Source organism: Rattus norvegicus, chromosome 2 (assembly GCF_036323735.1).
Source record: "Rattus norvegicus strain BN/NHsdMcwi chromosome 2, GRCr8, whole genome shotgun sequence".
Taxonomy (NCBI): Eukaryota; Metazoa; Chordata; class Mammalia; order Rodentia; family Muridae; genus Rattus; species Rattus norvegicus.
In genome coordinates, this window is record NC_086020.1 from 36,564,630 (window position 1) to 36,636,718 (window position 72,089).

The 72,089-nt window shown below is 41.5% G+C and overlaps 1 protein-coding gene across 6 annotated transcripts; it reads right to left on the reverse strand.

The window, feature by feature from the left end:
- Positions 1-18,782: 18,782 nt before the first annotated feature.
- On the reverse strand, positions 18,783-54,349 carry Srek1 (splicing regulatory glutamic acid and lysine rich protein 1). Of its 6 annotated transcripts, none has more exons than NM_001412515.1 (12): positions 54,013-54,249; positions 47,000-47,133; positions 41,598-41,722; positions 38,825-38,989; positions 38,248-38,426; positions 36,976-37,106; positions 36,009-36,123; positions 31,504-31,623; positions 30,870-31,178; positions 27,116-27,211; positions 23,840-23,984; positions 18,783-22,908 (listed from the first exon to the last, which is right to left on the reverse strand). In NM_001412515.1, the coding sequence occupies exons 1-12, from the start codon at positions 54,171-54,173 to the stop codon at positions 22,756-22,758; spliced, it is 1,833 nt and encodes a 610-aa protein (NP_001399444.1). In that variant the 5' UTR covers positions 54,174-54,249; the 3' UTR covers positions 18,783-22,755. The 6 variants fall into 6 exon arrangements, with proteins under 6 accessions (NP_001399444.1, NP_064477.2, XP_038958921.1 ...); XM_039102993.2 differs by having other exon boundaries at positions 20,801-22,908; positions 41,607-41,722; positions 54,013-54,349; XM_063282421.1 differs by lacking the exons at positions 47,000-47,133; positions 54,013-54,249 and adding exons at positions 42,009-42,132; positions 44,286-45,657 and having other exon boundaries at positions 20,801-22,908.
- Between the last annotated feature and the right edge of the window lie 17,740 nt (positions 54,350-72,089).

Here is a 72,089-nt window from a genome sequence, read left to right on the forward strand (position 1 = left end):
ATTCTAGAGGAAAAAAACAGCGTTCCAGTGCATGGATGTTGTTCGGGGCAGACAGTGAAACGCCACAAGGGGGACATGTAACAGTGTAACAATACTCACTCCGCTTTGGGACCTAGCTTCCCTCAATCACCCAGTACTATTTTCAGTAGTTATGCATGAGACAATAACCAAATGGAACGTTTAAATTACCAATTTAGTCTGTCAGATTAGAGCATAGATTTTAATAGGTGATAGACAATTTGATAAAAAGGCAGGAGTATTTTGATCTTAAGGATATATACTCTTGCTTAGGGATGAGCTGTCAGGAAGTTCAAAATGCCTTTGTCCCCACAACTAGATGCTAGTATTTGTACCCAGCTTTAGTACATTTGTACTAGAGCTGGGTACAAATACAAAAGAGCCACTTTTATGTCTCTAAGAAGCTAGGAATAATGGTTGGTCTTTTCCTGGTAAAGAAAAGAATTAGGAGGGGTTGGGGATTTAGCTCAGTGGTAGAGCGCTTACCTAGGAAGCGCAAGGCCCTGGGTTCGGTCCCCAGCTCCGAAAAAAAGAACCAAAAAAAAAAAAAGAAAAAAAGAAAAGAAAAGAATTAGGAACAACACAATTTTGTAGTTTCTGCTTATTGAAGTATATTCCAACACAAGTATGTAATAGAATACAATTCAGTTACTGGGCAAGGCCCCAGGTTCAACCTCCAGAACCAACAAAAGAAAAAAAAAAGGGTAGAGTGTGATCTTTTAGAATGTACTATAGAGTGTTACTCAATGGTATGGAAAATGCACATTTTTAATGTTTGTATTATTAAAACGTGTATAAGTGTTCTGCCTGCATGCATTTCTGTGCACCACATGTGTGCCTATACCCTCAGAGGCCAGAAAAGAGTATTGTAATTCCTGGAAATGGAGTCAGAGATGGTTGTGAGCACCCTGTACATGCTGGAAACCAAACCTGGGGCCTCTGGAAGAGCAGCCAGGGCTCCTAACCACTGAGCCATCTCTCTAGTCCCATGTGTTAATTTTTTTTTTCGGAGCTGGGGACCGAACCCAGGGCCTTGCACTTGCTAGGCAAGCGCTCTACCACTGAGCTAAATCCCCAACCCCAATGCGTTAATTTTTTTAAAACAAATTCCCAAGTATTATGCACAGTCATTAAAACATACATAATATTAGATGTCAGGAAGAACATACACTAATATCATGGTTATCTCTGGGTGGGGGCGAGGGATAAATCTCTTTTTTTGTTGTTGTTGTTGTTTGAAAATTGTTCTATTGTTGGAAGATTCTCTTTTCTAACAGATCAACAATAAATGTGTAATACTTTGAAATCAGATTTAAAATAATTTACTTACATCTTAATAATATTTGGGAAATTCTGATAATATAGAAAAACAATCTATGAAACTGTGCATAGATTCAGATGTGTATGTGTACAGCTGCATGAGCTTTCCCTAGGGAGAGATAAACAAACATCCAGTCACCCCAAACCAAACAGCAATAACAGACCAAAGTGACAGCTCCCCACACGTCTAGCTTCGGGAACAAGTACGTTTATTGAACTGTCATAGAGAACATGGATAAGGGGTTAAGGACAGGAGTCCAAAGGTCATTCCAAAAAATCTCACATGGACAAGGACTTCCAGAGCTGCATAGACAGAGTTCCCCTCTTAAGGGAGCTTCTGAAACTGTGTCTAAAAGGGGAGCTATGTGCATGAGGTGACCCTATGGCTTTGCTCTCCCTGCCTTTGAAACTTTGGCTCTGAATGTAGACAACAGTGTGACAGCAGGGTGGGGGACATAAACATGGCTCCAGCTTTCTGGTGGAAAAGTCCAGAGGTCATCCTTTGGGGAACTAGAAAGACCGAAGGAAATCAATCCAGAAAGCTGCTAAACTCTCGGCCTGCCTCCAGCTGTGGCTCTCACCCCAGCCCTCACTAGGATAGCAATGAGTATTGGACTAAACTAAGAGGCAAACCACTGCCCCAGTGTCAGGCTGGACAACAGGGGACCTAACTGAACAACGCTGCAGTCTCAGAAAGCAATCATTACCGAGACTCCAACAGGCTCTCACACTTGCAGTATGAACGCAGCGCTCAACTACCTTCTCATGAAGAAAATACCAACGTGTGCACAGAGTTAAAGTTTCTCTTAAATGCCTCAACAGCCAAGTGGCCTAGTGAGATGACTCAGGGGTTAAGAACACTGGCTGCTCTTCCAAAGGTCCTGAGTTCAATTCCCAGCAACCATATGGTGGTTTACAACCATCTATAAAGGAATCTAATGCCCTCTTCTGGTATGCAGGTGTACATGCAGCCAGAGCACTACTACCTTTAAAAGGGGAGTTGGGGGAGGAGAGGATTGGTGAATAGAGAGACTTAAAACCCATTTAAAAAGACATTCAAGTTAGGTTTCAAACCTGGAACAAATAGCTGAGGTTCCTATTGAACATATTGAAGTGAACTTGGCCTCCAGCTTCTCCCTGCATCCCTCAGTCCCTACCCTAGGCCATCCTGGCTAGCATACCCTACCCCCTACCTTGAACTCCCTAGCCCAGGGGTCCCAAGTGCTCTTCCCTATATAATCCAGTCATTTTTGTTACCTTCTCTCTTTGTACCTTTGGACCTCCTGGCTGCTGCCCCTAGTTCCCCTCTCTCCTCCCACCCTTCCCCTTCCCCATTTCCCCACATGTCGCAGGGTCATATCTACTCTGGACTTTCCCAGATGTCCCTACCTCTGACTATGTGCTCCCAAATATCTCCAATAAACGTTTCCACCCCACATCTAGGGGCAGTCATCTTTGCTCTCCTTTCCTTTTTTTTTTCTTTGTTTCATTCATCTTTTGCTAAAATCAATGACCAGTCGAGTTTGTTCCCTTTTTATTCTTTTCTTTTTTCTCATTCACTTAGCAGTTGAATAAAGATGACTGTAGCAGAAGCAGGGGGTGGGAGGGACTGGCCTGGAGATGCTGCAATGAGGACATCACATCAGTGCAACACAAGCAGATAACAGACTCAATGCTGGCTGGTTATAAAAGCATATGACCCACCCCAGAATCCACTTCTTCCAGCAGGGTTCTACCTTCCAAAGGTTCCACAACATCACAAAACAGCATCCCAAACAGGAGACCAAGTCCTTTCTGTTTTCTCTTTTGTCTGCTCTGTGTGTGTGTGTGTGTGTGTGTGTGTGTGTGTGTGTGTGTGTGTGTTATACATGTGTGCATGTTTGTGTGTCATGCACACCTGTGTACATGTATGTGGATGGAAAGCTGAGGTTGATACTGGATGTTTTCCTCAATCACTCTGCCTTAAGGTTTCTATTGCTGCAGTGAAACACCATGAGGAAAAAATCAAGTTGGGGAGGAAAGGATTTCTTTGACTTACATTTCTATATTGCTGTTTCTCACCAAAAGAAGTCAGGACAGGAACTCAAACAGGAGCTGACACAGAGGTCTTGGAGGGTGCTGCATACTGACTTGCTTTCAGTGGCTTGCTCAGCCTGCTTTCTTATAAAGATCACCAGCCCAGGGATAGCTTCATCCACAATAGGCTGGGCCCTAGGGGTTGGGGATTTAGCTCAGTGGTAGAGCACTTTCCTAGGAAGCGCAAGGCCCTGGGTTCGGTCCCCAGCTCCGAAAAAAAAGAACCAAAAAAAAAAAAAATAGGCTGGGCCCTTCCCCATCAGTCACTAACTAAGAAAATGCCCTATAGCTGGATGTTATAAAGGCTTTTTTTCCCAATTGTTCCCCCCTTTCAAATAAGTTTAGTTTATGTGACAAGTTAACATAAGACTCTCTGCCTTATTTTTCCAAGACAGGGTTTCTTTAAGGAATCAGAAGGTCATCATTTCAACCAGACTAGGTGACTAGCAAGACCTAGGATCCTTCCTTCTCTTCAGCACTAGAATTACAGATGTGTTCGATTATGTGGAGCTTTTAAGTTTGTGCTGGGATCTGAACTCAGGTCCTCATGGTTGTGAAGCAAGCACTTTACCAATTGAGCCACTGTCCCAGTGCAGGTCCAAGTGTTTAAATGTCTATGTCTATGGGGGACAGTCATCTTTAAACTATTCCATATGAGAAAGACATTCATGCTATTAGTATGAGCTAGAGCAAGGAGAACATTCCTCAAAAAGTACCATGACCAAAAGGCCTACCTGTAGTCTCTCCTCTGGGATCCAACTTTATCCTTCCTTTCTTACAAACTCACAAAGCCTTCCCACCTGTTTTTATGGTTACCCCCTTCAGCCATTCATTGATAGCCATCGTGACTTTTAAATTAAAAGGATAATAATCAATAACAACAAGAAGAACCATCTAATAAGTATTTCTTTCTTCTACATATTGTGCTGAGTTCTTTACATTATCTTAATTCTAACTGAGAAGTAAACAATATTGTCCCCACTTAACAAAAGATGAAAACAATTAAGTGAGCTATAATTATTGTTACACTGCTCAAATTACATTAATTGGATTCAACTGAGTTCCACAAGGTTGTACCTACCCGGGAGCATCTTCTAGGTCCAAAGAATCTAAGCTGGAATGACCTTAGCAGTATGCATGTACTAGAATCCTCAATTCTACAGCTGATAGACTCTGGCTGGTCGAGATTATTTTGAAATTGAGTTCAGCCCATCAACCTGAAAGAAGCATAGGCCAAATGAAATGTTTGTGAATGCACAGGTCCCGGCCACGGCTCTCAAGCTGCCTCTTGGCTCCCGAATCTCATTCATGGAAAGACTGAGAGGGTCGAAGGCATTTTGTGCACCTGCAAAGCCAGTCTCGCTCCTTGCTGGGACCGAGATGAAGCAATTTCTGTTTCAGACCATCGCTGCCTTCGACCGACCTTGCTGCTAAACACTTGCTGTGATTTTTGTGCAGCAAAACATTCCAAGTCCAAAGCAAGATGGCTGTATCTTAGCAACACATGGTGGAGGGAAATCGATTTCTACGATAAATGCTGAGGATCCTGTCCTGTTCTAGGGCACTCACTGTTGCAGCCCCATCGGAGCACAACATATTCATTCCTGAAAGCCAGTGCTCCCTGCACCCAAGTGCCTGGTACCCTGGGATGTTTGAGGCCGTCCTGCAATGTGCAGGGAAGGCCAGCACAACTATCCACATGGCTACAACATCCTGGGGACAGGAAGAGCGCTGTTCTGGGCCCTGAGGGAGAAATGAAGTTGGAGGGAATGGCGACAGAAGGCATTCTGGGTGTTAATGACATGGAAGGAAACGGGGACGAGTGGGCCAGAGTTTGGAGCACAAGGGACAGGACTAAAGTGGCAAAGGGGACAGGGTTTCGTCCTGAAGTACACATGACTGTTCTGTGGAGATAAGCACAACATCATTCGAATTCGGTGGGTCAAAGAAAAGGTGCAGAATTCACTTCTCATTCAACTAGATGTCAGGGGATGCTGCGGGCCACCTGCACTTTGCAAGCTTTTGTTAGACATCCCCTTCTTTTCTTTCTTTCCTCCCTGGCCTCCCCTCTGCTGCCTAAGAGGAACTAGCCTCAGGTAGACTTTCTTGTAGGTAACCTGACCAAAGGACTTTTAGGTCAAATGACCGAAGTTCAGGGAATGTTTTCAGTCATGTCCCTAGACATGCCATCTCTTGGGGACTTTGTTCTGCAGGCATAGAAAAGCTACGAGATTTTTATGCATGGTGAGTGGCCTTGGGTTTAGAAAGGCCACTGAGCAAATAAGAGAGAAGCAGATGGGAGAAAGAAGACTTATTCACACTGCCTGGACCGCAGAAATAGCCCAGAGCAAAGAGAAGTCTGAGAGAATTAGAAGCATTCACCGTCAGCAGGAGGTGGGAAGTGGAGCAGAATGGGACACAGAGTGGTTCTTGTTGGTTTTCAGCCACTGCTGTTTGGTGACACCACTCACTGAGGGGTAGGAAGAAATGTTTTCTGAGTCACATCTAAAGTTCTAGCTCTTCACCACAAAAGATGCTGATTCCTCCCTTCTTATTTACCCCATGTCTGCCACTGTGTTGTTCTCTCTCTCTCTCACTGATGTGGAAAAACCCACTCAGTGGCAGCTGAGCTCTTGTTGGTCCCAGACTCCAGCTGTCCCTGAGCTTCCAGGAATTGTCCATCTGCCCCTTGCCAGCACATCCTGGTTCCCTGGTGAAGGGTGATGGGCGTGCCCTCCCACTCTCTCATGAAAGCTTTCTGGACTCACCAAATAAATCCATCCCAAAGCTGCCAGTGCCCTTAACTTCCTTCCTTGGTCCTCAGCTCAGAGCAGTCGATGTCCACCTCCAAAGCATCCAGGCTCTTCCTGTGTGCATGTCTCAGAGGGCAGCCCAGCAGGCTGCTAGTCTGCCCAGGGTATCGGCTGGGAGAGCTTCTGGGTCAGTTGTTCCCTTCCTATGTCTACTTCTGCCTCCACCTCTGCACCATCTCCAGACCCTCCAACCACACTCAGCCTCTCGCCAACCAAGGTTTGCTGACCCGTCCTGTTAACAGTCTTTTTTCTACATGGTGTATTTCATACCTGCACAGGACTGAATTTCAACCAACCTCAGTTTAGGTCTGTAGACAAATCGAGGAGGAAATATATGCCATCTTATGAGGCTGTGTATTTGGGTTTTGTTTGGTTTGTTGGTTTTGGCTTTTCTGAGACAGGGTTTCTCTGTGTAGCCCTGACTGTCCTGGAACTTGCTGTGTAGACCAGACTGGTCTTAAACTCAGAGATCTGCCTTCCGAGTGCAGAGACCTATGTCACCACTCCCCAGGGAGACTGCATTTATAAGAGTGATGGGGTCCCCCTCAGATAACCCAAGGTCTAAACCTGAGCCAGAGCAAAAATCTCTCCTACTAAAGTAATTTGTTTGGCGTTTCCTGACTTTGGTTCAGTCTTCGATTGCTAGGGGTGCTGGGATGTTGCCAGTGTTTATCCGTATCTCGAGTCTCTCTCTGCTGTTGCACCAGCTTAGAGCAGGAACCCCTACCCCCACCCCACCCCTCCCTCCCTCCCATCCAGAGTCCGGTTTAGAACACACTATGCTGGACGCTGGGCTCTGTGAGGCCAGAGAGCATACTCAGCCACTTTCAAATTTGTTATTTTTGAGGCCCAGAGCTCCAGAAATGAATTCAGAAAGAAAATGAAAACAGTAACAAGACAGCTAGCCGTAGCACAGTCGCGGCTAACAAAGGCCGTCAGCTGAAACCAATTTGGACAGCTCGCCTCCGTCTCGGCTCATGAACTTCACTTTGCCTTAGAAAAACCTTTCAGCACAGTGTGCACATATGGTGCGTGTGCGTGTGTGTGTGCACATTCAACAGTAAACTGGGTTTCAGGGCTACTCCACATGAAAGCAGCAGAGGAAGCCTGCTTCCTTTTATTGGAATAATGTTATCTGTGGGTTCAACCTCAGTAACTGATAACACGATCAATAGTAAGAACGATGTCTTTCCATAGTCTGCCAAGGCGGCTCAGTGGGTTCAAAGGAGCTTGCTACCAAGCCTGATGACCTGAGTTCAATCCTTGGGTACCATATTGTGGAAGGCGAGGACTGACTCTTCTAAGTTGTTCTCTGACACGGGTGCTGTGACAAGTCTCCCTCCCATCCCCCCACAAAAATAAATAAATGTAACTTTAAAATGTTAAAGAAATATATCTCCTGGGTCTTTGTCCAGTCTTGTGGCACAGGCTTCTAAGACTTTTGGAATCTCTTGAGTACTGTTCTGGTTTGCTTCTCTCTCTCTCTCTCTCTCTCTCTGTCTCTCTCTGTCTCTCTCTGTCTCTCTCTGTCTCTCTCTCTCTGTCTCTCTCTCTCTCTGTCTCTCTCTCTCTGTCTCTCTCTCTCTTTCTCCCTCTCTCTCTCTCTCTTCCTTCCTTTCTTCCTTCCTTCCTTTCTTCCTTCCTTCCTTTCTTTTTCCTATAAGTACTATGGCCAAAAACAACTTGAGAAGGAAAGGGGTTTTTTTTTGTGTTTTTTTTTTAATCTTACACTTCCAAGTTATATAGCCTATTAAGAGATAAATCAGGGAAGAACCTCAAGCAGGAACTGAAGCAGACGCCATAGAGGTAGTCTGTTTAATGGCTTGCTCAGAGACCCACGCTCAGTTACATTTTGCATACATTTTAGTTTACTTACCTAGGGATGATACCGCTCAGGGTGGGCTAGGCCTTCCTACATCAATTAGAAATTCAGAAAATGCTCACAAATGTGCCCCCAGTCCAGTGGAACGGATGCATTTCCTCCATTGAGATTCCCTCTTCCCAGGTGTGTCAAGTTGACAACCAAGATTAGTCATCACAAGTACTTTTGGATGCAGAGAGAGAGGCTAGAGCTCCCCATTAGTACAAGGATGCTCAGGGAAACAACAGTGCAATAAAAAGGTAGGAACTCCCATCCCTTATCCCCCTCAGAGGAAAAAAGCCACTGAAGTTGAGTTGATTGTCATCAGTCAACTCTCTGTCACTATGACAACATGTGCCAGATACCTTTATAAGGAGGAAGATTTCTTTTCACTCACAGTTTCTCAGGCTTCCATCTCTGGTGGCAACCATCGGAGCCTGTGTCAAGGCAGTTCAGGCAGCAGAGAGTGCATGGTAAAGCTCTTCACCTTATAGGGGCCAAAAAACAAACAAAAAAAAAAAAACAAAAAAAAAAAACAAACAAACAAAAAAAAAAAAACCAGAAGACAGAGAAAGGGGGTGGGTTCCTGTCTTAGTTAGGGTTTTACTGCTGTGAACAGACACCAGGACCAAGGCAACATTTAACTGGGGCTAGCTTACAGATTCAGAGGTTCAATCCAGTATCATCAGGTCAGAAGCATGACAGCTTCCTGGCAGGCATAGTGCAGGAGGAACTGAAAGTTCAAAATCTTGTTCCAAAGGCAAACAGAAGACTGGCTTCTTGGCAGCTAGGACAAGGGTCTTAAAGCCCACACCCAGAGTGACACACCTACTCCAACAAGGTCACACCTCCTAAGAGCCCCACTCCCTGGGCCAAGTCGCCCTAAAATTCTTCCACTTTCCCATATATAAGCAAGCCATTTTGGTGTCCTGACAATCACCTTGAAAAGTGACCAAAATTCACCATCTTCATTTCTACCATCTACTGAATATATTGGCAGTGGATTAAGAGGTGTTATGAAGCTATTTTGTGTACAGTACTCAAAAATGTCTGGAAGCCATTCATTGTCTCTCAGGTTAAAGCTGGAGCCCTTGGGAGTGATCGGTCTTGAGGGCAGAAGCCTTACAAATGTGATCAGTGCCCTTATGAATGGGGCCTGAGGAAGTGGATTAAGAGGTATTATGAAGCTGTGTGGAAGTGGGCTCTCAACACACATCAGAACTGCTGGGGCTCTAATCGTGGGCTTCCCAGCTTCTACAACTTCAAGCAACAGATTTCGTTGTTTACAGGTAACCTAACCTAAGGTATTTCGTTACATTGGGTGTACAGAGGTGGCAAGGTTGCATACTGTAATGGGGAGAAGAATGTTCTCAAGAAATTCTGAGTCCTAGTCACTGTTAACGATTGGGGCCTCATTGGAAACAGGCATTGCTGATGTGCCCGTGCAATCAGTTAAGATGCGATCAGTCTACAGTAGCATGGTCCCTGAATCTAGTAAGATTGTTGTCCACAGAAGAAGTAGAGGGACATGCAGGGGTGGAACTAGAAAGACAGTGTTTAACGTCTGCTGAACAAGCATAAGTACCTGGGTCCAGATCCCAGAACTCACAAAAAAAGTCATGTGTGCACCCCTGCAATCCCAGCACTGCAAAGTGGAGGCAAGAGGACTCCAGGGACTCGCCAGTCAGTCAGTCAGTCAGTCTAGCCAACTGCCAAGCTCCAGATTCACTCAACGAGGTAGAGTGATAGAGGAAGGCACTGGGAGTTGACTTCTACACATAAATCCACAGGACACTGAACACTTGTACACGGTGCATGTGCACATCTCACAGACAAACTACAAAGAGAAGAGAGGCCAGGAGAAGGCTACCTGGAGGCAAGTGTCGGAGTCCTGCGGTTATGAACCAAGCAATGCTGGAAGTCTACAGAGAGGGCAGGGCCCTCGTGAACTTCTGACCCCTAACTTGGGACTGGGGGAAAGGAATTTCTGTTATTCGAAGCCCTCTTTTCCACAGTGCTTCCTTCCCTATTGTCCGCCGCTTGGGTAACAGGAGATGAACGTGTCTCAAGTGAAATCTACCTCTAGGGTTTGTAGTGTCTGAATTGTCGGAGAGCGCAGAGTGCAAGGCAGCAAAGGAGTCAGGGAAGCAGAACACAACTAAAGTAGGTCTCAGTCTGTGAAGGCGAGAAAGCCAAGTAAGCCTCCCTGGTTCCATCTCAGCCAACTTGACCCCAACCCTAGAGCAAACACCAGGCCTTTTGCCCCATCGAGTAATGAAATTGCTCATTAAACTTTTGGTACCTCATTTGGGATTAGGAAAAAAAATCACATTTCAGCAATGTCAGAGTGTGTTCTCATTGTTATTTTAGTGACTGAAATGTTTCTAAAATCCAAGTGCTGGTGATGAAGTTACATCAGCCTTTCAGGACATCTTTAAACTGCATTAACTCCGACATCTCCATTGGTTCACCAAGATTAATGGAATTGCCACTACCAGAGGCCCCAGCTTCCTGAGAAATGAAGATTGTCTTTTTCCAAATGCTATCAATGCTTGCAGCCCTGTAATGCGGCACCAGAGAATTTACATTTTTATGAGTAATGTTTACATGGGTTTTAAGTTAAGAAGCATCACTTTGAAAGAAAATTCATCTGGATTTTAATTTATTAGAGAGGTGACTAGTGGGTCGTGGATGGGGTTGAATCTTACTCAGACTCTGCTCCTTAGCTGGGAATGAGACATTGGGCTACACTTCCTCCTAACACTGAGGAACTGCTCACCTGTAGAGTAGGAAGCGAACAATGGGGGCCATTTCCACGAGCCTCTCATACCTTAAAATACTTTGCCCATCCACAGTTCACTCTTATTCCTCTGCAGTACATTTTTATGGTCTCGGTCTTGGTCTCATACTTGGTTTGTTTCCTTTTTGTTTCACTTAGGAATTTTAAGATAGGGTGTCATATAGACTAGGATAGCCTTGATCCCTAATTCTGGGATTACAGCCATGCACTACCATACCCTGTTACCAGATTTTTGGTTACTTTATTGGGTTCTTTTTTTCTACCACCCCCTCCACCCTTCCAACCTCCCAACACTAGGTAGGAGAGAAAGAGGGTTAGAAGGGAATGGGGGCAGGGCATAGGTATGGTTAGACTACTTCCTGCTGACTGGGTGTCAAGTTCCTTGGAACAAGTCCAGTCAAGATCAAGATATAACCAGCTGCCAACAGCCAGCAGGAGAAGCAGCAGGCAACATTTTGGGGCTCTGGCATATGTATATTCTCTGAAGAGTTCCCAGAACTCCAAACGTAAACTATCTTCGGCTGGCAGAATCACACCCCCACCAGAGCAGGAGACAAATCATAGTCAGCTGCTGTGGACAACCTGAAGCAGCCCCATATCCCACACCTGGGATTAAAACAAAAACATATTCTCATAACATTCCTGTGGTTTTTAAAGAAACCAACATTCTCACTACAGTACCAGGCTCTCAGTTCTCATTCCTTTTTGAGGCACTACCTCACTTCCTAGCTCCTCAGAACCTCTGCATGCTAACCCAGCCAGCTAGAGGCTGGTGCACCCAGAGTGAAGATTCCTGAAGCAGCCCCCTGTCACGGGTGCTTCCCCCATTCCCTTCTGACCCTCTTTCTCTCCTACCTAATGTTGGGAGGTTGGAAGGGTGGAGGGGGTGGTAGAAAAAAAGAACCCAATAAAGTAACCAAAAGTCTGGTTACAGGGTGTGGTAATGCATGACTGTAATGCCAGAATTAGGCATCAAGGCCAGCCTCAGGTATAAATACATAACCAATTTGAGGCTATCCTAGGTTATATGACACAGTTCAAGTCTGCACATTGCACACTGCACAATGCAGAAGACAAGTGAAGTTGTGCTCCAAGCTGAGCTCCATTGGATGATATGCACCACAGAATCCCAGCGCTGCAAGGCAGTACCACTTCCTGACTGCACAGGATGCCAGAGGGGCTAGCAGAAGCTCCCCTCATACTGCCCTCAGCCTCAGACTGTGGGAAGTTGCCAGGTTCCTCCTTTGCTCCAAGAAGACTGTAACAGGATATACTTATTTTTGTGGAAAGACAGAGAAAAAAAAACGTACTTATTTTTATTGTCCTTAATGCATTACTGCTATTCTTAAGGCCAGATGAACAACTTATAGGCACATGAATTCAGGGAATCTGCGGACCAAACAGACCAGTTATATCAAAACTCTAGTGCACTGCACTGGAGAGATAGCTAAGAGAATAGGAGCAATTGGTACACAAGTATGAGGACCTGAGTTCAAACCCTCAGCACCACAGAGTCCCTACCACACCAGCCCGGTGGGGCAGGTGGAGGCAATAAGATAGCTGAGGCTGTTAGAGAGAGACCTTGTCTCAAGGGAATAAGATGGAGAACGGACATTTAGCATCTGCCTTTGAATTCCACTTGTGTGAACTGGTGCAATGACACCCCTTACTACATCACACACACACACACACACACACACACACACACACACACACACACACACACCACATCTACTGGGAACTGACAATACTTTATCATAGAACTATTCATCACGCTAGCTGGTGTTGTTTGGCCTTTTCCTATCTACTGTAATGGTTAAGTGCAGGCCCCCAAGAACTGGTTGTCCCAGAGACCAGAGAGTCCATACCTACACTGTACACCTTTGCCTCAAGTTATTTCTGATTGGTAAAGATGCCACCAGCCAATAGCTGAGCGGAAGAGACACTAGGTGTGGTTTAGGTTTCCCGGGCTTAGGGGGTCAAAGAGAGACGAGGGAGAAGTGGGTGCAGGACCAGAAAAGAGAAGCCACCACCAGTTAGGAGTCAAGAGAAAGTGGTCCTGAGGGCTGGCCAGTTGGAGTTAGAAACAGCCCAGATGAAACATAGTAATAACTCAGGGTTATCCATAGGAAAGTAGATTCTTACAGTATAGACAGCTGCCCAGCTTCTGTACTATTTAAAGTTTATTATAAATACAACAGTTGTGTGTGTTTTATCTGGGAACTAACTGGTCTAAGGCAGGGTTAGGATCTAATATTCCTACAAGTTGGAGTTTAGACTGTTCAGCTTGAGCAGTTAGCTCCACGGTTTGTTCCATCATCCATTTAATCTCTGTGCGACATCTGCAGTTTCATACCTGTATGGAGTGCTTACTTCCGTATGCTCCTGAGCCATATGCAATCCAAGTTCCCCACATTGAGATCAACCTTTGGTTGAGCCCATTCCCTGAATCTTTTAGAATGTGAGTTTTTGTGAACTGCCCCAAAAACCACTCCTTATAAATCCAGCTTCTTCATGAAGCAAAGGCAAGAGTTACTAGAGGCTGGGCTGAGGCATCAATCCTAGGTCTTTTCTTAAGACCTAGGGAGGATTCACTGTGATGCCTCTGAAGTCCAAGCCTATCTTCTGATCCTTCCCAAGGGAGTCTGGAAATAGGTTTGCACAGTCCATTTTGTTGCTGTGGTTTTTAGACAGGGTTGTGCCATGAAGCACTGACTGGCCCTCTTCTGCTATATATAAGATGGCCTTGATCTCAGCAATCTTCTGCTTTAACTTCCTGAGTGCTGGAATCACAAATACACCTCCATACCTCCCCCCCCCCCACCTTTTATTGGTAGAATGAGACAGGCTAGGCTGGCTCTAGGCCTAAATCTGTTTCCAAACCTGGGCAAGTCCAGGCCTCAGAAGCCACCCCGCCACCTAGCAAGGATAATGGGTGAACAGCAGTTTCCAGGTCCCCCTCTTCCCCCAAGCAATTGTTCTGGATTGTCGCTAGAGATAAAGCTAGCAGATTAAGATAGAGGTCACCTACCCCTCCCAGGAATTCCCACAATGTGCCTTAAATTAGGCCTGTGAGCTCTTTGGGGTACCCTCATCTTGGAAGATGTTAGACCCCAGCATGCTGGACTTCTGCAGAATAAAATGCTCTTGGCTTTTGCACAGAGTCCAGGGCACCGTTCTTCAGTGAATCATGGACCCTTACAGTAATTCTTTGATAAAGAAAAAAAAAAAAACAAAACAAAACTATGCACACACGCATGCATATTGGCTCAGAGAACAATGAGGACAGGAATTCAAATCTTCATTACCCACATAAAAAGGCAGAATGGCTGAATGTGCCTGTAACCAACCCCGGCATTGAGGAGCAGATCTGAGGGGTAGATCCAGAGAGTTCATTGGTCCCCTAATTTAGCTGAAGCAGTGAGCTTCTGGTTCAGCCAGAGACCTAGTCTTGGAGACAGTAAGACTGACAGCAAGAGGAAGATACCTGCCATCTTGCTCTGGACAGTGCATTCTCCTGAAAAGGCATACACGAGCACAGTTGCACACCACACATAATATAACCATACACAAGCATATGCATGTATGCACACACAGCATACAGCCTAAAACTATAGACTAAAACTTAGGACAGCAGATTTCTACTTATGGTTAAAATAGAGTAACAAGAATGATTTAGCATTATATTTGTTATAGAAAAAAATATATGTCCAACATATGTACAATTGTGACATGGCAGATAGGTAGGTAGGTAGTAGATAGGTATAGGTAGGTAGGTAGGTAGGTAGGTAGGTAGGTAGGAGATAGGTATAGGTAGGTAGGTAGTAGGTAGGTGTTAGGTAGGTAGGTAGTAGATAGGTAGGTAGGTAGTAGATAGGTATAGGTAGGTAGGTAGGTAGGTAGAAGACAATCAGAAAGTGAACACCAAGCATTGCAGGTCAGTGAGCCTGTTATCAAGAAACAAAGTGGGCACTGCCTGCCTTAGATTACTGTAGAAAGGTTACAGCTAAAGTCAAGGGAGGGTAACCCAGGCCCAACCTAGCGGTCTGCATAGAAGAGATGAAGCTAGGAACCACAAAGGTCAAGGTGGCCAGAGATTACAGAACAGAATGTGGAGGAAGAACCGCACAGAACAGCTCTGATGATCTGCACACCACCACAGGGCCCACCACCCTGTCAGCTGAACACAGCCAAGACACTAGCCAAGGCCCACAGGGGAGAATGCATAGTTAGTAAGTGTGCAGTACAAGCATCAGGGAGGCCCTGAGACCAAGAAGCCCCAGTGCCCATGGAATCCCTAGGGCTCTCTGGCCAGTCACCTAGCTGAATCAGTGAGAGACCATTCTCACTCATTCTCTGAGTTAGTCTCGGGTTAACCTCTGAGCTCCACACACACAACAACCTGTACACATGAACTTCAGTATGAACGCACACCTGCTGTAACGCCCAGCCCCAACCAAGTCCCAAACAAAAACCCTTTGAGCGATCACAGTCTCCCCAGAGTGAAACAGGGCTGGTAACTGTACTCGTGGGAGCAGGGGCGTTGGGAAGGAAAGACAATTCCCTGCACACCAGGGGCTTGGAAGAGCTATCACTCCAATGGTGGAATAAAATGAGCCCTAGAGAAAAGGCTGACCAGGGCATCCCTAACAAAACTTTCAAAACCAAGTTTCGAAAGGAAGTCCCTGAGGAAACTTAGGGTGTTGGGGGGAACCTCGAGAATATCCACAAGATACAAAAATTCTTATAAATTATATGTTACTGCATTTTACATTTAAGCCTGTAAGAGATAAAGGAAACAGAAAATTGAGTTGGAGTTGCACAAACACAGCATCTGAGCTCTCAGTCTTTAGCTTTAAGATACATTAGATGAGATTAATAGCAAATAGGAAACTATAATCATGGGCTCAGGACGTAGTTCTGTGGTACAATGCTTACCCAGCATGCACAGGGTTCAATGATCAATCCCTAGTACTGCAAACAAACAGTAAAAGTCAAAACAAACAAAAACTATAAGCACGTGCCACTCCAAGACATTCTGGTGCATGACGGACCACGTGTGTTTCCTGCCTAAGAGTGCTTTGCTTAGCACTGGAGCTACTGAGCACACATCCCTTTGATGTTTACACACCAATAAAAAGAGCCACATTTTCATCTGCCACAGAGTATTAGTAAACTCAGAACGAGAACGATGTAACTCTCCAAGAAAGAGAGATTAAGAGCCAAGATTTTTGTTGTTGTTTTTTGAGATAGCCCTGGCTATTCCAGAACTCACTGTAGACTAGGCTGGCCTTGAACTCAGGGATCTACTTGCCTCCTGCCTCCCAAGTGCTACAACTAAAGCGTGCGCTGAAGCCAACATCACCAGGCTAAGACCCAACTATATGCTTCTCATAGATGAATGATTTAAACATTAACATGCTAAAAGTCTGAAGTAAATGGTGGTAAAAATATGCAAACGCAAACACAAAAGGACCTCGCACAAAATTTTTAAACTGTTAGTATCAGGGAAAGATTTCAAAGCAAAGAACATTACTAGGAATAAAAAGTCAGTGATATAAGGGTCAAGTTAATGTGAATTATTTAACAGTACTAAATATTTACAAGGCAAATAACAGAACTTCAAATCACATCAAACAAAAATGAAACTAAAGACCTCTCACTGACAGAAAACAAACAAAATTAACAAGAATATAAAAGAACAGAAGTTAAAAGTTACACTTTTTAGCAGGTGCACAAGAACACTTACCAAATGGAATCTATGGGCCATTAAACAAGAATAATTAAAAGGAATAAAATCACAGATTTTCCTAACTACAAGGAATTAAAATTTAAAAAGGGGGGGAGAAAAAGATCTTTGAAAATTTCCAAATATTTAGACACTAAATAACGTATTTTTATAAATAACTCATGAATTAAAAAAACAAAATCCAGGGGAATTATGAAGTATTCTGAATTGAATGACTACAAAACGCATCAGGATCTGTGGGGATGCAGAACATTAAAATGTATAAAAAAAAGTTTCAAGTCAAGGGCTCCGATCAATCGTTTAGGAGGAGAAAATAAAGATTAAAAACAAAACAAAACTTCTAAACCCATAACACACAAAATTACAAAAAGAAAATGAAAGCCATCTGAGAACATTTAAAAATGGTAAGACACTACAATAGACCTTATGTTTACAAAAAATATGAACAATTTCACACAAGTTAATCAACTCTGAAAGCTTAGTAAGAACTGATAACAGCTTATTTACAAACACAAGCAACCTAAATCTACTTAACATTGAATAGCGCACACAAACACACACACACACACACACACACACACACACACACACACCGCTCTCTCACCACTCAAACGGGCTTCACTAGGGAATTACATCTAACAATACAAATTCCCTCAGAAAGTTAAAGATGATGGAACACCTTTAACTTCCGCAATTTGATGAGCATGGCCCTTTTACCAAATTGAGAATGCCAGATCACTGTAAAGAAGGTTAATTAAGTAGCAGCATGTAAGCCAGGGTCAGACCGAGTGTCTACAGAAATGGACTTCCCTCCAGTATCGTAATTTCCTTTCTGCTGGCGGAATGTATGCCTTGTATCTACAATGATCCTAACAAAGGGCAGGTAGAGATACCGGGGGTGAGGGGGTTAGGTCAGGCCTGATGGTACAACGCTTGGGTAGGTAGCTAAGGCAGAAGATCAGGAGTTCAAATTCAGCCAGGCTAAACAAGACTCAAAACAGTTAACAAGGACCCTTCAGAGGAAACCAGAAGCAAGAGTTAGCAAAGGTGAACGAGGGTAGTGTCAAGTCAGAAATTAACGTGTCAGAGAGAACTGGAATGGATGGTGGTGTTGGTGAATTGAAGAGTTAGGGCATACACTTAGGATCATAAAATGTAGGAAGGACAGCTTATGACACCAGTAAACTATCTAGTATTATAACTAATATTCAGTGAGTTCTTTGTATCAAGTAGCTGCAGGCTGGAGCTCTGGAAAGGAAGGTAGGGTATGGCTGCCTGCCTGCCTATGTAACTGACCCCGCTCACCACCTCCAGTGGACATACTGTTATTGTTAAACACGGACCTACTGTCAGAAGTATCTGCTCCAACCTGGAATCCCTGTATGGAGGCATGTGAAAGGGCTGCATACTGCAGCCTCTCTAGGCTATCAGCCAGCTTCCTAGGCAGCCTCTCCAGCCCAGCATATGTAGCACAACTCTTTGGAAAATCAAATCGGCTAGCTTTATCTGAGAGGGAAGCTAAGACAGGGGCCTCAATCATGACAGATGGGATAGACAAGTCACAAGGTCAAACGAAATCCTAAGTCAACTGCTTGCCTGCACACCACAGTACACAAGATTAGAGAATGACTTTTGCCAGTCAGTTCTCTCCTACCACATAGGTCCTGGTGACCAAACCCAGGTCACTGGGCTCCTTGGCACATGCCTTTACCTCTGAACTATCTCACCAGCCTTAGTTAATTTGTTTTTAAGGACCTTGTTTGGCTAACTGCTTCATCAGACTTCAGTGGCCTCCCTAAAGAGACAACACACTGACCTTACAGAGAACTGTACTTCTCAAAAATAAATCAGAGAAAGCATTTCGCTTGATGTTCAGACATGGTGGCAATTATCTATCAGTCACTACACAGAAGTCTCCGGGAGGCTGATGTCATGAACAAAGTGGACTCACAGCAGCTGCCACTTAGAGCGTCACCAAAAGGCTTGGGATGGAAAGCCTCTAACACCCATGATAGAATTGCCCAACACACAAAAGTCTGTCTGGGTGGCCACTTCTGAAGCCTGGAGGAGAAAACCACATTTCAGTTATGGAAACAAACTAGAATATGCAAATATGTCTCAGAGGGTGAAATTACTACTCGACAGTGGAAGGATTTCAAGAGTTTCACTTTATTAAAAATATAGCAACATAATAGCGGTTCCTCTTCACGAACACCACGTAAGAGTTACTCAGACTCACACCAGGCAGTGTCGTTACGCTTGCATTCGCGCTCCTTCTGATGATTTACAGTACCGTTCTATCAAGCTACAAAATCGACCTACACAGCCACCTAGTATACTTAATCTTGTATGGAAGTCAGTTCCCTGGGCTCTTCCCCAATAAGGTGTTGCCTACTGGGTACCATTTACTTGTAGAATTCTACAACTCTCTCGGTATGAGTTTGATGAATCTGAACTTTCATAGTCAGGAATGTCAAAAAAAAAAAAAATAATAATCATCAAGAAGAGAGACCACTACTCCATTTCGACCCTGGAATTTAAATGTCATCTCTCCCAAACTGGCAATTCTCCAAACTAAAATGTTAGCTGCCCATAAATTTAAATATCAGGCAAGATTAAAAACCTACTTTTAAAATACAGTGTTCTGAGTTGGGCTGCAATGCAGTGATAGAGCACGGTCAGGTGTGAAGTCCGGGCTCCATCCTCAGCAGCAAGGAAGAAGGAAAGAAAGATATAAACAAATCAATTCCAGAAGCTATACGCATGTTTTAGTCTGGAATGTAAACTGAACCTGATTATGGACCACAAGGCGTACGTAAGCAGCTTTAGCCTTTGAGTTATCACTCGGTCCTCAGGTGAAATCATTTAAGAGAAAGTGAAAGACAAAAGGAATTCAAAGGCTGACCTACAAACTAAGGAGGAAATGAGTTTTATTTTACAAGGTCATTCTGTTATATTTTTATTAGATTTCTGCTTCCAGAAGTAGGAATAAAGCCCTTTGAAGAGCATTAAATACGGGAATTTGAAAATAACTTAAGTAAGTGCCTTTTAGCAAATAAACATGAGGAAACCTTCACTTGGGAAGCACACACAGTGAAGAGTCGTGGCTCAGTTTATAGCCCACTCAATCAAGCCCTCTTCTCCAGGGCTCAGAGACGCCCTGTGATCCAATGCATCCCCCAAACACTGATTCTAGCTGCTGACTCAACTGACTGAACTGAATTCTACTCTATCTGTGATGCACTGTAAACTGAAGATACGTTAAAGTCTGACGATGAGCCTCACAGCCCTTCAGTTTAAATAATTTCATAGGTTAAGACGGGTCTAGATAAAAGGTTGGATCTTTTCTGAATTTTAAAATGAAAGCACAAAAAGATGACAATATTAGTATCTTAATTTTTTCTTGACCAAAAAATAAATAAACCATCTTGATTATAAACTTTTCTTAAAATTTGTAATTGAGTATATCAAAATTTAAGTCTCTGACATAAAGATAAATACATATTAGACACTGAGTTCTAACCATGGAGAAGCTCACAGGCTGGATAGTGTCTTTAGTCCTAGCTAACTCGATTAAGATGGAAACAGCAACTACAGCAACAGTCACTGGGAGTTCATTAAACCCCCTTCGGTCCTTAGCTGTAAAGCCACCAGGTTTGTGCTGCTCAGTGTGCACACAGAAGCTATCCACAGTGTGACAGAGAGCATCCTCTGTCTAGAAAGAGGAGGAGACCGACCACACTCGGCTGTCAGTGGGGACAGCTCTGGTCTCACCCCGGTTCTCCTGACAGCATCTACCTCAGGTGAAAACCAGTAAAGGAATCAAAACAGACCAGGTGTGCCTGCCTCCCCACGTGCCTCACTCCTACACACCTGCCAGGCCAAAGCCACAGCGTCTGACTTCACTTTCTCTTGTATCCCTGCTCATTCCGAGTTAAAAACCGTTTTCTACATTAATGATTATCTGAGCAAAATAAATATCTGAATGAAAGGTAATCAGCAGTAGGAATTAAGTGTGAATTTCCACCACGAAAGCATCTTGCCAGCCGTCCCGAGAGGAAAGGAGAGGGCTGTTTCAGACACACTGCAGAGGCTTGCCGCACAGGCTTTGTCGGCACACTCCACATGGCAAACAAAGCCGGAGCGGAGATAACTGAAGACTCTTTCCGCTAAAATACTCAACTTTATTAGAGAAATGGTACTAAAAAATAACAAAGATTCCAACATTTGCTCTATTCTACTTACATTTCATAAATAAGACAGCGGTTGAAGTGAGACACTCCTTCACAATCTCTCCACAGGTGTCCAAGTATTTCTGTATCAGAATAAGCTGTTTACCAGCCAACCGTATGTGGCTAAGTGATTAAAATGGCCATCTATACTTTACATAGTAAAGCATTTTCCAAAAGTTTAATGTACACAGTGACAAAAAAAAAGCAAACACACACACACACACACGCTAATTCTGAACACCCGAAGATGATTAAGCAGCTTCATAATCGAACCAGGCTTTATGATTTGCAGAAAGGGCCTTTCTAGTCTTCAGATTACAGATTCCACACTATTAATGTGAAAAAGACTCAAGTTGAAACCAAGGAACTAAAGTGCTACTTGGCTTTTGAAAGCTGGGAAAGTAACTTCATGAGGTAAGGCAACTGAGTATTTGATTGTATTAGGTTCTGTTAAAATAATTACACTTGATTTTCAAATAACCTTTGCAAATTAAAAGCAGGATTCTGTTGTTCTGGAAATGAGCAATGATGAACAGTGCAGTAACTAGAATGTATAGTTTTGGGGAAAACATTAACACAGATGTCGTTTTACTACTTGCATACCTTCTGCAAAAAGGTGAGCCTCAGACTGACGGATGACCTCGTCTCTTACACTCAGGCACGCATATCATTAAACACAAAGTTACCTCTCCATATGCTCCTAGTCCTTCCTTTACGTACAATTTCTGCATCATTAGGAGAAAATGACTGCAAGGTAATATTAAGGCTATCATCCAATGAAATCAACTCATAGGTTTCCTCTGGCCATGTAAGAGCAGGTCTCCTGTTTAATCATCACAGTATAAAACTGGTGGTCCCCAAACTACATTGTTGTTTGAACTTCCACACATCTTGTAAACAGGGCTTCCTTTTCTTATCTGAATTAAGAAGTGCTTCTGACACACCACTTGCACACTTCAATGGATATGACTAGAATACAGCCATCTAGATTCCATATGAATTAAGAATGACTAGCACATATAAAACCCTAGAAAACAGTACAGCACACATTGCAGAAGGCACTAGAGCTTCAGCTTGTGCTCCAATCGCCCATCTCTGAAAGCTGCTTCCTTTTGATAAGGGCATCTTTGCCGCCTCCAGCTGACAAGACACGCTGCAGTATTACTCATGAGCTTGGAAATGTTAAGGAAGTTAAGAAATGTTTTTTTTATGGCAGACGATGATTCTAAACACTGAATACGTCGTTAGTATTCGACACAGTTGCTCTTCTGAAGAACAGTAGCATGCATTGTCAGTGGTTTTTATCACTTACTTAAGCAATGTTAACCTGTAAAACCGTTTTAAAGAAAAACTGATGTCCAAAACAGTGAGCAAAAGAAAACCCAATGGTGAGGATTTACCACAATCACTGTAACCCCTGTGAAGTAAATGTTAAAACGTCTTACATACTTTGCACTTTACAAGAGTGTATGTATATTTGCACAAATTTCAAGCACATCATCAAACTGTATATATTGAAAATTTTTTTTTAAAAAAAAGTAAAACAATACAAAATTGAATAACTAGCATTATTTTTAAGAGCCTCCACTGCTCATCTCCGTGGAGAACTTCCCTCTGGATCTCTGCTTTTCTGGCAAACACTGATGCACCCACCACATGACAAGCGTGGCCGCCACCATGGAAATGGAGACTTCAGAAGATGGTCAGTTTGGGTAGCATCTGGTATTTCATGATGTCCATGCTCAGTACAAGATGTCCGCAATGTCACCTCAAAGCTGGGAAAGCTTTGGCTACCATACATGGGTAACGTTCCTTCTCCGTTTACACCTTGTTTGGAACTGAAAGCTCTGGGTCGAGCCTGCCGTGGAGGAGACAAAGCGGGCGGCCTACACAGCGTCGGCCGTGCTGCACAGGCGCTCTTCGTGGGGCTGGCAATTCCCATTGTGCTGTGCTTTACTTTCCTCCTCAGTCCTGGCAGCGTCCTTCTCATCCGCATCGGTGCTCACAGTTGAATCTGCCTCTTTACTGTGTTCCTTCTCCTGCACAAACCATCAAGCACACATTTATGATTCGGGGGTTTAGCTCAGAGGCAGAGCGCTTGCCTAGCAAGCCCAAGGCCCTGGGTCCCCAGCTCCAGAAAAAAAAAAAAAGACGCAAGCACACGCATCACCCCCTCCTTTGTGTGTCAGTCCCCACAAAAGATGAGCAACTCATGGTAACGAAATCGAAATACAACAGGTAAACAGAAATCCTAGCTCTTCAAAATCAGCCTTGGAAAATAAAACAAAACAAAAAAACAAGGAAAAAAAAAAAAGCCAGGCAGCCTCCCAATGCACTACAAGAGGTAAGTGAATGTGAGGTACAAACACAAGTCACTCTCCCCCTAGAAACGCCTGGAAAAGCAGCCAAATTCTGCCCTCAGGCCATGGCAGGATCAGAGGAGGACAGAGGATGCCTAAGACGGAATTCATGCTCAATAAATACTGCCATGACGTCACTGATGTGAACAAACCCCATCAGTATCAAAGTTCCAGCATCTGATTCCCAAAGAGAATTACACATGACAAGACAGCAAAGAGTGAACTGGCATAATTCCCAAGTACTTCAAGAAAAAGCTTAATTAGGGACTTTAGTTCTCAATTCTGTATCAGGAAATTTGGCTTCAATTATTTATTACACATCAAACCCAATTTAGGTATACACTTCAAAACCCATGACAACAAAGCCTCACCAGTTTCGCTCAAACGTATGCTGAGAATATCAAATACATTTGCCCCCAGAGATTTTCTACAATTTTCTCCTTGAATATAATTTACTGGTTCTCCAGAACAAGGAATGAAGCTGCTTAAGTTTTCATTGGTTCTCCTCTCTTCAAAAGGCCATACGTAAGGACAGCAATAGTGCACGGGGAGGGGGTGGGGAACTGCACTGGTGGCTCCTCTCTCCCGCAGGCCTGACTGAGTGGCTTACCTTAACTGGTGTGTTAGTCTTCTCCACCTTCTCCTTCCCGTCTCGGTCACTAGAACTCTTTTTTGTGGAGGTGGAACGCTCTCTTTCTCTCCTGTCACTGATGTGGTCCCGTTCTTTCTCTCTCTTTTTCTCTTTCTTATTCCGGCTATATTGAAAATGAAAGCGTTATCGTTCAGAATGTGAAGACCTCCTCTCTCTACTCTGGACAGAAATCCTATGTAAAGCACACAATGTAAATAAGCGTGCTAGTGAACTTGACTGGAAGGTAACTGAGCCAGGTCCTCCAGCCTGACCCAGTCCACCCTTGGCTTCATTCAGGGTTAAGGGATTCTAGCAGCAGCCACTACATGTTCCTTTAAGATACAACTTGGTACTGTCAGTCACTCCCTTTAAATGCTCAAGACAGACTTACGTACTGAGAGAAGGACGAGATAAAACCAACTGCAGTCAGCCTAAATCATGTTGGCTCCTTATACACAGATTTGCCCAACCACATAGCAAAAAGTATGAAGGAAAATGCTGCACCTAAACAGACATTTTGTTTTCTAGTAATGGAAACTCTTCCACTGAATCCCTAACCCCTACAGAGTTTTTCTTTTCATAATTCTTTGAATATACCATGTACTATTGTATGTTTCCATAAGCACCTACTCAACTTAGTGTACGAACATTTGAGAGGGAATAAGGAGACCAGTAAGATGGCGTAGTTGACGTCATCAACCAGAATGACCCGAGTGATCTCTGAGACTGACATGACTTTTAACAGAGAATGAAAGAGAACAAAGAAAACCAAACAGAATGAGAAGCAGGAGAACAGCTACAGTAAACGCTGGAACTTTAGTAACTTATTACACCCCGTACCCACCCCAGCTACGTTAGGAACAGGAACCAACAAGTCAAAGGCAAACCTACAACACAAGAAATGCACTACTGAAAAATAAAGAAATAAACAAATAAATAAAGTCGCAAACCCCTAAGATTGTAGGAGAAATCATGCGTATCATTTGAAGATCCTAACTGCTCCTGCTCCGGCCAAGATGGCTCTAACAGGGAAATGTGAGCAGTTCCCTCTTATGAGCAGCTTTAAAAGGAGATCCAAGATTAATGGAAATAATGAGGACAACTATGAAGCAGACCCCAAAACAAATGAAAACTTGTTGCAACGAGGTACTATTTCAGGTCCCTGGGGAAAATGGTGTCTTCTAAGAAGTCTGGGGACAGCCATCTAATCACTTGGCGAGGAGACAAAACACGACACACACACCATTCTAAACAACAGAGACCAACCAGATGGGCTCAGAGACCCAAGCTATTGTCAAATGAAATTACTATAGACTAGAAGTAAGTATGGGTGACTTCTAGGTCAGAAAGTTTCTAGCCACACCTACAACTCTAAATATATAAAACAAAACAAAAAAATTGTAAATTTGTTTGCAAGAAACTTTACAACACAAAGCAAAACAAACAAGAAACCAAAAACCCTCTCAAGTGCCTTAAAACAAAGCTATATGTCTGTATATATGGCTTAAAATCAAAGGAGTGGTACAAAGGAACGTCACAGAGAGTAGACTACGAGGACCAGAGGAGCTCAGCAGTGAGCGCCTAGAAGACTGAAGTTCAGCTCCCAGTACCACATCAGGCAGGTCACAACTGTCTACAATTCCCCTGCCCTCTTCCGGCCTCTGCAGGCATTATGCTCACATGCGCAAACCCGCACACAAACATAAAATTACAAATAAAATAACATTTTAAACAAAATACAATCAATTTAACTAAAGGTAACAAAAACAAACCACCAATCCATAAACTAACTAGTCCAGCCCAGCAATGAACGCTCGGACAGAAGGCACACTCAGCAAGACGGAAGGCCGGAAAGAATGCCAGCCACAGCACACACAGACTCAATGCAATCCCTACAACACCATTAACACCGGCAGCAGATGCACGGAAAGATGTCCTAAAACCTGTACAACACCTTCTAGGCTCTCCACAGAGCCAAGACGATGTTTAAAAGAACAGAGTGGAGGCTGGAGATGGGCAGCTGTTAAGAGCACTCAATGCACTTCCAGAAGATTCTGGTTTGCCTCCCAGTGCCACACAGCAGCTCAAAAGCCTCCAGTTGCAGGGAATCTGACACCTTCTCCTCACCTCCACAGGCTCCTGTATACACACTGTGAACATACATACATTCAGGTGCACACACAATAAATAAATATATAAATATTCTTAAAAGTAAAAGAAAAAAACTTGGTTAAGTGACTCACAATTTCTGATTTCAAAATGACTACAAAACAACAACTGAAAACATGGTATTGTCTCAGGACAAACATGTAGGCCTGTGGAACAGCCTAGAATAAACTCTTGCATACCAGGTCAAATGACTTTCAAGGTAGGTATCAAGATCATCATTCAGTGATAAAATGGCTATTTTCAACAATGGTGCTGAGAAAACTTAAAAATCCAAATGCCAATTAATGAAGTTGGAATCCTACCTCTAAGCTTATACAAAAATGACCTCAAAATACATGAAAGGGTTGACTAAATGGCTCAGAGTAACAGCATGTACCATGTGACCTGAACCAGAAGTTCGATTTCTGGAACCCACATGAAAGTAGGAGAGAACGAATTTCAAAAAGACAGCCATTAACCTCCACACACATGCTGGAGAGCGTACACGCCCCTCCATGCCCATCCACACACATACACACAATAATAATAAATTTAAAGAACAAAAATAGATGAACAGACATAATAGTTTATCACCACAGGGGTAGTCTGGTCTCCTGGTGTAAACACCGATGAGACCTGGGCAGTCACTGACCACACAGATACCTAATTTTATAAAAAGGAGCAGACAAAAGCTGGCATAAACAGTGCATGGGAAGAAGGCAGAGGGAGACAGCACTGTCACAAAACCAAAGTCCCAGCGGCATAAAAGGGAATGGATTCCCTCAGCACTGCAGACACACTTCTTCACTTCTTAGAGTCAAGAATGGCAAAAGGCAGGACCCCCACCTGTTTCATTCTACTTTTTAATCCAAGGAAACAATTATACACTTCCATTTGTAACTACACAAAGGGGGAGGAGGGAGCGGGGCGGGTGCCATGCTCAGTTCCTATATGGACGCGGAGTGGATGAGCACACAGGTGGAAGCTGATGGTTTAAAAATTAATGTGTATTCTGAAGAATACCCATATATCTGCCTTTAAAAATAGGTTGAAGAATAAACTCTTACTTCCCGCTCCCTCTTTACATTTACTAGGTGCTCCACTTACCCCCTGGGAGACGGAGACCTAGAAGACTTTCTTTTTATGGTCTTTGATGTTCTTGGCGATCTAGAAGAACTCCTGCTTCTCCTCCTCCGCCTTTCCCTAAAAGACAAACAAATCACTTTCTAAAACCAGCAACTGAAATTAAGGGCAATCCAAACTGTAAAGTTTGATTGTCTGGAGACTGTAGGCTTGTACTACCAGCCTAGCTTATTTTTATTTTTATTTTTATTGGGAGAGGGTTAAAGGGGTCCTGGAGATCAAATCCAGGCCCTGCCACAGGACAGACAGTGCTTTGCCCCTGAGCCACTCCCTTACTCCCTTAAGGGCCCATTAAACTCTTTTTAAAAGCATGTTTTATTACCTGATTTAGTGTAGATCAAATTATGAACCATACATTTATCGCTGACAAACCATCATCTAAAGTTTCAGGAGAAAACAGAGGACAACCTCCTTTTCATTTGACATACTTTAAATTCTTAATTCTTCAAGTTAGTATACAAAATGATGGGTTTCACTAGAACAACTTTTCAAATGGAGAAAATATCAAGGCTGGCTCAGACTCAAGTATCTTCTACCTTAGAAATAAAATTTTCCCACCATTGTACTTCTGGTGCCTCTTGCATCACTGCAAAGATTTTCTAACAAAGTAATAAAGTCTGGCAAAATTGTAGGATAAGTAAGTTATCTTGCTAAGGCTTAGATGTGTCAGAATAATGAAAAGCATTTAAGTAACTTATTAAGAAACTTCTTTCCCCTCTAGCTTGCTCTCATTACTGTTGTTCCAGTCATTTAAAATTAATGCACAAATGTATACAAGTAGTTAAAATCTGAAACTTAGCTAAAGAAATAATTAGTAAAAAGAAAAAATTGACATTAATGGATGATACATATTCTAAACTACATGATATTTAAGAGTGACTTAGAATCAATGAATTCATCACATCCACAACTCAAGGGATAAGGTATGAAGTCCTATTTCTCAAATGATAAGTATAGCCAGTCTTACACAAGAAGCTCTGATAATGGCTAGGAGCGATTGCTCAGTGGATAAAGGACTTGCTGCCACATACCCATGGAAATGGCCGGGCAGTGGCACACGCCTGTAGTCCTGCACCACCAGGAGGCAGGAACAAGAGAACCTGGGAGACTTGCTAGCCAGCCTGTGCAGTCAATGAGTCTCAGGTTCAGTGAGACCTTGTCTCATAACACTCGGGTGGAGAATGACAGGAAGACAGAGGCTGACCTCTAGTTGCAGTCCATGCAAACACACATGTACACACTGCACATACAAGAGGGGCAGCAGCTCCCAGGACCACTGACCACACAACCCAAATATTAATCTGCTGAAATTCAAGTTCTCCTTACTATTGTTTTTTGTTTTACTTCATAAAACAAAGAAAACCCAAAGCCACTAACTCCAGCCTTCCTGGCTTGTGTTGGGGCTAGAGGCTAACACCAGTAACGAACATGGCAGGAACAGGGCCTAGCACCCAGCAGGTGCTCAATGGATAAGGACTCTATTTCCTTGTGGGGAGCAGAAACAGGCTATTGGAGAAATCAAACTCTACTCATGCATGGTACAAAAGCGCTGAGAAACGCTCTCTGCCTTTCCTTCCCTTTCCTAACAGTAATTTTTAAGCATTCGACATTTTTTTAAGTATCAAATCTTTCTTTGAAAATTCAGATTAGGAGACAATGTTGAAAATAAAAGCATAAAGTAGATTTTATTTGAGCAGTTAGAATGCTTCCCACTCAACGAGCAAATCAGAACAGTAGAAAGGAGGGACCTACTATAGCGTAACAAACTGTAGCTGCTGCTCAACACTGGTGTTACTCCTGACAGAACTCTCAATCAAGGCACACACAGTCACTTACTCACTAACTCTTCCCAGCTCATCTGATTTCTAGGTCCCAGAGTTTAAGAATATTTCAGGATTGAATTTGAACCTTTTAATTCCCTCAAACATAAAAGGAGCCAGGCATTGTGGTGCACACCTTTAATCCAAGCATTTAGGAGAGTCACATGATCGTTCTAAGTTTGAGACCAGCTAGGTCTACATATTGAGAGCTACGTAAAAACCCTGTGCTCATGAGAGCATGAGCAGAGCAAGAGACGGTAAACGAGCAGGCAAGCCAGCAATTTTGAGGAAAGGGGTGGGGGAGAGAGCTTGAGAGAGAGAGAGAGAGAGAGACAGAGACAGAGACAGAGAGACAGAGACAGAGAGACAGAGACAGAGAGAGAGAGAGAGAGAGAGCGCGCAACCATGAGCGCACAATGGAAGAAAGCCAATATTTCAGTCACTGGAAAAATAAGCTTATGTTACTAATTAAAAATAATTCAAATAAGTCATTTGATGCTGTGAAGCAGAGTGTCTGGATGGCACGATAACATGACGGCACCCACAACATGACCAACAAAATCGTTTGCAATTAGGTGCGGTCACAGGTTAGGCTGACCCCAGGGCACAGGTGTTTCAGTGTTTCTGTGTTGAGCCTGTTGTGACCAGTGTCCCTGTTTCAACTTCATGGTTCTGAACAGTCTTAGCTACCACAGTCTAACAGTCTCACAACCTTGCTGGAAGGAGTAAATGAGGTGAGGGATTCAAGTCAACTTGAACTAGGTTTGGCCTGTTAAAGCAGCACTCAATGAGCACTGCAATGAGCTTTTATTATCTTTTAATAGGCCAGTGTGAAAACAAGCTGTAAAGTAAATTTTCAAACTTTTTCAAACTTTGAAGTATACTCATTTATCAACTCGTATGCAATGAAAAACCAACTTTAAAATTTATTGAAACATTTATTTTTAAATGTTTTTTAAAAGACTAGGCTTAACTCATTATCATAGTATCATCTGGAATAGGGAATAAAGGGTTTAAACAACCTTGAGAAAGATTCTGATTTTTTTTGTAGCTGTTACTATAGCAACATGCTGCCACCTGGTGGCAGTGTGTTAGTAAGTGGAAAAATAGTCCTAAGAGGAAAAGGTCTAATATTTCAACCTAACAAAGGAGAATACTACTTAAACATCATACATAAAGCATAATGCAAGTTAAAGTTAACTTAGTTGACAGACAAGAATCACACTATGACTTTGGAAATCATGTAACATGCTAGGATTTACCACACCACTCCAGAGAGATAACAAAGTCTCAGAAGTCAACTATCACACAAGAATTTTTACATAGGTGTTTTAAAAACATTTTCCCCATCATATGCCTTTCTCTAAGAAAAATAGTAAGTAATAATTAACCAGATTTAAATACTGCATTATGAAAGACAGCTAAGTGTCCAACTATTCCGTCCAGAAGTCAATGATGAAGTAACCCCTCTGCTGGAGAAAAGCTCACTTGGAAATTCAGGGTAAATGTTACTAACCACTATGCTTGCATAGAGTAGTCTCTCCTCCTCAGTTAAAAATGTGCATCAGTCACTCTTGGCTAAAGTCTAAGCAAGGTGCAGTGATAGCTCAGCCAGTAAAGTGTTTGCCATGCAAGCATGAGGCCCGAGTTCTGCCTCCAGAACCCATGTGGAAAAGCACAACACAGGATTAACAGAAACAGACTTGGTAGCATGCATCTTTAATGCCAGTACTGGAGAGGCATAGACAAGCAGATCCCCAGGGCTAACTGGCCAATCAGCCTAGCCTATTGTGCCTTGGCCAATGAACCACATCCAATGTCACTCTATGACCTCCACACACTAGCACCCACAAGCATGTGCACCTGCACACACACACAGAAGTTATGTATCACCAAACCTGCTGGCACTACGGGATCGTCTTGAGGAATTGTAGCTTCGGGGCGGTGTTCTAGACTTCTTCTCCTTCTTCCGTTTTTCATCTGCCTCTTTGGATCTGTCTTTTTCCCGTTCCTTGTCTTTATCTTGTTCCTTCTCCTTTTCTTTGTCTCGCTCCTTTTCATGGTCCTTTTCCTTCTCACGGTCTTTATCTTTGTTTTTACCCCGTTCCTTGTCTTTTTCACGCTCCTTTTCCCTTTCCTTTTCCTTTTCCCTTTCTCTCTCCTTCACTCTTTCCTTCACCTTTTCCCGGGTATCTTTTCTCTTGTCCCTTAAAACAAACAAACAAATATTTGGCTAAAATAATTCTCTCTCAAAAAGAAAAGACCTCTCTTTCTGCACAATTACCAATAAAAAAATCATTTGCACTGTCTACAGACATGAGAAGTTGGTGTAACTCAGGTGTGTGCCTGACGGAGGTGCTAAGGGGAGCAATTAGGCTGAGCTGAACCACACTGGTCATGTTTGCATCAGAGGCAATTCACCTTAGAGGGTAAAGCAGCCAGAAAGCTTTAGTTCTAATAAACCTGAACCACAAACTCACGAGTGAAAACAGTGATAAAGTTTAAACTCTCTGTGACTGCTCCAGAACTCACCGTGACCGCGACCGGCTCCTTGACTTCCGCCTCTCCCTAGACTTAGAGCGTTTCTTATGTGGGCTCTTGGATCTACGTCTATCTTTCTGTCTTGAACGTGACCTGTTATGGGATCTACTCCTAAAGAAAAATAAATTGTAAAGATATCAAAACTTATTCTTAGAATTTCAACCCTAAAATCTAAGAATTCTTAAAATCAAAATAAGATCATTTAGAAAACCATCCTATTTATTAATATTTTAAATGAACCTTCTCTAATGTTTTCATTATAATAGCAAAATTAAATTACTGGAAAATTTACCAGCTATATTATATTGTGTAGAACACAAAACAAAAATAATTAATAGTTATTTTCTCTTTCTGGGATAGTATTGTCAGCGATAGCTTTCCTTTTTGTCAGAACATCACATGCCTCAAACCTGTAGACTTTTCCCTTGGCCCAGGTTTTCACATCATAGATTGTCTCTAATTCCTGGCTTCCATGTAAGCTAGCTGTGATTCATCCTGAAGGGAGCAGGTACATGCTTCAACAAATTCTGTAAGTGGCCATGCACTGTTTGTTGCAACAAATATGAGGAAGAAAGTAATAAAGCTGTCAAAGATCACACTCCTAAGAACTTTAATAGAGTACCTGTGGAAGGGTGGATAGCACTGATGACAGTGACAGTACGACAGATGACACATGAGGTATCTGGGATTCGAATGTCTAATGTGCTGTCTTCATCTTATAAGTCTAACTTTAATCAACCATTAAAAGAAACCTTTAATACTCTATTATCCCCCCAGAAAAACATAACATGTTATTTCAATTCTGAGGAGGCCCCACTGAAATAACTGGGTATATTTTTAGTGTTATTTTTTTCATAATAAAATATCCTAGGCACAATTTACTAAAATGTAAAACAGGGCTGTCAGTATAGTTCAATGGAAGTCTGTAGAAGATACAATGCCCTGGATCTGACCCCAACACTACAGTAAAACAAAAGGACAAATTTTCTTTAAAGTGTAGCAGAGCGCATGTACATAACTCAAATATGGAAGTGGTGAGGTGTTGAGTTTGACAGTGTGGATCCAAAAGGCACCTTTGCCACAGTGACTGTGAGTTCTGGCTAAGTCTTTGTTTTAGAAATCAATATTCCTCTGCAGTCTGAATCCCACCTAAGTTCCCAAGGTTATCATGAGGACTCAAGCAGATGATGTTTGCAAAGTGCCTTATGGCCCCTGGCACAGCGTAAATATTTAAATTAGCGTACAGGTAAACTTTCATCTTTCTTCCAAAGAAGCCAGGGACATGTAAGCTTTCCATTTTTATTTTTACTTTTTAAAGATTTATTTATTTATTATATATAAGTACACTGTAGCTGTCTTCAGACACCAGAAGAGGGCATCAGATCTCATTACAGATGGTTGTGAGCCACCATGTGGTTGTTAGGATTTAAACTCAGGACCTCTGGAAGAGCAATCAGTGCTCTTAACCACTGGGCCATCTCTCCAGCCCCCCAGTATATTTTATATACACAAAGTTCGTCGTTATGGTTGTGGTTTTGGTTTAATCATATTACTTATTTAGTGTGTGCAATGTGAGTGCCAAGCACATGTCAAGGTCTGACAACAACTTGTAGGGTGGGTTTTTCCTTCTAGCCTGCGGGTCCCAAGGATTAGATATAAGTTCCAGGTTTAGTGGAAATAATCTTTGCCTGCTGAGCTACCTCACCAGCCCCACTGATAGTCATGGTTTAATAAAATAAATTAGAACAAATCCTACAAAAAAAAAAGATTTTAAAAACAAGTCTGAGGTGGGCTTTGAGGCCAGATGCCTAATTGCATCTTACTAGTAAGTGCATTTTCACTTATCCAAAATTTGTTCATGTATAGCTCATTTTAAACTGTCTAAAAATTATTTTCAAATTAAATAACAAATAGCAACTTACTGTCACACTGTATCACAGCTCAATTATACATCGTTTCCATTCACCATTTCATACAGTTCCTAATCTGAACTAGCAAGTTTATGTAACCTAAAATACAATAATCACAGAACTGCTCTTCTTTCCCAACACTAACGCTATAAATAAAACAAACAGCACAATCTGGGCAAACAGAAATACGCTCCTCAAATCATAGCCAAGGACAGTCACTCCTTTCTCCCTGTTCCTAGCAAAGGAGATGGGAAAGTAGGAAGAGGGATGGTGGACACATCACCATTCCCTTTTTAATGAACACACATAGCAAGTGTATCTACTTATGGGGTACAGTGTGATTGATAACTGCACACATGTACACACAGTGTAGTGATCAAAGTCAGTGTGACCCAACACCCTTCTCCTTAAGCATGTGATATGTCTTTATTAACAGCAGATTTTTAACTCCTTCTAGTTCTTATATGATAAATTGCTACAAACTATAACCATCCTATGTGTTGTAGCAGGTGAGAACTTTTCTGTTTACTATATGGATTTTGGCACCATTATCCAATGTCTTCTGCTCCCTCAGAATTGACTGGAACTCAACTTTTAGAAGAACGATTCTTTTAAACTTTCATGGGAATAGTTTTCTGCCTAGAAACAGGTGACATTATAATCTACACTGCCCTAAGTCAGCTGGGGACAGGGGAAAGTGTAAAAACTTCTTTCAGGTCAAAACCCTCAAGTCTCATGTCTTCAGTGAAAACTGTCCATGCCTCTATTTTAGTGAGAACTCATTTTCTCATTGCTAGCTTATGTGTATTTCAATATGCATGTGTAAAGCATTCTGACCATGTATACTTGTGTGTACATGCAGCCAAGAGCCAATAATTTCTAATTTTAGCTCAGAGACATCTATATGAAAATACATTCACTAAAAGTAAGAACTGACAAACTTCATTTAAACCTCTTAGAGGACAACTAAACTCTTAGAGGAAGAAAACTACATAAACTCAAAGCCTTTAAAGTGGATAGTAAAGCAGATAACTCAGTTATTGCTCTAATTTTTAAAGGCATGCAAAGTTTCACATTTTATCAAAGAAACCAATGTTAGTGGATAAGTTTTAGTTTTTCTCAACTAAGAGCTTAGCTGTCCTCAAACCAAGATTCAGGAAACCAGTCTTTATCACTCTTGGGCACTCTCCTACTTCTCTGATCTTCATTATCCTGTCAACATGTGGCAATCAATCCACCCACCCACCCATCACCCACCCACCCACCCATCACCCACCCACCCACCCACCCATTACCCACCCACCCATCACCTACCCACCCATCACCCACCTACCCACCCATCACCCACCCACCCATCACCCACCTACCCACCCATCACCCACCCACCTATCACCCACCTACCCACCCATCACCCACCCACCTATCACCCACCTATCACCCACCTATCACCCACCCACCCATCACCCCCACCCATCACCCACCCACCTATCACCCACCTATCACCCACCTATCACCCACCCATCACCCACCCACCCATCACCCACCCACCTCCCATCTCCAAACTGCTCTATCTGTTCTACTTTCTGCTCTAACTTTGGTTCCTACTGCACTTACCTTCTGGGTGATTTTGAGACAATGTTTTGCAATGTAGGTCTGGCTGATTTGGTATTTACTATGTATACCATACTGGCTTAAACTTGAGGAACCTGATTTTGAGCTTGCCAAACTAAGAGCTTAGAGACAACAAAGTTCCCAAAAAAGATTCTGTAAACCTTGTATGGACCACACCATTAAATGGGGCTAGAAGTACAATTTACAAAAGTCAAAGAAAACTTCTCTATTTTCCCATCTCATCTTAGAATCTTCTTGATCAGCACAGAAAAAGTAGACTGATGGTTCATGTGGGCTTCCCTTGAGGCCTCCTCCTTTAGACGACCCCCACCCCCAAACATGCATGCACGTTATCTGTGCCATTCTCTCAAGACATAAGTCAGCATGCAACAAGGACTCACTACACTTCAGGCATAATTTCTCAAGGAACTTGCAATGAAATCAGGACATGCTGCAATTTGCACTCTGAAGTATCCTTTGCACCAAACACAAAGCAAATTACATAGAAAAAATTAAAATGCTGAAATTATAAAAATAAGACAAAAACAACTTGAAGACAGCACTGGTGCTTGGGCCAGAGGGCGGCCCAAGGAGACATGCAGCCTAAGAACCATCAGCTTCCCTCAGGACAGAATCAAACACTTTCTGTTGCTTATGTGGAAAAGGCTAGTTTGGAAAAAAATTCAAGTATAAAAAAACACATGCAAATAGAAAACCTTTCTAAAACTAAAGATTATTAAGAATATTAAAAATTAACAATTAGAAAAAATGCTTTCTTCTGAGCACACAGAGAGCAAGCATCAGGCTGGGCAGCGCTGGTGTGGCCCTTAGCTATGATGTTTCCATCAGAGTCGAAGTTGTTAACAATCACCAGGTAAGCACACACTTCTGACATTTCTGAGTTGTGACACTCTGACACCTTAACTATGTGAAATACAGAACTGAGAGAGCATTGAGCAGACAGCAGAGTCTCACCTGTGCTTTGACTGCGATCTCTTCCTTCTAGAATGGGACTTTGAGCTAGACCTGGACTTTGAGCGAGTGTGAGAACGAGATCGACCGCCTTTCCTTTCATTGCTCTTTCCAGACTCTGGGAGGAAAAAACCACTTTGCAGCGTAAGCTCAGAACAATTAAAGATCCCAGTTAATAATTAGGCACAAGTGGAATATACCACATATAGTGCAAGGGGCCTACTCTCTGTACATCCTCCTCCTGTGCAATTATCCTTCAGAAACATCCAAGAAAGTCATTGCATAAACTCGTTGAGTGCAGCCACCCTGCAGCAGTACATATAAACCAGATGATTATAAACAGCTGTTCGTAGTATTCTGTTGCTGCCATAACGCAAGATTAAAACATGTCTGCAATTCCTAGGACAGTGAGGCTAAGACTTTCCTGCATTTATTTTGTTAGAACCGAACCTAAATTTCAAGTATTAATTTAGGAAATCTAATGAAAGATAAATCACATAGACAGTTCAGAGTGGAGTTTAAAGTATTTAGCAACACAAAAATTTGAGTAAGTTTTCCTTTAGTCTAGCAAAACTGAATATCTGGTTTTTCTAAATTAGATGCCCTTTCTCTTGTCTGAAAATTAAAACTTTGAGGGAAAGGCAACCTGCTTACATTTAACATTTTAAACATTTATTCTGTCCTTTTTAGCCTCACAGAAACATTCTGACTGCGTTCAGCAAACCAACCTCAGCACTGACTTGTTTCCATAGAGGACGCTCACTGACTGAGGCTAACGTGCGTCTGCTCAGTAGTAGGGCAAAGATAGTTCGTGCTGAGTCGTTCTGAGTAAGCCACTTACTATGTCTTGAGTTTCAGTCTTCTGATTTGTACAAAGAAGGAACTGAGCAGTGTAATCCTAAAATTCCTTGCACTTCTTAGAGCCTATGGTCTTTAGACTATGTCCTATACAACAACACTGTGGCCTTACCTGGTTCAATGGCTGCTGAGATAAATGACTGAGCCTCCCGCACTCGCTTCATTACTTCTTCTAACTCCTTAGCTGCAGCCTGAGGTGTCATCTCAGGAGGTTTTACTATTGCATTGTTGGAGTGATTTATTCTAAATTAAAAATATTAGTATATCACAAACACACACCATAGTTTATAAAACATGAAACAATTAAATGTTAGTATGATATACATGTTTATAAATCTGAGGATATCTCAACAGCACATAGGAAAATAAAAATAACTAAATACAGACTAGCCAAAAGTAACCTTAGAAAGCGATGATCAATCTCTCACCTCTACCTACTACAATTTTTTGTTAAACAAAGAAAAAGCAAGAAAAACTGGTCTAGCTTACTTCTTCAACAACTGAACAGACTGCTACAAGTTTACAAGTGCCTTTGCACACACCTTAGGAAAAATGACAGTGATAATAATCAGGATTTAAATGGACACTTCTACTCTTAACTAGATTATGCTAATATCCTGCATACCCGAGCAGGACGAGGAGGACGCTGACCACATGGCCATTTTTTCAGCACTGTCCCATGTCTGAGCCAGCAGTGAAGTACACCTGGTAAACCTCCCTCCCTTATTAGGCAAAGTAGCTTCTGCGACACAGACACACCTGCTGTGTCTATCTTACATTCCACAGAGAAGACTGAGCACCCAATAACAACAGTGACTGATCATTTAAGAGTAAAATCCAAAACTGTTAATTAAGAGATCCACATACGAAACTCAAAACCACATTCGCCTTAATAATCTGCATAAATTACAATTTCTGGACTTGAGTATCTGAAGCATACAATAAATTTTTTGCAAACAAGGATGGCTATGGGCAGATAAATTCATAATGTCTGATTAAAACACTTCTAAATACTTAACTCTATTTTCTTCCTAGGATTTGGAATTTACCCAAGTTCTTATTATAAAGAATTCCGCAGTTCAATCACAAGTTAAGCTGCCCTTAACTGCAACCATCACAAAACAAGCCTGACTTATAGAACTACACAGAAACTACAAGCCTGAAGCCACTATGTATCATATGCAAACAATTAACAGTCAACTACATAGTAAAAAAGGAAGAGGAGACAGGTCTTAAGGTTACAGTGTCACCTACTTCACTTATACTTAGCACAGTCTTCCTTTCCACAAACTGCCAAGTACTATTTGTTTAAAAGTCTTAATTAAATCAAACATTTTACAACTTTTTCTAAGTCATTAGAGTTTCTTTGTTGAAGATTTCTTACTTCAGCGGCCTGTCTCCAAACATAACTCCATTAAAAGCAAGGGCCCTTGGTACAGAATTTTGGTCTGCAAATTCCACAAAAGCAAACCGAGTTGGCTGAGTCTCATCACCTGCCATCCGAACAAACTTCACTTCTCCAACTTGTTTAAAAAATTCAAGTAGTTGATCAGCTGTCGTTGTCTGAGGAAGCAGAGTGACATTTTAATATAGTATTTTCCCTTTTTAAGTCAGGTAAGTAAAGCAGTTAATGCTTGCAGGGGGGAAGGAGGTAACTGGCAAGGTCCCCATGCTCCTGTCAATAACTCATGCCTATGCTCCTGATATCCAGTCCCCATTAAACTTCCCAAGAAAGACATGAAAGGCGAAGAGGGCTGGGGGGAGAAGAGGGAATACAGGAAGGGGAGGGGCCGCAGGGAGCAAGAGGGGAAAATGAATATGATTAAAATACATGTGAGAACATGAAACCCATTATATAAGATGTGCTAGTAATAATAAAATTTATAAACAAGTAAATAATATTTTATCAACAGAATTTTAAAGAAAAAGCAGCTACCACCACCCAGTTTCTTCTTAGTTACCTGTGAATTCAAATTTCCAACATAAACTGTTCTCCTAATCTCGTCAATTTTAGAAGGATCCACATTTCCCATAAGTGGTGGCTGTGGTATCTCTCCAAGTGCTGTGATGTTTGGGTCCAGTGCTGCTGCCGGTATGGCTCCCAAACTGCTAAGTGAAACGCCAAGCTACAAAAACAAAAGTCGACTTTAATGAGGAAGTTTTCATCGGTGTCCAAAGCACTGTTCTCTAATCTTGTTACCAGTAGATCAATTCAACATGAATGGAGGGAGAAAGGGGCCTTTTGCTTTAAGCTACATGTATCTGAACATTAGGTTTTAAGATAACATTTTTTAATTGTCTGGGTATTTAACGATCTTTAAACAAATACTAAAAATGAACAGCACTTTTCCATGTTCAGTGTAGTTATATTCTGTGATTACCATAAACAGCATTATTAAACACTGGGCCAATGCCTTGGAAAGAAGTAAGGTTAGGTTCCTGGGAGCCCATCATTACAATATGTCCAGCAAGCACTCAGTACAGAATGTCCTTATGTCTCTTTCCGTGTGATGGTCCCTCGGGTAATATATGTTGATTCATCAACACTGAATACATGGCCAACGAAACAACCAATGAAACTTATCTACATTTTCATATTAATTTAAGCTTTAAGAAAAAAGAAAAGGCATTGTGTGTAGGGAATTATCTAAAGAGCAAATTACACAGAAAAACAGAATTCCAAAGAATATGGCACTAAACAGACTACACTCACACTTGTCTGCAAAATGAGTACTGAAACAGGGCAGAAGACACTTGGCTTCACTGGAAATACGCACATCATGGGACTCAAGCTCATTGTTGCTCTAGAGTGTCTGCTGCAGACAGTGATTTGGGGGGTTTCAAAACCTTCTACTAAATGAACAAATTCACAAACACAGGATCTGCAAGTGTCACCTGTATTTTGGTCATTCCAAAACACCATCTGGGCGAGTTTGTAATCATTACTACAGCATTTAAGTTCACTAAATTATTAACTTAATCCGTGCTATCAGCACTAAGAGAGTATGGTATTAGATTCCAATTTTTAAAAATTTTAAAAATTTAAGGCAGAAATGGTGATATACAACTGTGATTTCCACATGTCAGAGGAAGGTGGACCAAGAGAGTTCAAGGTCATGTTCTCAGCTACAGGGCTGAAAGGAAGCCTAGGCTACATGAGACCCTGATTAAAGAAAAGCCCAAGTGGGACAGAAGGATCTCAGTGAAATTAAATGATGTGTTCAAAGTCACCAAGTGGTAAATACAAGGCATCAACATGAACAAAATAAAGCTGAAATTCAAAAGTTCAAGAAAAATCTGGAATGGTAGGCCATTTTTATGTGACGGTGGAAGGAAAAAAAAAAAAAACCCAAAGAATCATCTATCTTTTCTTACAATTTAAAATTTTATGTTTATGTGTACACCACAAAGACCCAAGTGCCTGTGGAGACCGAAAGAGGTTATGGAGTACCCTAGAAGTGGAGTTCCAGACGACTGTAAGCCACCTCACAAAGGTGCTGAGAACCAAACCCAGGTCCTACACAAGAGTACTAAATACTCTTGACTGCTGAACCGTTTCTCTGGGCTCCATTGGATAAACTTTCCAGAACATTAGTAAAGTCAGTGTTAAAACACATATCAGGAAGAGACACGTTCATTTTAAAGTATATTTAAAGAGACAGACGTTCTCAGAATTTTAAAACATGTTCTGCATTTGGCAGAAGTAACAACAAAAAAAGGTTTTTTTTTTAAAGAAAAAAATAAAACCATTTTCATTTCTACTTGTGCTACTCCATAAAACTGATCACTGGCAATATGTGCAAATACACTGTAAACAACTAAGATTAACAATTAAATAGCAGCGGTTTCTAAAGATGAAAAAACAAGTTTACAAAACCAGTCACTTACTGTTGTCACAGATGCCAATCCAACCTTTCCGAAAACATGTGAGGTTATGTAGCTTCTAACCAACTTAGAAATAAAATTCAAATACCTTTCTATGATCTAAAAACACTTCCAAGTCAGTGTCCTATCCAATCTTAAACACCCAGTTCTCTCCCTTCACCCTGTTCCAGCCAAGCATACAAGTTCATTAAAAGTCATCTTGTCCCATGGTCCCCCATAGTAGAATGTTGTATAAGACTCAAAGTTTCAGAAGCCACTTCTATAATCAGGAAAAACTGACCAACAGATTTTGCACACACTCTATGGAACACTAGCAAGTTAAGTCACTGTCCTTATCTGACGAATGGCCCTCCTTTAAACAGTATGACCAGAATCTTTCTCACACAAAAACCAAAAGCCCAGTAATGGGTATATCTTTCATTTACTAAGAAATCAAAAGATATTAATTACTGTTTAATTCTTCATAGCAAAAATGTAAGGATTCTGTCGTATTTTCACCTTGTTCCACCTTCTCAGTCATCTCTGAAATGCTTTTTCTATTACCAAAGTTCATCTCCCTTAAAATGGACTTAGTCCTTCTGATCCTCCTGAACTGGGAAGTGATCTGCGGCCTCCAAGTCTGTGTTATCTAAAGTACCAAGTTTCCTATTTGAATTTTCAAATGTGAACAAGGCTCCGATTATTTCGGAGTAATTCCCAAAGCAACATCAACTGAGGTGACGTGGGGTACATTTTAAGTATGGACTTTGAATGCTGCCAGCAAACACAACACAACAAAGTAAAAATAATTTCTTACTCCTTACTCAACCTAGTGCACAGGTCAGTGCTCACGCCATCAAGAGGACTTACACTACTCACTGCCGTCAGTGGACTGGAGGTTGGTATGGGAAGCAGCCCTGCACCAGGCACCAGGCTTGTCATGGTTGGAGCAGGAGCCAGTAAAGAAAGGGCTTTGGCTTCTTCTGGGATTTTACCTGCAGAGGCAAGTTCCAAATATTATGGAAAGCAGAAACACCACACCAACTTTACACTATGATTTTACAATTACCCTTGCACTTAAAAAATAATAATAATAAATGAATCTATCTAGCAGATCCGTACAAACAAACAAATAAGAACATAAGGCTTTCCTTTTATCCTGCTCTATTAGGAAAAATAAAAGTGAGCAAAACTTCAAAGACTAACAATCTCATTAATGGAACATTATTTTAAAAACTGAATAATGTAGACAATTATTTAACACTTTGAGCTATGGGTCACCTGTACTGGAAACTTAATGTTCATGAACCAAACGATATCAAGCATGGACGCTTTCCCAGGACGCTGTTTTCGCGGTGATCGAAAGTTGTGTTACACATGACAACCGTTCGTGTTGGCTGCGTCACTAATAGCACACAGAACATCAGATACAGAAAAGAAGAACATTTTTTAAAGTTTAATCCCCAGAAATGGCAAATAACCAAATTAGTCAAAAAAAAAAAAAAAAAAGAAAAGAAAAGAAAAAGAAAAAAAAAAACAAATATGTGCGAATTGAAACTTGCTCCATAAGAGTCTCTCTACCCTGTTACTGAGGCTACCGACTTGAGAAGCAAACAATTCTGATAACCCTCCAAAGGACTCCACTCGATCTCAAATAAACAGAAGAAAACAGAAAACTTGAACACATAATCAGCTTGACTTTAAAAAGGTCCATACCCATCATCAATAAGATACCTCACCAACTAATACCTAGCGAGAATCCAATCCCAAAGATGCCTTAGGCAATTGATAAAAAGAGTTAGGGACTGAACCAACGAAAATTTCCCTGTCACAGGGAACTTCTTACAATGCTAACTTTTGATGCAATTTATGTCTATTTATCTGAGAACAGTAACAGATGCTTACAAAAGCTTTTCTCATTAAGTCTGTCATTTTCTAACAGGAGTAATAGTAAAATCACTTTTTAGTAATAGTAAAAACATTTAAGAAAAAATGCCTGCAACTTAAAAAACAATTTATTTTGAAGTTCATGATCTGCCATATTTAATTTCTGAATTTAAAACAATTTGATAAAGACTAAAACTTTTACATTTTTCCTATCTTCTTAGCAAAATAAGAGAGGTGGGGTATATTTCTCAAACTTGATCACATATATAAATTACCATTTCTATTAATTAAGAGCATCTTAAAACTGCATTTTCAAACATCACAAGCTGAAATCTATGTGGTAAATTTTCAAAAGTGTTATGCCTTATTTTAGTGGTAAATCCTATTTACATAGCCAGATGCACAGAGATAAATATCTAAACACTCTCTCCCGGAAGACCTCAAAGCACAATGGAATTCAAGTTGTAATTTTAAGCTTTAGATAGTGGTTTTAGGTTATCTATAGAAAAAATAAGAATTACAGTTTAGTGGCTTTGGCAAATGCATACTTTCTAATTTTACAGCATCTAAATTTAACTAATTTTAAAAAAAGAGGTTATTACTTTAAATTCTGGAAAACCAATTTCTTAACATGCAGAATGAAGATATAAAATAACAATGACTACACTACCACTTATCTGTATATGCCCATATGTACACTAACTACCACTTATCTATATGTGCCCATACGTGTACTATACTATTTGTTAGTTACCACTTATCTGTATATGCCTGTATGTACACTATACTGTTTATGTTACTTATCACATTCGCTTTATCTGTTAGACAGACAGCTACTTCTGAAGGTTTAAAACCTGAACACCTTTGGTGAGTGACTGCTACACTGAGGTACTGCTTCAGTACCCTAATTTATTCACCTGAGTTGCAACCTAGTAATGTGCCAAATTTAATACTCTTTGTCAATCACCAAGCCCAGCTATCCACACAGTATAAAGACTACACAGACAATAAGGTACCCATGTGAACAAAGCTCATTACTTAGTACGAGGCCTCAGTTCTTTTAAGTATTAGTGGACTATCAGACTTTCCCTACCTCATGACAATACGCTGTTAAAAATAAGTAACTTTATTATTTCTGTCTTATTCTATTAGAGATACTCTTAAGAAAAATTCCTTTGTTCTATTTCCAAACTATAATTCTGTAAAATGTGTCCTTTAAAGCTCCCCTAGAGCATATAGAAGTATAAAACAAGCATTTAGCATTTTCCCCAAACTACACTTCAAAGAAAACTGAGGCAGAAATCTCTCTCGTACTACTGTGAGTCCTCACTTCAGAATCCACTTCAAAAGCTAGTAACCTCTGAGAGTTTTCAACAAAAAAATTCAAGCAAACAAACAAAAAAAATGCATGCAAATAAATAATGAACAGTTTTCTCCAGTTTCCCCAGAAGTAACAAACGGCTTCCTAAGACCAAGGTAATAAAAGACAGAGACCTCCCCCTACCTTACATGGTTTTATATGCCTACGGTTCTAGGGGAGGACAAACATTATAAGCCATCAGTTGGTTTTTATGAGAGATGTAGACTTGGGGAAAAAATAAGCACTGAGCCCATCAGAAAATGTTTCTAAGATTCTCATAAGTGTTTTAATGTCTGAAGATCAAAATGTACCTCAGCAACCCACAAAGAAGGCCTGAGCATCTTCACAGCACTGCACTCTAACTTCCTGCAGGAGAGTTTGCTTCATCTCAAGGTTGAGCTCTGTTAATCATTCCCCATAAATTTGCAACATATTACAATCTCTTAATGGAATACCATTCACAAAGAACTGGAAAACCAGCTCACAAGTTAAAAGTGAAAGATTTAACAAAACAAAAACAAAACAAATAAAAAAAAGGGGGGGACAAAAGAAAAAGAAATGAAATTAAAGCAAAACAATAAAAACAGAGACAGGGCGTCCATCTTCTGCGGTTCAGACTCCGATCTCATTTCCCCAATGAAGGTTTCACTTGGCGGCAGGTTTAGTGGCATGGCAAACAATGCCTAACTCAGGCAAGTGTAACAGGTCTGCCTTGGCCAGTCTAGTCATCTAATAATGCACAAATATCACATAGAGAAAACATACAAAACCAAATTAATAGTCAAAATCCATCTCCCAGAAAATGTGGACATAAAGTTATGACTGATGATTAGGCTCACACCTGTTACGTTGATCTTACTTTTCTAAATGTTAACATTTATAAAAAGAAATCTGAAATGCACGTAACAACAAGAAGGTCATATTTAGACAAGTATAATGAAAGTATATTTTATTCAAAACGGCACATTTCATTAACAGTAGGTCTTGCTCAATGGGTATCAATAGCTCTTCTCCACCCTCTCCTCACATTACTGTCTAAACTAAAAACCAGCAAACTGAAAAAAAACTGAAAAACCTGGTAAAATGTTTTATATGGCCTTTCTCGTTTACACCACGGTGTAAATAAAGCATGCAAAGAGTCAAGTGTTCAGGGCATACCCAGCCCCATGCACCTCCGCTAAAAGCCTCCTCCACTGCAGACTGCCTTCATCTGCTTTCCTCACTCTGCTCTCTCTTTTTAATACAACAATGTATTACTTCTTTGCTGGAAGTGCGTAATCAGATTGAACAGCTATAAAAGTCATCAGCTATATTTGAAAGGCCTAACTAAAAAATGTGTATCAGTTTCTTCCTGATATCTTATTAAGGTACCTTAAGATACTTTATTAAGGTACAGATAAAATGTTGTAAATTTTTAGATTTGCATGTCCAAAAATGGTAAAGTTTTCTTGCAAAATGGTATCATTAAAAATGCTTAAAGTTATAGCTGACTATTTTATTTGACCAAGTAAAACAAACCAAAATGAGACTCCCATATTCTATAACTTTGAAAGTTTCTTACAAACCAATGTCTTTAATTGTATGGGATTACAGCAAGGTTCCAACAACAATTTAAAATTCCTCCTTCAAATTCAGTAATGAGAAAGTCTATGCTATATACTTCTCTGCTATTGCCAGTGTAAGCTTTCTTTCCTGTGCAGTTTCATAGCCTGGAACCTTATAGAATTCATAGCCTGGAACCTTATAGAATAATTCCAACTTCTTTCTCTCTCATCTTACTCCAAACTCAGGGCTCACTGTGCTCTTAAAGGCTATCAGAGAAGAATATATTTGGCAAATAGTTTACTTTTAACCACATTTATCTTCTCTATCTACTCTAATCCCTTAAATATGAGAACTATGCTTTCAAATTTATCTGGGGGTAAAAAAGAAACCAGAACTTCCTGTTCTGGGATTTCAAAACTACCATTCTGGGAGGAGTTGTATCTTATAATGCTCTCAACATTCCAAAACAGGCATTCTGAAACAAGCATAAAACTCTCAAAGTGCAACAAACTCCAGATGAACTAATGATTTTATTGTAAATCTACTAACTACAAGTTTTTAAAATTACATATAAAAAGCCCATTAAATTGTCTCTAGCATATTTTTATGCTATAAAATAGTTACTATCATTTAGCAAAAATAAATAAATAAAATGTATGTATAAGCCAGTCAGTACTCTAAGTTAGTTGTACATTGAAATTTTCAAAATCAACAGCTAATATATATGAATGACTCTGGAAAAACCTAACATTTTTGATAATAATTAGCTACTAAAGCAATGCAGGAATGTAAACCTTAACAAGTAACTGGAGACTTTGGGCCTTGCTCCCATCTCTGGCACCACTCCCTAATGGAGGCTTTAAAAACTGCATTCTGGTTACCCTCCCCAATAAAAGCCAATAAAAGAAAAAGTTCCGGGTATATAACAAAAATTACACAGAATATAAAACAATGGTCCCATAACAACGGAGAGAAACTACCTTAAGAGGATATTTGAAAGAATAAACTGAGTATTTTTCAAATAAATATAAAATATCAAAACCCCAATTTGACTGAATATACATTATGCTTTACTTGGAAAATTCTTAACTCTGTCCTTATTAGTATACACTTACATATACATTTAAAATATTTCTTATACCAACTTAAGTTTTTAAATTCTAAAAAGCTCTGTTTTACAATCTGCGAATTGGCTACAGAAAAGCCAAAGCCAACTATAAAAGGCCAATATTTAATAAATTTTATAAATGTTCAGTTGTAAAATTTCAAATATCCGTAAGTAATAAACTAACCACTTCAGTATAATTTTCTACAGTTGTCTTTTCTTCTTCAAATGTCATTGTTGTTTTCACACACACAAATGTGAATGTGCACAGACTGACTCACACATAGAGTACTGGCCAATTCCCAGGAAAGCTAAAGGCTATAGTAAGAGACGGAACAGATATTAAAACAGTAAGAAAAACCATAAGATACCAACCTTCTGCACAAGGAACTACTATCAGAGCTCTGTCAATAAAAACCGTGTTAGTTAGATGCTGGGCCACACCAACACTTGATGGCTCACGAAACTTAATATAACATACTTTGGAGGAAAAAGCAAGAGGTGTATTGCTGCAAGATAAAAAGAAAACAAATAGATTAATAAGTATTTGCACAGTTTTATAATTTTCACTTGAAATTTCTTTCTTATAACAGACTTAGGTCATTTTTGTTGCTAAAAATGACTAACGTGAGGGTTGGGGATTTAGCTCAGTGGTAGAGCGCTTGCCTAGGAAGCGCAAGGCCCTGGGTTTGGTCCCCAGCTCCGGAAAAAAGAACCAAAAAAAAAAAAAAAATGACTAACATGAAATAACAAATTTTAGTCATTTAACACTGACTTGTCTGACAAAAATAGAGGTCACTCTAAGGATTCCCTACAAATCAGTCAGCCTTTGAATGAAATTCAAAACAGCTAACGTGTTATCAGTCAAAATCCCTTTACAGACGTTCCCATCCTCATGACTTCAAACTGTAGTCTCTCCCACCCCTAACCGATTCCCCAACATTTATATTACTAAAGCCATGGTAAAGCCATAGCTAATGTAACACGGGAGGCCCTGGGTTCAATGCCGCCAATCCAAAAAAAAAAAAAAAAAAAAAAAAAAAAATCACCGAAACCTTCACAGTATTCATACAATTCGGTAATATGGAACCAAACAAGGAGTTTTGCATGGCTTCAGGCTACAGAATAAGATGCTTTTTAGGACAAAAACAAAAAGGTTTTACAAACAAAATATTATGTAATTCATTTTGCAAAATAGTAGACACTCTAGTTTGTGTGAATGCTTGTGACCACTTAAGTCCAGAAAAAGATATCAGATCCCCTGGAACTGGAGTTACAAGAAGTGAGTTGCCTAAGGTGGGTGCTGGGAACCTAACAGTAGTGCCTATACTCTAACCACTGAGCAACCTTTCCAGCCCCTCCAGTCACTTTTTTCACTAAATTTGTTCTCTGTGATTCACCACATACAGCAACAAATCCACCCTTACAACAACATAGAATAACATTAAATGGTTAAAGTTACAGCTACACGGTCAACCTGTGATGGTTAGTATTGCTAGTCAAATGGACTAGATCCACGATTACCAAAGAGACAACTGAAGTGGGAAGACCCACGCTGAATATGGTTGCTACTATTCCCTGGACTAAATAAAAAAGAGAAAGCTGTGAACACCATATTGAGGACTCTGCTCCCAAGTGACCCATGAAAGAGTCGTCTGACCCCAAAAGGGGTTGCAACCTGCAGGTTGAGGACAACTGATACAGTACTCCACAGTGTTCAGCAATTTTCATTTTATGGTACACTTGTACATGCTAGGCACTGCGCTACATGGACCCTCAGTCCTTAAGCCATTTTCTTAATCTTCACCTTCACCAGTCTTCCTGAAATAAAGCCCAACTTCACAATTATTTTGTAAACATGTAAATGCTTATTTGAGAAGAGTTATATTGAACATTACAGATTTCATATAGATGCTAACTGACAAGTGAAATTTCTTTATTATTATTATTATTATTATTATTATTATTATTATTATTATTACTTTCAATTCAGGGCTTCCCTGTATAACCCTGGCTGTCCTGGAACACAAAGACCTGCCTCCTGAGTACTGAGATTACAGCATGTGTCACCACTGCCAAGTATCAACACTATATTATTTATAAATCAGTAATGTTTATAAATCATATGCTTAGTCTTTCTAGTATATCTAAACTATCTAATAGAACTATTTTTCTTTATCACCACTTTGATTATTTTGATTATTAGGGACTACACTCAGGGCCTCAAACATGCCAGACAAATTCTCTCTCTCTCTCTCTCTCTCTCTCTTTCTCTCTCTCTCTCTCTTTCTCTCTCTCTCTCCCCCTCTCTCTCTCTCTTTTTTTTTTTTTTTTTTTTTGGAGCTGGGGACCGAACCCAGGGCCGTGCGCTTGCTAGGCAAGCCCTCTACCCCTGAGCTAAATCCCCAACCCCCAGACAAGTTCTCTTAACTATGAAACACACCTCTAGCCCCTATCACTTTAAAATCTAATTTTGATCTCCGGGATTTGCTATGTTGCCCAGGCTCACTTTGAATTTCAAATCCTCCTCTCTCAGGCTTACTGGGAGCTGGGAATACACATGTACCACCAAATCTCATGACCACAGTCTTACTTTTCAAAAAGTTACGCACTCTGTTTTGTTTAAAAGTAAACTTCTGTAGAAAACAGCTCTGTCTGCCCAGCAGCCGACGAAGCACACCTTACATCCCAGCCTTTGAGAGACAAAGGCAGCTCTGGTCTACAAAGCTAGAGAAATCCTGTCTCAATAAACCAAATTTTTTTTAAAAAGGCACTGTCCAAAAGTAGTAGATTTTGACCTCATTTGTTGAATCACGTTTTAGGGTTTTTTTTAGAATATAAAACTTCTGGGTTTTAAGTGGAGAGATTTAAAAACAAAACAAAACAAACAAAACCCACTTCTAGGGACAGGTTAAATTTCTGTGGTCCTAACTGGGTTTTTTTTGTTTTTTTTTTTTTTTCATGAAACATGGTAGTTACTTTACAGTGTTACTCAAAATGCCAATGTAGTTAGCATGTGTCTAACATTTTATTAGTACATCTACATATATACATATACAAGATGTAAAGTGGCTCTCACCCCTTCCTGACGCTTTAACCCTTTGACACAGTCCCTCATGTTGTAGTGACCTTCAACCATAAAATTATTTTTGATGCTACTTAGAAACTATAATTTGGCTGTTTGAATCCTAATGTAAACATCTGTGTTTTCCAAAGGTCTTAGGTGACCCCTGTGAAAGGGTCACTTGATCCCCGAAGGGGTTGCGACCCACAGCTGAGAACACCTGTTTTAGAAGATCTATCAAAATTACATAGTCCAAAACATGGACAAATAGTTTTATGCATGCAACTACTGGCCAACATAGCATTTACCTAAGGACTCCAAAAGTACTTTGTATGGCACAGATCTCCAAGCCTTTCTTACGAAGCGCTGACACTGCCTGCAGACCTACCGATCCCTACCAATCCCTGCTGATGATCAACATTTCCAAACCCATCCAAACTCATTCATTTGTAATTAAAAATTTTAAAGATAACCAACATATGACAGAATTTTAAAAACACTCAACACAGCACATGTCTAAATATTACTTTAAAGCACAGCAATATGAAAAGTGCTTATTACAGATAAAGTAAAAAACGTTTATAATCACAGTGTATGACTCCTTTGATTATACTGTATTGTAATAAATAGGCACATATAGAGGATCAGAAGGAAAAACATGCCAATGAAAGGAGCTTGGTGGAGTGATGCTAAGATCATACTTTCTTGTCCTGCACTCTACATAGAATGGCTGCTCTGGTTAGGTTACAGAAGAAGGCCCCCGTGGCTACTATTGTTCCTGAGTTTATCCAGCTGAAGGCACTAGAAGGAGGTGGGGCAGGCTACAGCACGAGTGTGTCCCTTGGAGGAGATTTGATCTTGTTCCTGGCTCCTTCCTGGGGTCTGTCTCTTTCCTAACCACCTTATTTCTGCTTGGCCATAGGCTGAACTATCAGAGCCAGCCAACACACTATGAAGCCTCTAAAATCCTGAGCTGGAGTACTCCATTTGATGAGCTTAGGTGTTTTGCCATGACAACAAAGTAGAACAGACAGACACAGCATATGTAATGTTTTAAAGTTAACTAGGTTACTTTAAGTAACTAAGTTACTTAAGTAAATAGACTTTTACTTTGGTTCTTGGAACTTTGAAAACCAGAATAGTAGGACCCCAGAGCAAGCAAGAAAAACTGCACAGGTAAAAATCTCCCTGGTGGTGGAAACCAAAACAGAATTATCCTTGAGGAGGTTAGTCAACTGAAGGAAGGGACAAGGGAACTTGTACCATACAGATACTCCCCAACTGTGTGGTTGCTACACTATGTTTAAATCTGTAAAAATTCATTCATCTCCACACCATGATGTCTGTTCATTTTTCTGTATAAATATTAATTATAATGATAAGTTTACTGAAAAAAGTCATTTGTATAAATAGGTGTTCAGGAACTATGAAATTCAATTACTGTGCAAAAAGTTGGACAGTAATCCTGGATATTTAATTATCTGGCCACAGGAAAAAAAATCAAATAATTCTTAGTATTTTCAATGAATGTCTACATAAATCCTCTTTTAATATTGTGTATTATCTGTGCAAGTGTACGCACAGGTAGGTGCACCTGTGGAGGGAGGGAAGACAACTTTCAACAGCTGAATTCTCTTCTTTCACACTGGGTTCCAGTCTAGAGACTGAATTCATGTTATCAGCCTTGACCCATATTATTGGCCTGTTTAAATGAAAGTTTAATGTTTAAAATTAAAATGAAACTGCCCCCTCTGCCCCCAATCTGTAGGATCCTGGCATTCACATAAAAGCAGGGTGAGGTGGTTTGTGGCTGAGGCACTAGCTCTCTAAAGTAGATCCCCAGAGTGAGCCAGCTAAGCCAGTCTGTCAGAGCTTCAGGTCAGAGAAAGAAAATTTTTCAAAAAATAAAGTGGAGAGCAAAAAAGGAAGACACCTGATATGACCTATTTTCACATTTCACTAAAGAAATGTATCTCCAATTTTCAATCAAACAACTGCTCAACTTCTAAACAGTAATCACAAAACAATGTTTACATGATAATCAGAACCACTATCATTATCTTTGACAAAAGTACTACTGACTGAATTTTTATACACTTCAGGCCCAAAATACAAGTATATCCTTAAGGACCAGCTAGCATAACTATATTATGGAGAGGAAAACCTAATAAAGTTTATCAGTATTCACTACAAAACCAAAATGAAGCTCTACTCCTAAACTTATAAAAACTAGGTAAGAGTTTTTGTCAGGCAACAACGTTGCCAAAGGAATTATTGTGACATACTGACTCCATTTTAATACAAACAGCAGACCATTTTACCCCCTTTGATCTTTAAATCCCAGTTAATAACTTTTTTTCATGCAGGAAGAAAACTGGATTTACTCAAGACCAGTCCTGAAGAAGACAAGGTGGATTCTTTAAGATGCATCTTCCCCAATGCCAGTTAATACCTGGCAGTGTTTTACCATCATACAAATGGCATTTCATTGGGAATGAAGAACATTCTGTAATATATTTCTTCAGACCCTCTACTATCCCAAGGCTGGTTTACAAGAGGTTCATGGGCATTGTATTTTACTGACTGGCTTCCAATCCTTCCAGGATACAGCCCTCCTATGAACACTCTTTTAATTACTAAATGTTGAGCATGGAAGATAGCTAAAAGCATCTTTAAATGTTAAGAGATACTACAAATGTTAGTGCCACAGTTACATCAAACCTTATGCTCATGCACTTATGCAGGATTCTTGTCAAAAATATACTGCTTGAATCTCAGCCTATACTCTGACTATATGTCATTCTACTAACCTACATCACAAAATGTCAACTTCATTAAAGATTTATTTTTTTTTAAGTGAGGAAGGGGCTGGCCGGTTCTACACTGGAGACAACTATATATCATGGTATTCTCTGAAAATATACTAGATAAAAGGAGGAGGGGCACTACTAAAACATCGAATTTTCTTTTTTTCTTATTTTTGTTTTGTTTTTTCTGAACATATACTAGATAAAAGGGGGAGGGGCAGTACTAAAACATTGCATTTTCTTTCTTTTTTCTTATATTTGTTTTGTTTTTTGAGACAGTTTCTCTTCACCCACAGAGCACTGGCTATCTGAACTTGACCAGGGTGGGTTTGAACTCAGGGGATCCTGGTCTCTGCCTTCTAGAGTGCTGGGATTAAAGCATGTGACACCACGCCCAGCTAGAATAATTGAGAATTTAATAGTCAACCGCACCAAGAGAAAAGAATACTAATGGGCATTCACTGTTTTATTTCAACTTTTCTGAAAACATGAAATATTTCCAAGAATAAAGGAATTAACATTAAATATCCACATTCGTAAGAAATCCAGTGGTTCTGCTACTTACAGAGAGTAGAGAGATATATTGTTCTGTGTGCATGACTATGAAATGAGCCAAAATCTTTTCCCAAAAATCGTGAGCAACTTTTCCTTCAAATAATTTTAGCATAAAGAACAAAATACTGTGAACCTTAGTATTTTCTTAAAGTTTATAAGCGCGAAAATGTTAAGAACAGTAAAACCACGATGAGTTTTCTGATTAGTTAATATTGCACAGGGGAAATTTACCACTTCAAGTACATTGCCTAGGAAGCGATATCGACATATAAATGCCAATGAAGCGCTGGATTTTAAACACATGTTCACAGTAGTGATAATTCTGCACTGACTTATACTTTTTGAAACGTTTGAGCCAGTGTGACCTTTTCGGAGGAAAATTCAGGCTGTTGCCAAAAGGAAAGATTGACGTAGTCCTTAAGATCGTGAATATAGGCTCGGTTAGAAAAACCGAAAAGATGGTAAATGTCTAAGATCACTCGGGAGAACAAAAACAGTCCGGATTCCATGTTGTCATCCGCACTCTGTCTCATCAGCACTTGCTAACAGCCTGACACTAAGAACTAAAGGTCCGGGCGTTGGCGTTGCTGGCGTTCTCCACGATTCTCCCAGTGCAAAAACGTTATAGGCATTTGCCATGAGGACTCCCGCGGCCCACCTGCGGCCATCTTAAGTTCGGGGTAAACCAAAGGCCTGGGGCACCCAAGTCGAAGACCGGGCATCAACCACAGTCCTGGGAGCTCGACAGGGTAAGGTACTCCTGAGTCTTTTGCAGGAACCCCGCGAGGAGCTTAATCAACAACACCCCAATGCGGAGAACCCCGCAGCCCGCCCGGTGCCCACATCAAACATGGCCGCCTAGGTAAGCGCGCGGTCACGTGACGCCCGCGCTTCCCCCGTGCCTCGGCGCCGGAGGTCTCGATGGCGGCGCGCCCCTCCCCCCGCCGGGCTCCAGCACTCACTCTGGGGGATAGAGTCGTAGCTCCTCGATTTCTCCTAGGAAGGAAAAGAGCGTCCGCATCTGCTCGCTGGTCACCGCCGAGGAGAGGTTCGTCACCTGAATCACCGTCGTAGGGAAAAGGCCGAAGCCTAAGCCCAAACCGAAGCCGCCGCCGCTGTTCATCCCGGCCCTGCTGCGGCTGCCTTCCCGCTCCCCAACGTCCACGACGCGTCAGCGACCGAGCCTGGGAAGCGAAGGCGCGCGGCCGTGAGCGCGCTCCCGCGTGCTAATTCGCGGCGCCCGGCAGGTCTAGCCGCCCATCGCGCGACTCTTCTGCTCCGGGGGCTGCGCGCGCCGGCCGGAAGCGTTGCCCTGGCAACGCGGCGGCTCCCTGCGGGGTCCTGGCTGCTCCAGCTCTGGGGCCAGGTCGCTGGGATTGTTGCTAGGCTTCTCCTAGGTCTTCAGAGAGGTTACCAGCTGCTGTAGCGAGGGTTGCTGCAGGGGTTGTGCCTACAAACTCCATCACGTCTCTATGCTTCTGTCATTTAAGAAGCCCGGCTCTTTCTCCAAATCAGGCGGAGGAACCCAGAGGCCTGGGCTGCACTGGGGAAGGGACAATGACATCTGGACATTATAAAATAAATACCTGACCAAACTATAGCTTCATTATTAAATGGCTGCAACCCCACTTAACCTATTTTCAAAATTGGCAGGCACCCTGATTATGAGAATGCTTGGGAATTTTCACGCCAAGGATGGAGGTTAGGGTAAATGAGTGAATGAACGATTTTGGTGTCAATTTATAATGTGCATTTTATTCACTAGTGGGCCTTAATATCTATGCTATTAGGCAAAGGCAGATAAAGGACACAGACAGTCTACATACAACTTGCACCTTAAGTCCTGGAGTTGCCCCACAAACCACATGAAAACTAAACTCAGAGGGATAGTTTATTGAACTCACACCCCAAGACTGATCAACCAGAGCAACAGCTCAAAGCTGAGCGCTGGACATTTCTTATGGCCATCTTAAAAAAGGTTAAAACCACAAAAACAACAATGAACTCATAGGCAGGTGCTGGAAGTGCTGCCTGGTGGGCGGAACTCAAGATATTTTAAACATCGTGACCTTTAATTTGATGGGTCCTACATGAAACTAATGGTTGTGGAATTTCTTAAGATTAACAAACCTCATACAGAACACAACAGGGTAATTGATCAGCATGACCTGCTCTGAGTCAAGTTATTTTTGTGCCAATGATTGGCAGGCACATTACAGCAACAATATGAAATAACCTGGCAGGCATAGAACAAAATGGCTACAGCTCCGCCGGGGGGGGGGGGGGGGGGGGGGGGGGGGGGCTCAACACATGCACTATTATTAAGACTTTGTTTCCCTTTTTGAATTTGTTCTGGTGGTCTTAAAGCAACAGTAGAGCCGAGGGTGTAGTTACATTGGTAAATATTCACCTTGTGTACTTGAAAGCCCAGTGTTGACACCATAAACCTGAAATTGGCATAAACCTGTAATCTTGGTGCTGGAGAAATGGATGGATGGATAGATGGATGGGTGGATATAATGGTAGGTTAAAGAGCTGACACCTGATTGGGAAGCAGGGCAATGTTTCTAAACTCTGAGTTACTGTAGTGCATATTCTTCACCTGTATCCACTCATACTACATTAAATGTACTTCTTGTAAAGGACTACAACATTAAATGTACAGTGTGTGTGTGTGTGTGTGTGTGTGTGTGTGTGTGTATCTCTAGTTCTAGGGGATTACATCCCATCTTCTGACCTCCTCAGACTCTTGCACACATGAGGCATACGAAACTATGCACATACACATGCACGTAAAAATAACTCCCTAACATTTAAATTACCATTGTGCATTGTGGGCATGTACACACATGTAAGTCCGTGCATATATATGCATTATCATGCTGTGCGTGGAGCTCAGAGGACAACTTTGTGGTCATTTCTCTCCTACTCCACCTTTTTTTTTTCCATCTTTATTAACTTGAGTATTTCTTATTTACATTTCGACTGTTATTCCCCTTCCCGGTTTCTGGGCCAACATGCCCTTAACCCCTCTCCCTCCCCATCCCCTTCTCTATGGGTGTTCCCCTCCCCATCCTACCCCCATTACCGCCCTCCCACCAACAATCACGTTCACTGGGGGTTCAGTCTTGGCAGGACCAAGGGCTTCCCCTTCTACTGGTGCTCTTACTAGGCTATTCATTGCTACCTATGAGGTTGGAGCCCATGGTCAGTCCATGTATAGTCTTTGGGTAGTGGCTTAGTCCCTGGAAGCTCTGGTTGGTTGGCATTGTTATTCATATGGGGTCTCAAGCCCCTTCAAGCTCTTTCAGTCCTTTCTAAGATTCCTTCAACGGAGGTCCCGTTCTCAGTTCAGTGGTTTGCTGCTGGCATTCACCTATGTATTTGCTGTATTCTGGCTGTGTCTCTCAGGAGAGATCTACATCTGGTTCCTGTCAGCCTGCACTTCTTTGCTTCATCCATCTTGTCTAATTGGGTGGCTGTATATGTATGGGCCACATGTGGGGCAGGCTCTGAATGGGTATTTCTTCTGCCTCTGTTCTAAACTTTGCCTCCTTATTCCCTGCCAAGGGTATTCTTGTTCCCCTTTTAAAGAAGGAGTGAAGCATTCGCATTTTGGTCATCCTTCTTGAGTTTCATGTGTTCTGTGCATCTAGGGTAATTCAAGCATTTGGGCTAATAGCCACTTATCAATGTCCTACTCTGCCTTTATGTAGGTTCCAGGAATAACTCAGGTTTGCCAGGCTTGCACTGTGTACAAGCCTTTAGTGCCTTTAGTGGATGAACTGTCTTGCCAGGTCTACCATTAGTCATTTACCTCCCTAGGGCAGTGGCTCTCAACCATCCTAATGCTGTGACCCTTTAATACGGTTCCTCCTGTTGTGGTGAACCATAAAAGTATTTTGTTGTTACTTCATAATTTAATTTTGTAATTTCCATGTATGAACTCTGCCTTGCTCACAGGTTCGTGGTTCAGTTACCTTTCAAGCCCACCTGCCTAGGGTTTGTACCACCCACAGTGGGCTGGACTCTCCCAAATCAATTAACAATGAAGAAAATAACCACAGGCATTTACATAGGTCAATCTGATTGAAGCTATTCCTCAGTTAAGGCTCCCTCTTCCCGGGTGTGTAATAATGATAACTTAGGTCCAGTTAGTTGATAATATTGCTCAAGACTTGTTTGTGTGACACGCTCTAAGACCAAAGATACTTCCCATGCTCTGAAAGCACGGTGGCGTATAACTATGTACACTGCTGTTTCTGGTGAAACCATGTATTACAGAAAGAGTAAAAGCCCACTGGAATGGGACAGGGGCGAGGGTGGGAGGGAGATATTTTTCTGCTGCATTGATTCTCTAGCACCCTCTTGCTGACAATGTTTAATATTGCACCATCGGGCGTTCATTTTCACCTTGCTGGAAAGCAGAGATGAATTTGGAGTTGACTCCTCTACTGTTTGTGACCACTAAGCTTCTCTCTGTAGTTGTCTAAAACTCTTACTTGCCGGGGCTGGAGGGCATCTTCGCAATTAAGAGCACACACTGCTCTTTCAGAGGACCTGAGTTAGACACCCATCACCAGTGTCGGGCTGCTCAGGACCTCCTTGGAACTCCAGCCCCAGGGCGATCCAACTCCTCTGGTATTTGTGCACCTTGTTCTCATAGGCACACATCTATGTAAACTTAAAAATAATGAAAACAAGTCTTAAAAAGTTTTAACTCAGGGCTGGAGAGATGGCTTAACAGTTAAGAGCACTGACTGCTCTTACTGAAGTCCTGAGTTCAATTCCCAGCAACCACATGGTGACTCTCAACCATCTGTAATGGGATCTGATGCCCTCTTCTGCTGTGTCTGAAGATAGCTATGGTGTACTTATATATAATGAATAAATGAATCTTTTTTTTAAAAAAAGTTTTAACTTTTGAACATGTTAACTTGCTTCTTGGATTTGTCCTGCCTGCACAGTCTAGTAGTGAAACGGATTGAGAAAAATCTAACACAACTCAAGCCAGTCAGGCTTGCAAATCAGTCACTGGCACGGCTATGTGAGACACTGAGAATTTAAGCAGTTTCATGTCTGTCCCAGGGGTAACTTTTAAAAGAGATTTGTTTTTATTTGTTTATTTCCCACACACATGCCCTGTTGTCCAGAGGCCAGAGATGCATTCAATTCCCACCATGACAACAACAAAATGGGAAAAAATGTTTCAAAATAAAACATAAGCCAAATGAGTAGTGTTTTGCTTTTCTCATTGCTGTGATAAATACTCTTGACAAATAAACTTGAAGGAAGGACTTATTTTGGCTCACAGTTCCAAGTTACACAGTTATGGGGAAGACACAGCAGCAGGCATCAGAGAAGCTGGTCTCCTTACATCTGCAATCCAGCAGCAGAGAGAGGGCGAGTTCTGGGCTCAGCTCACTTTCTCTTCTTATACAGTTCAGGATCCAAGCCCAGGGAATGCAGCCACCCACAGTAGGCAGGTCTTCTCACACCAGTTAGCTTAACCAAGGGAGTCCTCCACAGGCATGCCCCAAGGCCTATGTCTAGGGTCATTCCATATCTTATTAAACAGAAATTAACCATCACACACACAAAAAAAATACCAAGTTTTAAGACATTGCAGTTTAATTCAGGTATATTGTGTTTATTCAAAAGGAAAAGGAGTAACCTTCCCGAATACTGGGAGTCCCCCTTCCTGGGTGCTTGGATTGAACTCAGAGCCTTTCTCATGTCTTAAGGCTCTATCACTAAATTGCACCCCTAAACTTATGTTTAATTTACAAGAAGAACTTTATGACATAATTTCCTTAAAAACCACAGTGTTTCTGCTGGCAGAGAGAAAAAGACTAAGTTTTCTTCAGTAGAATGAGACTGGTTATATCAGTCATATTCCAAGACAGTACACAGCCCAGAATTAGTTAGCCACCAGTAAAAGGATTCTGTATTTTCGTGTGCTTTTTTGCATTATTGTTTTGTTTTTTACTTCAGAGGAAAAAAACATGAAGATGGGACAATAGAGAGGTACAGCAGATTTAGGAAAAGTTGGAGAGGAAACAGAATATGATCAGAATATATTGTATAAAAAATTAATAAAAATATAAAAGGTAAGCATCATATATTGATTTATGCAAAGTACATGCTGGCTTCAGTGAGGTGGTCATTCTAGAACTTTCTCTGCCTGTGTGAATTTGTTTTGTATTTTTTTAAACATCTATTTATTTATTATATATGAGTACAATGTAGCTGTCTTCAGACACACCAGAAGAGGACATCAGATCTCATTACAGATGGTTGTGAGCCACCATGTGGTTGCTGGGAATTGAACTCCAGACCTCAGGAAGAGTAGTCAGTGCTCTTAACTGCTGAGCCATCTATCTAGCCCTGTTTTGCATTTTTAAAGGCTTTATATTATTATTTTATGTATACCGGTGTCTTACCTGCATCTATGTTTGTGTAGAACCTGTGTGCCCCATGTTTTTTCCCTGGATGGAAATAGTGGAGAAGAGGACATTAAATGGAGTTATAGATGATGTCAAGCCATCCTGAGAGTTCTGGGAACTGAACACCACTCCTCTGCAGCCAGTGCCCTTAAAAACAGAGGCATCTCTCTAGTCTGTTTTGCTTTTTGAAAGTGGGAGCTTGCCATCTAGCACAGATTGGTCTCTATCTGGAATCCTCTCCTTCGACCTACCAGGTTCTGGGACTCCAGGAGGCCCCCACCATGCCTACCTAGTAACCTAGTTTTATAGAATATGAAGTTTTAAAGTAATCTGCAAACAAATTTCATGTGTTCTTTTCCCTTTGTAATATGAAGAAACGGAAAATATTTGATAAGTCAGAACTAAGTTTCTCTGCATGTAGAGGTAAGAATGTACTTGAAGGAAGCCTGATGTTGTTGGCATATTGTTTTACTATTTTGGGAGGGTTCTTATATTTCTACATCCCTTCCAACTCTTATTCCTCTCTTATCCCTTCCAACCCCCAACAGTAGGTAAAGGGAAAGAGGAATGTAGATCTCCTTCAATCAACAAAATAGACTACTTCCTGATGGTTAAGGGCCTTGAGTTCCTTGGGACAAGTCCAATCTTCATGATCTAACTTCTCATCTTTTTGCTCTCAAACACTTGACAAACCACAATGACAGCAGCAGTGTTCTTGGAGCACCCTCTCGGGGTTCCCCCATTTATACCCTCTCCAGAGTCCCCAGAACTAAACTATCTGCAGAGGACAAAGATAACGCTCCTGCTAGAGCATGAGGCAAATCATAATCACCTGCTGTGAAGCCACCTCTTATCCCACACCACACCTAGGATTAAAACAAAAACACATTCTCATAACATAACTGGGTTTTAAAGAAACCAACTCCTAACTACAGGGGGTGGCAGTGCAAGCCTTCAATCCCAGCACTCAAGAGGCACAGGCAGATGAATCTCTGAGTTCCAGGCCAGCCTGGTCTACAAAGTGAGTTCCAGAACAGTTGGGTCTGTTGTTACACAGAGAAACCCTGTCTCAATAAATAAAACAACAAAAGAGATCCTTAGAATTCAGAAAGTGATCAGAAGCATAAAGCAGTTCATTTACTGCCGTTCAGAAGTGCATGACAGCATGGTATGCATAAACACATACATTTCATATAAATATTTGCATCTTTTCCCAAAATGACACTGTGCTGATCCCCTAGCTTGGGTTTTGTTTCTTGAACTATTTTTCTGGCTTTTCCCTCACTTCATCTTATCAGTTCTGTTCATTCCCCAGAGCCCACAATAAAGGCAATGAGCTCCAGGACCAGTGAGAAACCCTGTCTGTTTCAAAACATGAGGTGAAGAGCAAGCAGAAAAACACCTTGACCTCTGACCTCCACACAGGCATATGTACATATATAAGTATTTATATACTCATGTACGCTTTCATGCAGATAAGATGAAAATATCAGCTATACATCCATAATATCAGTGATCAATCTTCTTCTCTACAAGCCTTTAGAATTCACTAGAAAAGCCACCTAGCGTTCCTCTTGAAAGGTAAAAGTTTTAAAGTTGCCCCCCTAGACACAAAGTTTAGAGCAGAAGAAAGAAACCGGTTAGGCCCTAGAATTGTATGTTCCAGGAAGCCCCTCCTAGGGCTATAGAATAGGTAATTACATCTGCTGGTTCAAGCAGCTTCTCCCAGGAACTAGCAGATCATAAAGTTGAACAATCTTGAGAAGCAGGAAGCAGCTTCTCCCAGGAATTAGCGGACCATAAAGTTAAACAATCTTGAGAAACAGAGAGTTTCTCCTTGTGATTTTTCACCGTTATTCTTCACACTTTCCAATGACACCATCCCTGCCCCCTTGGGTTGTGGTTTCTCCCTTTAAATACCCTTTCTCCCAGCCTCTCGGGGTCGAACTCCACTGCCCCTTTGTGGGATACGAGTCTTGACCCCAGTGCACTGGTTCCCGTTAATAAACCTCATGTGGGGGTTGGGGATTTAGCTCAGTGGTAGAGCGCTTGCCTAGCAAGCACAAGGCCCTGGGTTCGGTCCCCAGCTCCGAAAAAAAGAAAAAGGAAAAATAAATAAATAAACCTCATGTGATTACAGCAAGGACGGTCTCACGTGAGTTCTTGGGGGGGTCGTGTCATCCCAAGTCTTGAACAAGGGTCTCCCCACTCCGGGGGTCTTTCACTCTCTTTCTCCCTCTCTCCTTCTCTCTCTCTCTTTCTTTCTCTCTCTCTCTCTCTCCCCCCATCTCTCGCTCTCACTTGCTCTCTCTCTTGTTCTCTCTCACTCTCTCTCTCTCAAAAGAAAAGATTTTTAAGTACAATTTGGTTGATATTTATTATTCACAGAGGATTTCATGTTTCATATTTTTTCCTGAGCAAATATAGCTAAGCTGGGGCAGAGGGGCTGCTCAGGAAATGGCCAAAGAGTAAAGCATGTGCTCTGCAAACATGAGGTCCTGATTTTAAATCACCAGAACCTATGTCTTAACAAAGCTAGGCATGGCCATGTGCGTGTTTATAGCCACGGGGTTATGCAGGTTTGGAGATAAGGTGGTCTCATTGGCTGCCATTCTAGCTCCAGGTTCAGGAAGAACTCTTTTTTTTTTTTTAAGATTTATTCATTTATTATATATAAGTACACTGTAGCTGTCTTCAGACACACCAGAAGAGGGCATCGGATCTCTTTACAGATGGTTGTGAGCCACCATGTGGTTGCTGGGAATTGAACTCAGGACCTCTGGAAGAGCAGTCAGTGCTCTTAACCACTGAGCCATCTCTCCAGCCCCAGGAAGAACTCTTATCTTAAAGGAATAACATGGAAAGTGACAGAGCAGTGTGTTGGTATTATGGTAGATTGAATGAAAATGGCACCATAGGCTTAGACCCTCATTAGCAGAACCGTTTAGGAAGGATTAGGAGGTGTGGTCTTGTTGGAGATTTGTCACTGTGGGTGGACTTTGAGGTTTCAAAAGCCCATACCATTCTCAACATTCTCAATTAGTGTTCTCTCTCTCTCTCTCTCTCTCTCTCTCTCTCTCTCTCTCTCTCTCTCTCCCTCCCTCCCTCCCTAACCCTCCCTCCCTCTCTCCCTCTGTCTCTCTCATATGCTTGTGTATAAAGACGAGGACTCTCAGCTACTGTTCTAGCACCATGCCTGTCTGCTCTTCTCACCATTTGTGCTAACACTCTGTGTTAAATTAAATGCTTTCTTTTTTTAGGTTTCCTTAATATTTTATAACAGCAATAAAAAATATCTAAGACATGTTCATGTTTCAAGAATTTGAATACGCTTATATATTTTTTAAATTAAAATATTTTTGAGATGGTCTTTCTCAGCCCTGGCTGTCCTGGAGTTGGAACGCCTTCCCCATCTTTCCATTTCTTGCTTCAGATCACCTGTAATTCCCTTCCCATGGCCATCCCCATGCTCCCTTTACATTTCCTGGCTTCTGCGGTTACTCCAAGTTCTATCCGCACGCCTGAAGATATAGAGCTAGGAATCACAGGTGACAGAAAACATGTGACATTTGGTTACATCCCTCACTATAGTCTTCTCTGGGCTCAACCATGTGCTAGCAAACTTCGTGATTTCACGTTTTCGCTGCAGCTGAATGGTACCCCAGCACGTATGCGCCATGTTCTCAGTACTCATTCATCTGCTGGAGGGCATTTAGGTTGCTTCCACTCCCTGGCTTTTGTGAATAGAGCAGCAATAAACACTGCTAAGCGAGTGTCTGTGAAGTGGGACGTGGGGTGCTTCAGGCAGATGCCAAGGAGTACGGAGTTGGGCCATAAGGCAGATTGATTTTTAGGTTTTTGAGAATTCTCCATACTCATTTCCAGAATGGCCGCACCACATTTACTCTCTCCCCAACAGTGAATGATGGGTCCCCTTTCCCTAGAATCCTCACAACATTTGTTGTCAGCTATTTTGTTAGTCATAGCCATCCTGACTAGGTTAAGACGAAATCTCAAGGCTTTACTTTGCATTTCCCCAATTTACTAAGGATGAACACTTTTTGAGGTATTTCTTAGCCATTCTTATTTCTTCTATTGAGAGCTCTGTTTAGATCTCTAGTCCATTTTTAATTGGGTCATTTGTTTCCTTGACTTCTTGATTTCTTCCTTCCTTCCTTCCTTCCTTCCTTCCTTCCTTCCTTTCTTTCTTTCTTTATTTATTTTTAGTTCTTTATATATTCTGGATTTTAATCCTCTGCCAGATGTATAGCTGGCAAAGATTTTCTTCCTTCTTGGGTTTCTTACCCATTAGAATGATTGTTTCCTTAAATGTACAAAAGCCTCTTAGTTTTAAGAAGTCCCATTGTCAACTGCTAGTCTTAATTCTTGGGTAAATTCGGTCCTATTCAGAAAGCCTTTTCTTACGTGCTGGAGAGATGGCTTAGTTGTTAAGAGCACTGCCTGTTCTTCTAGAGTCCTGAGTTCAGTTCCCAGCAACTGTGTGGTGACTTATATACATAAATAAATAAATCTAAAAAAAACCTGGAAAGTCCTTTCTCATACCTGTATCTTGTAGGGTTAGTGCCTATGTTTTCTGGTAGCACTTTTAGCATTTTATGTTTCAAATTGAGGTCTTTGATCCACTTGGAGCTAACTTTTGTTCAAGGTGATAGACACAGATATGGTTTTGTTCTTGTGTATATGAATGTGTAGTTTTCACAGCACCATTTATTGAAGATGAAATTTTTTTCTTCTTGTGCATTTTTCTCTTTTGTCAAGTATCAGATGATAAAACAAAATACAGAGAACTGGAGGGAACATACTTCAGCATAATAAGAGCTCTCTCTCTCTTTCTCTCTTTCTCTCTCTCTCTCTCTCTCTCTCTCTCTCTCTCTCTCTCTCTCACACACACACACACACACACACACCCAAAGCAATCCCACTAAAATTGGGAATCAGCCACCCCTCCCCCCTTCTCTTCTAAAGTGCTAGAAGCACCAGCTAGAGCAATAAGGAAGAGAAGGAAAGTAAAGGACACAATTAGGAAAAAAGTCAAACTGTTTGTAGATGATATGCTATCATACATATGAGATCCCAAAGAGCCCATCAGAAAACTTGAAAGAAAAAAATCAACGATTTTACAAAAGTGGCAGTGCACAAAATAAACTTATAAAAATCAGTAGCCTTTCTATGCACTGCCAGCAAACACGCTAAGAAAGAGATCGTGGGCGGGCTGCCATCTACAATAGCATCTAAGAGAATAAAATGTTTCAGAATAAACTGGCAGGGAAATGAAAGACATTAGTAATGAAAACTTCCAATCTCTGAAAGAAAGAAATTGAGAGAGACACAAGAAAACGGAAATACGTTTGTGTTCATGGTTTGGTAGAATACATACTGTGAAAAATGACTGTTTTACCTAAAACAATTTAGAGATTCAATGTCACCTTAAGGGGGGGTGTCTAAAATTCATAGGAAACCAGAAAAGAGCAAAGATAGCCAAAGCAATCAAGCAAAAAGAGCGATACTGGTAGTATTGCTGTTCCAGTGCCAAGCTCAACTAAAGAGCTACAGGAATAAAACCAGCGTCTTACGGGCACAAAAGCAGACACGAGGACCAAAGCAGAAGACCTAAACATGCGTATTTGAGTACGCTTTCCCTTTCCTTTCTTTCTTTTCTTTCTTTTTCTTTTCCTTTTATATAGGGGAAAGTTTATTGTAGGTATGTGGGCGAGCACAGACAGAGGCAGGACATCTGGGAGAGTCCAACTGGACAAGACCAGACTAAGCTGGCCCATGTGAGGGGCGGGGGGAGGCAGGTGTAGTAGTCAAGAGGGCAAAGGTACAAAAAGGACGAGCAATTCTTTTTCTTTTGAGACAGTTTCCCTTCATATCCTTGGCTGACTATTCGGAAACTCTCTCTGTGGACCAGGCTGGCCTCGATCTCACAGAGAGATGCTTCTTTCTGTCTCCAGCGTGCTAGGACTAAAGGCGTGCGCCGCCATGTCCAGCTCATTTTCCTTTCTTGGGCTTTGGAGATAGTATATCCCTGTGTTAACCCAGTGGGCCTCAAACTTGCAAGGATTTCCGGGATTACCGTGAACCAAGCTCAGACTTGTATGATTTTTCTGTTTGAAACAACTATAATGGCGTCTTGTCCTTCACTTCTAATTATTCCTTCTTTCTTTGCTCCAGTTTCACAAAGACTGTCAGCAATCTCATTCTTTTTTTTTTTTTTTTTTTTTTTTTGGTTCTTTTTTTCGGAGCTGGGGACCGAACCCAGGGCCTTGCGCTTCCTAGGTAAGCGCTCTACCACTGAGCTAAATCCCCAGCCCCTCATTCATTTTTCAAACGTACTTTTTTTCTGCTTTGTGGTTGTCTTTTCCTCCCTCCCTCCCTCTCCCCCCCCAGCCCTCCCCCCTTTCTCTTTTGGTTTTTTGAGACATGGTTTCTCTTTATAGCCCCGGCTCCTCAGGAACTCCCTCTCTGCCTGCCTCTGCCTCCTGAGCACTGGGATTAAAAGCATGTACAAACATGCCTGGCTTTTGTGGCTTTTCTAATTTGGACTTTCTTTACCTTTCTTGGGTTCTAACATGCTTTTCTTTTTCTATTATTTTTTTTTAAAAAGAAAGTCCTATGTACCTGATCTTTAGCTAGCTATATTGTGAGTGACTTTCTTGTAACACCCTTCTAGAACAACAGATGCAAAATAGTCAGTGCCCAAGGCTACCTCGTATCCATTATATAGTAACTCCTCCTCGAAGGAGGGTTGTTTTACTTTCCTTTTTTTTAATTTTAATTTTTTTTATGATACACCAGAAGTGGGCATCGGATCCCATTACAGGTGGCTGTGAGCCACCACGGGATTTGAACTCAGGACCTCTGGAAGAGCATCCAGTGCTCTTAACCACTGAGCCATCTCTCCAGCCCCCAGGAGGTCTTTTTTTAAAGATTTATTTCATTACTTATTTGTGTATATGTCTGATTGCACTTGGATGCAGACACATGTGGGAACCAGCAGAGGATGTTGGGTCCCCTAGAACTGAAGTTATAGGCGGCTGTTGAACAGCCCTACCATGGGTGCCAGGAAATAAATTCCATTTCTCTGCAAGAGCAGCAGCACTTGCTCTTAGCCATCGAGCCATCCCTTCAGGCTCAGTGATTATCATTTTTATATGTCACCATTTTAAATATTCACGTAAATGAAGTCCCACTCTTACACACATATACAGAGGGGCAGGGAGATGGCCATGGGCAAAGACACGTGCTCTGACCTCTGGAGCCACACAAAGGTGATCTTATAAAGCTGCTCTCTTACTTCCACACATGCACCATGGCACACGTGTGCCCCTCCCCTAACATCTCCCACACGACACACTCGTGCGCGCACACACACACACACACACCACTAATGACAAGTTAATAACTTGTTAAAAACTAAAACTTTGGTTGTATTGTATAATTTCCAATCTCAATATTTAAGCACACTGTTGTCAGGATGTCATATGCGCACATGTTTTTATTTGGCTAAGTTCCTAGCAGCAGAGTTCCTGAGTCATGTGACTAATTAAAGATCGTTATAGCTAGGGATATAGATCAGTGGTAGAACAGTCAGCTGGTATGTAACAGGCCTGTGCTTCAAATCCCAATACTGAAAAAACAGAAGAGAGAGAGAAGAGGACCGGGAGAAGGAACCATGTGAGATGTGGAAGGTGGCAGTGACGATGCCCGTTTCTGTACCTTTCCATTGCTGCTCTTAGCAGCACTGCAGAGCCTAGGCACTGTTTGCGTATGCAGAACTGTCTTAAGCACTAGGCTTCCAGGTTGCTAGGAAATGGGGCACCCATTGTTATTAGCGTCAATGTGACAGACGCAAGTTGACTCCCAAATATTCTGCAGCAGATTCCGACGCCTAGTTATAACTGCAGCATACACATACTTACACATAAGCACATATATGACTGTATGTGTATAGAAGCATATGCATATGCAAATAACTGGTTTGTAGCAGTGCTCGTGGCAGATTCCATACTGACTCACAGATAAGGCAACATATTTCCAGCAATTTCTAAATCTAAGAGTTCACAACCAATTATGACAGAAGTAAGATTTCTTCAAATAGGCTAGATTTTAAAAGTAGTGTTTTGAGAGCCATGCCAATAAATGTACCTTGGTACATGATACTATCTGCTCTTATACTGATTTTTGAGTGTTTTTTATGTTTTATTTTCCACATAGGGCTCTTTTGCTTGCATGTATGTCTGTGTACTAGATGCATACTTGGAACTCGCAGAAGCCAGAAGAGGGGGTCAGATTCCCTGAGACAGGAATTACAGATAGTCACAAGCTGTCATGTGGGTGCTGGGACTTGAACCTGGGTCCTTTGGAGAACGAGTCAGTGCTCTTAACCATTAAGCCATCTCTCCAATCCTTTCATATTGATTTTATGAGCACCAGTGTCGCATGCTGAATTCCTCTCTCTTGAAATCAACCTCAGTGATGTCTTTGTTTCATGTTGCTGTAACTTACATACTGACACGGTATACTTTATAGAGAAAAGAGATTTACTTACTTAGCTCCTGATTTTGGAAGGTCAAGAACATGGTGCCAGCTCAGCTCTGATGAAGGCCTCGTGCTGGCAACATCAAAGCTGGAGCATGGATCAAATGATACAACAGAAATCAAGAGAAAAATCTGAGTCAGGCAACTTACCTTATACCAACCCATTCTCGTGTGACTTCATCCATGTCTCAAGACTAGCATTAGTTCCTTTGGAGAAGTGCATGACATGATTAATTAGTCTTAATTAGGACTTCTACCACCTCCGCATTACCACAGTGGGGACCAAGCTTCTAGAACTTGACCTTTTGGGGCACACCTTTCACCCATATCCAAAGCATGGAAAGTTAATATCTTACTATCTCATAAACATATACTGAATATAAAATAGAGGTACAGACGGCTAAAAGCAACAGCTCGCTTACAGCAAACAAAGGCCAAGGTTCGCATGGATCAAGCCTGAGTCCTCACCAAGCAAGCAGTGTTCCACTCCTCTGCCGTTTATGGACACAGGCTTTAAATATCTTTGAAGACACAACTTAAGAGTTTTTAATGTCATCCGGTTCCCTTTTTGTTGGTTACTTTACTCTTTTTTTTTTAAATACTGGCATATATCTTCCAATTATCATCAACTTACGTTAAGGAAGGACTGGTACTGGCTGTGATTTTAACCTATTGTTATGTGGTTCTATTTCTCCATGGGTCTCTCCCCAGATTGGAACGTCTTCCTAGAGTTCTTCCCATGCAGAAGATTATCTTCTGTAAGGTCACCAGTGTGCAAAGACCGTGAGCCAACAGTCAGACTCAATGCAAGAACCAGAAGCTTCTTTGTTCCTGAAATAAATACAGGGTTACTGGCATGTATGGTCCAGGACAGGGATGAGTGAGATCAATTAGTCATACAGACCTTCGTTCATTTAAATCATAATGAGGTAATCTGATGGTGTGGTGTTACCATGGCGATGGAGCTCAGAGCCGCAGGTCCAAACACTCGGTGTTGTGTGCATGGCTGAGGAGCCAACGGAGTGAAGCTGCCATCTGTGAAACTGTACCTGAGTTCTTCGCAGTCAGAATCCTGTCCGAGTGGAAAAACGGTTTTCACTGACCGGATGAAGCAGGAAGTTGAATCCCAAGGGAGTCAATCTCACGCCTGGAGTTAAGGACCTGATTGCAGCAGCCGGCCAGAACTTGTTACATACAGTACCAGATGGTGATTCCACACCTACAGAGCAATGCAAAGATGAAGCACAGAAACCGTAAAATAGTGTTGGGTTTTGTCAAATGATTTTTCGAGATCAATCGTAATAGTACTCTAGGAATGCAGGGGTGGTTCATGGTTAGTATCCTTTTTTACCATGTTTCTAGATGCACTTCACTAGTATTTTTTGCTAGAGTTTTTTTTGCATCTATATTAATAGTGATATTGGTCAGTAGTTTTTATATAATGCTTTTGTCTTTTAAGAACAGGCATCAAAGAGTCTTGACAAATGGAAAGTTTCATCCTAACCAACATGTAAAGTGTCCTCTTCACCCAAAGCCTTCTGTCATGCACCCATCTGCAGTAAACCCCACTCCTGTCTCTCATCTGTCTCCTGTCTCTGGAGGTCCATCTTCTCTAAGCTGTCATAGAAAGGAAACCAAGTAACACAGAGCATGCTGACGCTACTTGGTGTTGGTTAATGTAGTTGAGACTTGCCTATTGTGCTGTGTATAGTGACAGTCTGCTTCTGGTGGCTCTGTCCGGTTTTATTTTTGTTTGTTTTTGTGTCAGTCTTGCTATGGGGTTCATTGGCTTTTTAAAAGGCTTTGAGGGTAGCTTTTAAAATGCTAATTTTAAGACTTTAATCTTTAGCTTCAGTTGTTTTGAAGTTTCACTATGAGTTATCTGTGAATTTATTACTTTTCCTCCCTTAGAGCTGTTGATGTCCTAAATGTGGATCTTGGAGCCATACCTTAGTCCCTGAAGTCTCAGCCTTTGAGACAAGCACTTAGTCAAATGGACTATGAGCCTCATCTTCTCTCCCATTCATGGTTCCTGCTTTATTTCTGGAAGTTGTTAATTGCTATTTCATGTGGGGGGGGGCAGGGGGGATGGGTCTTGGATAGACATTTATCACATTTGATGTTTTGCATAGATATCCCTAGTGTTTATAATAGGCCATTTTCAATTTCTTCATAGTCCCCAGTATTTACAGTATTTGGGCCCCACTTTCCCCTCTTCCTTTACGTTGGATTTCAGCACCCACTGTGCCACAGAAGAATGCCCCCACCCCTGTCCACTGCTCTTTTCAGATAGCGTCAGACATGCTCATTCTGCAGGACTGGCAACTGTGTCTGTCTTTTCCTGGTTTTCTGTCCTCAGAGACTTCTTACCACTTTCACTCCTCTTCCCCTCCCCTTTCCTCTTCTCCTTTTCCCTTTCTATCTCTGTCCTTGAGTTGGCTCACTTTTTGTTTTCCTTTCTACCTGATCCAATTTGTCTTTAATTTTGGCATTTATATAAATACCCAACAATCAGTGCTTTCAGCCCAGACCTGTACCCTAAGCCAGATTTGAATACCTAGTCACCCTCAGTCACCCTCAGTCACCTCCTCTAGATATCCCAAGTTATTAACATTCAAAGTGCCTCCAGAGAAATCTATTATCATTTCCCGGTCTTCACGTGAGGCCTGCTGCTTTTTGCCCTTGACAGTTCCCTACCTAACATGGTACTGAACATCCTTCATCTGCAGGGCATGCTGTGCTCCAGGCTTGTCAGGCTGCTAGCTACTCCAGTGTGCCATAGTCAGTCATATTTATTGTCCAGTGATGTCTGCTACATAAGCATGATGGGTAATATTGTCGATGTGATAGGATCTATTAGACAAGATCCATTAGACAAATCTTTGGTCATACCTGGGAAGGACTATCTAGACTAAATAAACCCGGGACATAGCTGTGAGGGATATTTTGATTCCTTTGGTGCAGGGGAAGACTCGTCCTGAATGTAGGTGGCACTTTCCAGCAGATATTGTGAAGTTCAATAGGAAAATGTCTTGGTTTTGCTTTTGTTTTCTTTTCCTGCTCTTCTCACCTTTGCATCTCGCCGTCAAGTTTACCTTCCCTGTTGCTCTTGGGTCAGCGGTGGTCTCTACTGCTGGTACTGTCCACCTTCTAAATGCTCTGAGGACCAGTGACTCCTCAGGAGTCACCTAGGTCTTCAGCACCAGACTGGGTTTGCTGAGGCGGCCCTGACGAAGAGCAGCCACCAGGTACTCAGGGTGAAGAGCCACCGTTAGAGCACGCAAGCACCCAGAATGTATCCTGTACGCCAATCTAGTAAATGCCCTTCGGTAAGTGTATATCAACGCTATCGCTGTGTTCCTCTAGAGAACCTAAGACACCGTGAGAACTGGTGCCATCCAAGGCTCATTGCTTGTAACCCGTTCCTAGGAGTCAGTAAGCACCCGGAACAAAGGAAAAGTTTAATATTCCTCCTTTCTATAGAGAAGGCTACCTGGGGCTGGCGAGTCTTTTTCGGTAAGAATACAGCTTTCGGGAATTACCATGTTATTGGTGCTTCTTATACTCTGACTTAGTTGTTTCAGCCCTAATCCCTTCCACCAAGGATACAACTGGAGGATGAGGTTGGCACGTGGGCTGCCATCCCACCTTGAGAACACTGTTCCAAGTGTGACTCCCATCGCAGCCTCTGCTCAGGGACTCTCTCCTCCCAAAGCTTACGCATGCGAATAATGCACCTATTTCTCCTATGACTGTGCGTGGAGTTGGGAGAGTTATTACTGCCTTAAATATTTCATTCTAGGGAGACAAGTTTAGTAAATAAAAGGTTTTATCTAATTGATTTGGGATGGCCACTAGGCATTTATTTTTATTTAAATAGGACATTTTAAAGCAGAAGATTTTCCTCTGTGTTTAAGTGGGCCTATACCCAATTCATCTATCAGCCTCCAAATAATTGTTTATCATTAATTATGTCTGTGTATGCTGCTGCATGCACATACACCTTTAAGCAGAAGTGCTTCAGTCTGACT

Coding starts and splice junctions, on each gene's coding strand:
- Srek1 (NM_001412515.1), bottom strand. CDS start 54,173: ATGAACAGCGGCGGCGGCTTCGGTTTGGGCTTAGGCTTCGGCCTTTTC. Junction 41,723..46,999: donor AGTAGTTCCTTGTGCAGAAG/GTTGGTATCTTA, acceptor TTGCCTCTGCAG/GTAAAATCCCAGAAGAAGCC. Junction 31,624..36,008: donor AGATCGCAGTCAAAGCACAG/GTGAGACTCTGC, acceptor ATTTTTCTTTAG/GAGTAGATCCCATAACAGGT.